Source organism: Durio zibethinus, chromosome 1 (genome assembly GCF_047325235.1).
Source record: "Durio zibethinus cultivar Kanyao isolate XHJ-2024 chromosome 1, ASM4732523v1, whole genome shotgun sequence".
In the NCBI taxonomy this organism is placed as follows: domain Eukaryota; kingdom Viridiplantae; phylum Streptophyta; class Magnoliopsida; order Malvales; family Malvaceae; genus Durio; species Durio zibethinus.
Genome location: NC_143162.1, coordinates 2,613,228 through 2,671,889, shown reverse-complemented (window position 1 = coordinate 2,671,889; position 58,662 = coordinate 2,613,228). Strand labels below are relative to the sequence as shown.

General features: G+C 30.3%; 7 protein-coding genes and 2 pseudogenes across 20 annotated transcripts; 5 read left to right on the top strand and 4 right to left on the bottom strand.

The window, feature by feature from the left end:
- The first annotated feature begins 1,282 nt into the window (after window positions 1-1,282).
- Window positions 1,283-4,156, top strand: LOC111311642 (Immunoglobulin E-set superfamily protein). Its single transcript, XM_022911203.2, has 4 exons — window positions 1,283-1,514; window positions 1,780-1,881; window positions 2,156-2,316; window positions 3,883-4,156. Exons 1-4 carry the CDS (start codon window positions 1,415-1,417, stop codon window positions 3,988-3,990), a joined length of 471 nt encoding a protein of 156 aa, XP_022766938.1. The 5' UTR covers window positions 1,283-1,414; the 3' UTR covers window positions 3,991-4,156.
- A 1,217-nt stretch (window positions 4,157-5,373) lies between these two features.
- LOC111311641 (Glutaredoxin family protein) lies at window positions 5,374-6,534 on the top strand. The gene has a single exon (XM_022911202.2). It carries the CDS (start codon window positions 5,516-5,518, stop codon window positions 6,383-6,385), a length of 870 nt encoding a protein of 289 aa, XP_022766937.1. The 5' UTR covers window positions 5,374-5,515; the 3' UTR covers window positions 6,386-6,534.
- A 5,310-nt stretch (window positions 6,535-11,844) lies between these two features.
- Window positions 11,845-16,318, bottom strand: LOC111311640 (uncharacterized). 2 transcript variants are annotated; one of them, XM_022911199.2, is made up of 4 exons: window positions 15,310-16,318; window positions 14,463-14,618; window positions 13,679-14,359; window positions 11,845-13,195 (listed from the first exon to the last, which is right to left on the bottom strand). In XM_022911199.2, the coding sequence occupies exons 1-4, from the start codon at window positions 15,643-15,645 to the stop codon at window positions 12,077-12,079; spliced, it is 2,292 nt and encodes a 763-aa protein (XP_022766934.1). In that variant the 5' UTR covers window positions 15,646-16,318; the 3' UTR covers window positions 11,845-12,076. The 2 variants fall into 2 exon arrangements, with proteins under 2 accessions (XP_022766934.1, XP_022766935.1); XM_022911200.2 differs by lacking the exon at window positions 14,463-14,618 and having other exon boundaries at window positions 15,310-16,226.
- Window positions 16,319-18,442: 2,124 nt separating this feature from the next.
- On the top strand, window positions 18,443-34,784 carry LOC111310572 (uncharacterized; annotated as a pseudogene).
- Window positions 34,785-34,902: 118 nt separating this feature from the next.
- On the bottom strand, window positions 34,903-38,889 carry LOC111311638 (uncharacterized; annotated as a pseudogene). The gene is made up of 6 exons (XR_016341034.1): window positions 38,530-38,889; window positions 38,101-38,183; window positions 37,069-37,230; window positions 35,905-36,015; window positions 35,473-35,539; window positions 34,903-35,362 (listed from the first exon to the last, which is right to left on the bottom strand). The product of XR_016341034.1 is annotated as an uncharacterized LOC111311638 (transcript).
- A 261-nt stretch (window positions 38,890-39,150) lies between these two features.
- LOC111311637 (L10-interacting MYB domain-containing protein-like) lies at window positions 39,151-42,286 on the bottom strand. 9 transcript variants are annotated; one of them, XM_089758633.1, is made up of 5 exons: window positions 42,192-42,286; window positions 40,806-41,152; window positions 40,595-40,727; window positions 40,169-40,500; window positions 39,151-40,095 (listed from the first exon to the last, which is right to left on the bottom strand). In XM_089758633.1, exons 2-5 carry the CDS (start codon window positions 41,136-41,138, stop codon window positions 39,538-39,540), a joined length of 1,356 nt encoding a protein of 451 aa, XP_089614759.1. In that variant the 5' UTR covers window positions 41,139-41,152; window positions 42,192-42,286; the 3' UTR covers window positions 39,151-39,537. The 9 variants fall into 9 exon arrangements, with proteins under 9 accessions (XP_089614759.1, XP_089614752.1, XP_089614766.1 ...); XM_089758626.1 differs by lacking the exon at window positions 42,192-42,286 and adding an exon at window positions 41,958-42,168; XM_089758640.1 differs by lacking the exon at window positions 42,192-42,286 and adding an exon at window positions 41,958-42,138 and having other exon boundaries at window positions 40,806-41,146.
- Window positions 42,287-45,137: 2,851 nt separating this feature from the next.
- On the top strand, window positions 45,138-50,847 carry LOC111311636 (polyketide cyclase/dehydrase/lipid transport superfamily protein). Its single transcript, XM_022911194.2, has 11 exons — window positions 45,138-45,435; window positions 46,087-46,286; window positions 46,443-46,570; window positions 46,712-46,820; window positions 46,961-47,000; window positions 47,609-47,698; window positions 47,813-47,912; window positions 48,017-48,156; window positions 48,998-49,100; window positions 49,370-50,049; window positions 50,308-50,847. Exons 2-11 carry the CDS (start codon window positions 46,148-46,150, stop codon window positions 50,537-50,539), a joined length of 1,761 nt encoding a protein of 586 aa, XP_022766929.2. The 5' UTR covers window positions 45,138-45,435; window positions 46,087-46,147; the 3' UTR covers window positions 50,540-50,847.
- An 804-nt stretch (window positions 50,848-51,651) lies between these two features.
- On the top strand, window positions 51,652-54,938 carry LOC111311635 (DNAJ heat shock N-terminal domain-containing protein). Of its 4 annotated transcripts, XM_022911192.2 has the most exons (8): window positions 51,653-52,059; window positions 52,146-52,242; window positions 52,323-52,412; window positions 52,823-52,888; window positions 52,998-53,066; window positions 53,699-53,837; window positions 53,868-53,885; window positions 54,714-54,909. In XM_022911192.2, exons 1-6 carry the CDS (start codon window positions 51,707-51,709, stop codon window positions 53,834-53,836), a joined length of 813 nt encoding a protein of 270 aa, XP_022766927.2. In that variant the 5' UTR covers window positions 51,653-51,706; the 3' UTR covers window position 53,837; window positions 53,868-53,885; window positions 54,714-54,909. The 4 variants fall into 4 exon arrangements, 3 of the variants coding, with proteins under 3 accessions (XP_089614717.1, XP_022766927.2, XP_089614703.1); XR_002692651.2 differs by having other exon boundaries at window positions 51,652-52,059; window positions 53,699-54,244; window positions 54,714-54,938; XM_089758577.1 differs by lacking the exon at window positions 53,868-53,885 and having other exon boundaries at window positions 53,699-53,841; window positions 54,714-54,938.
- An 83-nt stretch (window positions 54,939-55,021) lies between these two features.
- LOC111311634 (Pentatricopeptide repeat (PPR) superfamily protein) lies at window positions 55,022-58,348 on the bottom strand. The gene has a single exon (XM_022911191.2). The coding sequence runs from the start codon at window positions 58,194-58,196 to the stop codon at window positions 55,047-55,049; it is 3,150 nt and encodes a 1,049-aa protein (XP_022766926.2). The 5' UTR covers window positions 58,197-58,348; the 3' UTR covers window positions 55,022-55,046.
- Between the last annotated feature and the right edge of the window lie 314 nt (window positions 58,349-58,662).

The window sequence follows — 58,662 nt, the reverse complement described above, 5'->3', positions numbered from 1 at the left end:
TTTTTAAAAATATATTATTTATTTGTATGAAAACAAAATTTTTATATTTTTTTATTAAATTTCTACTCTACAATAACATTTACCAAATAAAAGTATTTAAGAACTTGAGTAGCAATATATACACGAAGTTTGACAAAGGAGAGTGAAGATATAATTTTTTTATTACAATATTATAACTATTTAATCATAATAAAAAATAATGTAAGAATTTATCATTTATAAATATAAATTTCTTATAAAATTTTGAAAATTTTCACATAATTTTAAATTATCATTAATTAATTATATTACAATCATTGTAAATAATATATTTTCATGACAAAAAAACTAAATAAAAAATAATAATGTATGCTACATTCAATTACCAATTGGGGTTAGATACACTAAAATAGCATTTATAATAAATTAATGTTGGAAATGCGTGTTGTATTAGTGAAGATTGAGAGTTAATGCTATTAACCACAAAGGAAGGATTTAACGAATCGGTTTATAAATTATTTAACGGATTTTGCTAATCAATGTGATATTTTAAAGTTAATTAATACATTTATAATAATTTTATATTTAATGTAATAATTAATAATTTTATTGATTATTTTCAATGCATTGATTAAAAATATTATTTCATATAATAATATCAAAACGTGTTTTAAAGAAAAGACATTCATTAGCAAATTTCTTACTAATATATTTTAAATAAAAGGAATGTATATGATATAAAATAATCTTTTTATAAAAAAAATTAAAAAAAAAAGATCATGAACACTAAAAATGGGAACAAAATGTAATAAACAAGAATATATAATTTTTATAAAAAAATTAGACATACAATTAAATTTAACAAAAAATTTAAATTGAATTTATGCATCATTACTTAAAAAAATATTATTAATAATGAAAACAAAATATAAACTTAAAAAAAAAAAATTTAGTTTTTACGAAAAGAATCAGTTTTATCCTTTCCTTTTAAAAATAATAAATAAATACATTTTATTTTACTAAAAAAAATAAATATATACTTAATATAAATAAGAAAGAAAAAGGAAAAGGAAACCTCCATCGTTAAGAAACCAAAAAGTCAACCATAGACACCACTTAAAAAAGAAAAAAAAAACCTTACCTAACGTTCACCGCAAACCAACTGCCAGTCTGGTTCGTCCAATTAACAAATCTTCACAGTACATCATGCTGACCAAAAGAAATCAACGATCCAGATCACTCCTAAAAGTCAAAACAACCGTACGCAATCTCTCTTCCCGTCTCCAAATCTTCCCCGCCAAACACTTCGCCGTACATTTCCAGCACTCCTCTCTCTTCCAAAGCAAATGCAAATCCTGAAAATCTCCGCAATCTAAAAAATATATATTTAAATTATAAAAAACCTAATTTTTATTTTCTCTAAAATCGAAATCAGATGGAGATGATCCTGTGCAACCGGTTCATCGCACCCCTCTTGCTCCTGTCGTTGTGTCTGGTTGTTCCGTTGGCCGTTGCCAGCGACGTTAAATATTGCGGTTAGTCTCTCCAAACCCTAGCCCCACAGCTTAAATTTTTTGAAATTAAATTGATTTTATTGGCTGGAAATTGTATTATTGAATTCCCAAATTATGTTTAGTTTTGTTCAATATGAGAAATTGATTTACTGATATTGTTTTTAATTTTATTTGTGATGAATTAGCTCGCAATAATCGACATTGATTGTGTAATTAAAAAAAAAAAAACCAAAAACAAAAACCCTAATCATAATTTGAGGCTGATTTTTTTTTTTTACTAATGCAGATAAGAAAGCTGAGTATGATGTACAGGTTCAAGGAGTTGAGATTTCGCCTAACCCGATTGCAAGGGGGAAGCCTGCTACCTTTAGTATATCTGCAACTACAGGTAACTAATCAATGTTTTCCCATAATCTTTTTGTTGATTGATATAAAGTGTTGTGATTTGATGCTCGTGACCGTATGTGTTTGTATATAAATCATTGGTTTGTGGGGGTGTCTTGTGGTTCCAGAGCTTGATACCATTTATTATTGGTTAATCATATGATAGATTTGTGTCATGTCCGGTGATTGATAATGGTGATTGTAGCATGCAACCAAAAACAATGGTGTTTTTAGTTTTTGATTGAAGGTGGGTTGTGTTTTTCTATAATGATGTACAGGTGCAGCAATCGCTGGGGGGAAACTGGAGATTGAGGTTTCGTATTTTGGATGGTACATTCACAGTGAGACTCATGACCTTTGTGATGAGACATCTTGCCCTGTTTCTATTGGTGATTTTGTGGTTTCTCACTCACAAGTTTTGCCAGGATATACTCCCCCTGTAAGTCGTAACTTAATTTTTTACTAATCATTGATGAATAGTTGGATTTTTCCTTTTAGATGTTTGTTTGCACCAATGTTATTGCATAAGCAGAATAGCTTAAAAAGGCTTTGTTGCCAACTTATTTGTCTAGTTTTTGCTAAGTTTGCTCCATGTATAGGAATTAAGAGGGATGGAAAGAGGAGTTAAAAGAAAAAATACATACATACATACATACATATATATATATATATATATATATATATATAAAGGAAGAGGAGAAAAGCTTATCTTTTCCTTATTTTTTGTTGGAGTAAATAAAAAAAGGCAACAACTAAAAGGATTGAAGATCATAATGCAAATTTGAAAAACTAAAGTCAATGGTTGATCTTTTCCTTCTATTTTGATCTATGCAGAATCCTTTACTTTCTCTTCCCTCGTTGTATTTCCATCTACTAAGCAAATGAAATAATTCAGACTCCCAATATTTTAAGTTTTAACCACCTTTTCCTTCATTCCTTGTATTTTGGTTTTTGCAAGACTTATTTAGTCAGAGTGCAGTCACAGTTCTTTCAGAGTCCCTTTGGAACCAAGCCTTAAAAGATAAAAGTTTCACTTGTTGTTTTCATGTAGAATACTGTTGCATTTAGTTGTTTGTCTCTATCCCAAGCTTGGTTTCGTCAATTATGTTTTATTACAAGCTAACTCATGCAATATATGATTGCTAGTAAGCTTTACTTGCACCTGGCTGGTTCTTGCTGTTTATTCCCACTACTCAACTGTGATTTATGTATATTCCAAAAGCAAAAGAAAATTCGAAATTTCTGTGTGCATAATTTGTTAAAAATGGAACTTTTTTGACAAAGAAACTTGTGAGGGCTGCATTAAATTCCCTAGAAAATAATTGTTACATTACAACCTATGAAGAATAGTGTTATATGTGTTTTACTCATGCCCGTGCTTTAACGATCTGTTAGAAACTAAAAATATTCTGTTATGTGTGATAGCCAACGCTCATTGTTGTCACCACTATTGCATAACTTTTTTTAATTTGCACTGAGGTTGGTTAGGGTTGATTGCATGAGTACCATTGAATGTCTTAATAGAAAACATCATTTGCATTGTTCTAGTCGTGGAACATGATTTTGCTGACCCTTCATTTACTCTTCATATTTTAAGCTAAGAATAAGGTCCCAATTCTCTCTTTTACGGAACTTTGTTAAAGATAATACAAGAGAATGCTATCTTTTCAAGATTTTCACTTGTCCACAACATCTATGACTGATGCTTAATTGTTTATCTATTGAGGTTAGCATTTTGTCTATTGCTCAAATGTCCTCCATCATCTTCATATGTATTTGCTTTTTCTTAAATGACTGTTTGTTGAGAAGTCTCTAGCTTGCTTTTGTTTGTTTGATTGATCAGCAATGAAATTGAACAATGTAATTCCAATTGGCCTGTTGAGGTCAATGACATTATTTAGGTGTGATGTAATAAGGGATTTTCACTTCAATCTACAAAAAGAAATGCCACCATCATTTTTTTGCCCTTTGAATGATACCTCTGACAACTTTTAACCTTATGCAGGGCTCATACACTTTGAAGATGAAGATGCTCGATGCAAACAAGCATGAATTGACATGCATTAGTTTTGATTTTTATATCGGGTTTGCATCATCTGTGGCTGACAGTTAAACATCAGTATGCCTTTTTTTCATCCTTGTAAATTACTCTATATGCTGTATGTTCTGTATAACTTTGCTTATCCCAGTGAGTTCTGACTGGAAAACATTATAGCTATTATGTTGCCTATGGCATAGCGCATTGGTGGATGAAACCATTATCCGGTTCTTAATACAAATTGCCATCCAAATTCCTTAGGATAGTATGATCTAGGTTACCTCAGCGCCATTTCAGCGGGGAAGAACAGCTACTGTTGCCCATCCTAAATGTTGGCTGGAATTACAAAAGCCTAATTTTTGGGTTGAGAAAGGGTTCCTACTTAGTGGTTCAAAATTTAGAATCAAACTCAGTGCAAAGGTGACCACGGGTGCCCTATCAAATGGATTTCTCATTTCCAATTGATTACAATAAAAAAGAGTACAGCGGCCATTGCACGCTTGCCATAAATCATGACCGGTTCTTTCAGCCTCATTTCATGGTTGATATTTGGCTCATGTTTCCTCCCATCATCTTCGTTCATTGATTTCCAGAGCATCATTTGAATGTATAGCACCATGTTCTCAGTAAATGTTGGGCCATAAACTTTACCATAAGCAAATACAAGGAGCAAGTTCAGCTTTGGAATTTAAAGTCTAACTTGATTGATTGATTTCCTAGCACCAATTCGGAAGCATCTTGTTATCATAAATCTTACGGACCATCAACTTTTCAACGTTGATTTTTATTAATAAAGGATAAATACAGAGGATGAATCAACAATCAAAATGACGTAACCCCTAACCCATAAATGTTCCAACCCAAATTCAACAAACCAAAATATCACCCCCAAAAAAAATGCAATTCCACCATAGAGAGTCAGCTAAGTTGTAAGGAATTCAAGAGTTGGAGCTTTAAACTTCACTTAAGCCAATTATCGAACATGAAGTTTTTAAGTTAGCGCGAAAAGAGAATCAAAACTCGATTAAAGGAAACAAGATCAGCCCCATAACAGTAATCAACTCAACAACACATTATATGAACGGCAGTAGAATAAATCAAAGAAAAACCACAACATGAAAAATATCTTTGATCTGTGCCATTACATTAAAGTAGTATTAGGGCCATTATTATTATACTAATGATGACAGGAACACTGTTGTCATTTAAATTCTTCATTTTCTCTTCATACAAATTATTTCCTTCCAGGGAAGAAAAGTAGGGGAGGGGAATGAATGATGCATGTTCTTGCCCTTATGCCATGACGAGGCACCAAAATGTTGGTTATGGGTCAGTGGACTCCAATAGCAAAGGGGTACCCCACTCTCTCAGTTATCATTCAAAACTTTTAAAAGCAACAAACCCACAGCTTTTCAGTTTTCACTTTCCTGCCATTGGAAACCAAAAGAGAAACCCCATCCTCCGATTGTCCTCTCTCCAATATCTGCTCTCTTGTCGTTCTCATTAAAGTTTCACTCCCTTCCATGCTATACCTTCTCAATTCTTTTAAGTGGTGCCATTGCATGTGACAGGATTTCTTGTATGAGATCACTATAAAGAGATGAAAGGCATGAAGGGAAGATTTCTAAAGAAACTCAAATTTATTCCTACTATCAGGACTTTGAAACAAGGCTTAGTCCTTCAGCTTAATCCCCAGCACACCTTCTCTAATCAAAATTGCCATAACCTATCAGTTTACGAGGAGCAAGACTGCAAAAGCAACATTAATCTCCCAGAACCAGTAGTTGATTTTAAAGATCAAAAGGATGAAGAAACGGAATTGGAATCCGAAGTAGGAGACCAAGATAAAGTTACAACCTGCGTAGAGTTCAAGGACATAGTGGCCACGGAGCATAATTCTGATCAGCTTCCAATTTCCTCGGAGATCATTGTCAAGGATGATAGCATACCTGAAGTGAAGGCTGACACTGATGAACACCCATATTTAACAGATTTTGAAGAGAAATGTCCACCAGGTGGAGAAGAGTCAGTGATTTTCTATACAACAAGCTTGAGAGGGGTAAGAAAAACATTTGAAGATTGCAGCAGTATCAGGTTTCTTTTAGACAGTTTCAAGATATTGGTCCATGAGAGAGATGTTTCAATGGACACAGAATTCAGGGAAGAATTATGGAGGATATTGGGTGGCAGAGTGATCCCTCCAAAGCTGTTCATCAAGGGCAGATACATAGGAGGAGCTGATGAAGTTGTTGGACTTCACGAGCAAGGAAAGCTGAAGAAACTCTTGGAAGGGATACCTTCAGGCCTCCCCAACTGCCCCTGTACTGGTTGTGCCAATATGCGGTTCCTGGTTTGCTCAAACTGCAATGGCAGCCGAAAGGTTTATGCAGAAAAGGAAGGTGATGATTTGTGCATGAAATGCCCCGATTGTAATGAGAATGGATTGGTCAAATGCCCTATTTGCTGCTGAAATCTTTACATTCAATAATTTTGTACCCTTCTTTGATGTTGTATATTTTCCTTGCCTTGTCTAACATATTCCTACTTAGAATCAAATTGCTGCAGTTTCAAGTCCCATTCGCAGGTCTCAGATTAATCCATATGGATGAAGAAAATGAAGAACCGCGTATCAATTTCCTTCAACTGATATAACAATGGGCTAAATTATGCAGTCTTTGTTATCAAGATCTGATTTTCTCTTTCATTTCTTTCCTTGATCAGCTTCTGTTACGTCTTTTTCGTGTCACAGGACTTTGAAATTTGTATGGTAGTGCTTGGAAATCGATTTTTGGAATGCTATTGTCACGGTAACATGTTTGATTCTTGTGCTCACTTTCTAAAATTTAGCTTGTTTAATGACCTTTTAACTTTTCCTTTTTCTTTCCTTTTGTCATCTTTTACTTCGTCTTTTTCTTTCTTCATATTAATGCATGTAATGCAAAGGCTTAATTTAACTTCTATCCTTAATTTTAGGATAAAAGTTTTAACAAAGTTGGTATCAATCAATAGCTTAAAAACCAGCATTTTTACTTTCTAAAAGAGTTAGGAGCATTAAAAGACTAAATCAAAATTATTCATAAAATTATTTTTAAGATATGATATCTGACAAATTTAAAATTTAAACTTCAACATTTATAATTTTCTTTTTTATCCTCAAATTATCATCTAATTTGTACATTTTAAAAAATAATAATAAATTGGCCATTACTAACCAACTCCTTTTCACTTTCTTTTTTACTTTCTTCTTCCAAAAGTAAAAATAAAGTCAGGTCTTTATCAAACCAAACCTAAATAATTTATGAGCTAAAATGTTTTTAAGATAAAAACAACATTTCTGAATGTTTGGTAATGTGAAATGAACCAAAGAAGCATGGAAAAGGATATGTGGGGTTTGAGAAAAATAGAAGAAACTATCCAAAGTGCTTTGTTGATGGAGGTTGGAAGGTTGACAAATTTTATGTCATCATCTAGATGAGACTGGAATGATTAGTAGGGAAAACTAGGCACATGGCTCTTCCTTAATATGTGGATAAAATTTTAGAGAGGAATCAAAAAGTGATTATACCAAAGAAAAACGTGTTAAACTTAATTTTTTTTTTTTTAGTTCTTAACTTGTCTTTAACTTTCTTATCTTATTATATATTTGACTAAAAAATATATTATTATAGACATTCATTTATATATGGAGTTTTCATATTGATTTTATTTTTTGTTACTAGTATTATATTACTATAGTATAATATATTATATTATAGTACGATTATATTATATTATATTATGTTATTATTTTTATTATTATTATTATAGTATAGTATATTATATTATTAATTTTCTTTCTTTCCCTTTTTTCAATCAGTAGCGAGAATTAAGAAACTAAATTTTCAATCAGCTGAATCAGGGGAATCTAATCTACATAGTCAACCATAATGAAATCAAAGGATTTTTTGTTTAATCTAAAAAAATCAGCAAAAACTTAAACCTAAAATCAAGTTCGGGCATAATTCAATCCCAAGATTCAAGCTTGGATTAGTTTTATCCGATCTTTAAAAACTCTCTTAAAGATGCCTATAAATTGAACAAAAGACCAGAAGAACAAGATAGGAGGATTTGGTGGGAAGAAAGACTCAGTGTTGGGGTTGTAAAAATTTTTTGGGTTTAGTTTCTGGGTTGGAAGAGCCTGGATTTATAGATTCTTAGTTTAGTTTAAAGTTTTCGATTTTTCGTTTTGGCGTACTAGGATTGTGATTTTGGGATTTTTAGATTCGAGGTTGGAATTCTAAAGTTTTTTTTAAAGAATCTAAAAAAAAATCTGGAAAAATCTGGTTTGGGGATCAATTTTTAAATTTTTTTGGTTAAATTTTTTTACAGGGTTTGAGTTTTTCAACCAATTTTTAATCAGTTTTTCAGAAACTAATGAGTTTTTCAATTTTCGGTTGAATGTTTTTATTTTTCCTAAAGTCAGAGAATTTTCAGTTAGAGAAAAATGGGAGCAGGGAGTTTCTGAAGATAAAATGAGGAATTTGGCTTTTATAAGATTTCAAAATGGTGTCATTTTTTAGTGCTTAGATCCGTGTGTAACTCAAATAGGATCCTCACCCAACCCGTGATTCAGCCCAACTCAATCAAATGTTTTTTTTTTTTAATTTTAATTTTAATTTTTGATTTATTTTATATTTTAATTTTTTATTATTTATTTTATCTTACTGATTTTTATTATTTATTTATTTTTATTGAGTAACTTATTATTTATTAAATATTTTGTAAAAATTCATTTTTATTTATAGAAAACAAAAATAAAAAATTAAATAAATCTTTTTAAATAAATTTATGAATTTTATCAAATTTTTTGAAAAATTTTCGTGGATTTAAATTTTATAGAATCAACCAAACTATTGAAAATTTTTATAAATATATTTCAAAAAAAATAAAAAAAATAAAATTTATCTTACAAAATTATTGGAAGACTGTTTCTTAAATTAAGTCTTACCAAACTATTTGAAGATTTAATGAACTTTCTCAAAAGAATGAAATTTTTATAAATATTTTCAAACAAAATTGAGAGATCTGCCTCAAAATAAATCCTACTAAATTATTGAAAGATTTTTCTAATTTTTTTAAATAAAATATAGTAATAAATCTGATAACAGAGCCTTTTCAGGATAAAATACTAGTTTTCATGAATACTCTTGAAGTAATAGAATTTTCTTAAATTATTATAAAACTATTTAGGTAATTTTAGGATTAAGTTTTAATATTAAATATTGTGGCAAATTACCAACATGTTAAAAGCTTGGATAATTTAAAATCAAACTGATATAATCTTTTAATGGGCATTGTAAATGTGCTATAACCTTCATCACATATAACCGTATTTTCGAACCTAAAATCTGATTTCCTGAATTATAATTTACTATTTAAATATATCTAAGTCAATCTTATGACTCTTCTTTAAATATGACAAATTTGATCGACTGATCAATTACACCTAAATAAAAAAAATTGATGATGACTCTCATTAAATCATGTTTAGTAATAGGTCAATGAATCTATATATTATGATAATTATATGTTTAAATTCTCTCGAACCTATAACTTATAAGTGTTAACCTCAATAAGATATTAACTGATTCAAGGGATAGTTGATAATGTGTGAATTTTAACTTGATTAATTTAAAATTATTTTTAAAAGATGTCATTTAATAATTAGAAAGGATAATTTTATTCACATTTTTTAATTTTTTATATCTTTGTTTTAAATTATTTTTAATTAGAATTATTTAATTATTTTTTTATGCATACCTTCCACTTTTAAGCTTTCAAATTTGTAAGCTTGAATTTTTTATAGTCTTTTGATTAGCAAATTTAAAAATTTTTAAAAATCTTTAAATTTACATATTTGAAAACTTAAAAATTTTTACAGGACAATTTTTTCTTAAATAATTTTTTTTTCAAATCTTAAATATAATTTTTTAATTTATCGGATATGAAAATTTAGTAAATTATATAACTTATTAAATATGTATTTTTGAAAATTTTAAAATTAAAATGAGAAAATAATTAAGTAATTTACTTAAAATTAAAAAAAAAAGTTAGATATGAAAGAAAAAAAATGTTTAGAACCTCTTAAGACATAATTCAAGTTTTAATATATATATATATATATATATATTTTTTGTATTCCTAAACTGCAGTATAAAAAAAATTGTGACCGTAGCACCTTACGAATCATTTTCACTAGCAGCTTTACCGTAAAAGAGCAAAGACACAGCTCCCTTCATTTACATAGTCAGCTTTGAGTAATGCTAGTGTTTTCTAAGATTAACGTTTAAAGTTGGAATCCCCTGTTTCCCTTTACTTCTTTATATAAAAATAGCAGTTGACTTGTTAAATTTTATCATTGACATTGCTGACTTCATTTTAACTCGATCTTGGAGTCACTGAATCCTAGCTATATAAGACTAACTGAAATAAATCTAGAATCCATAATTTCTTTATAAATAAAGCAAGTTGAAATGGGAAAGATTTCTTTTTCTTTTTCATTTAATCAATGTCTTGAATCATTGAATCAAAATTGAAAACCCTAACCCAGCATTTTTCTTATAAATAAAATTTGATGCCTTGAAAACTTTCTTTTTCTTTTATGCCGTGTAAAGATTTAAAAAAAAAAAAAAAAGAAGACATAATTTCAAATTTAACTCAATTAATTTATATTGAGATTCTATAAAAAAACAAAAAAAACAAAAAAAAATTGGATAGGACTTAAGATAACTCTTATGTTTAACTGATTGAACTGGATATGAACTTTAAATATATATATATATATAGGGGACTGAATGGGGGTTTAAAGTTGTAACAGGCTTGGGGCCTTACGCTACGTTTATAAACATGCCTGAAATTAGCCCAATATTAAACAATTGTAAGCGACGTTAGCCATCAAAAAGAGTCAAGTAGACAGCTGCTAATTTTACACTTAAAAACAGGTTCATAGTCTCTTAAGCCAAGGACCATGACAGAATTTAACGTCAAATCTTTTTATAATCAAAGCCCTTGTGTTTTAGTTTGCTTTTGGCAAAGCATGCAAATCCCCCCCCCCTCCCCCGGCATGCGCCATTGATTGTCATTCTTTTGAGTAATTTAGCTTTAAAGGCTACACGTTTTAGGATAAAGTCAATCTAATGTCTGTTAGGGCAGGTCAAATTCCTCTCCTTTCCTCGTGGTTATCATTGCCGTTATCCTTGAGTGCAAATAAGGCAAAGGAACTCCATGAAGCTTGTTGACATCTTTGATTAATTCCAAGCAGAGGTTAACCGGAAAAATGAATGTTTGAAGTTTGAACCATTCTAAAAGAATAAAATATATTTAAAAAGGATATATCCTCAACGTGCAGTGTAGGGGTCTTGAAAAGCAAACCTTAGCTCAACATTTGGCATAATAATTCAACTTGGTCACAATGTTATGGCAGATAAAAGCTGTCGAGGGAATCAAAACTGGAACTTCAGAAGGAAAGTTTCTTCTCAAAAAGGACCATACGTTTCAAAGAATCTTGTTCTCTGCCCTCAAGACCAACCTTGAAAAGTTCTGCTTTGCCTTGTGCAGGATACAGCGAATATGATAAGAAAAAAAAAATGGGTTCATGAATTATGTACAGCTACTATTAGATTCTAACTTTAAAAGCACATGCTCTGATCATAGTCATCAGCTTAATCATATGGGAAACTGGAACCAGGCAAATCACGTACAGATCGATTAGATTTTCTTTCACCCTCAGTCTGCAAAAGTACCAAGCGCTGGAACTGTAGAACAGAAGAATATCTTGACAATTGGAAACGGCGTTTGGCGCAAACAAAGTTAAAAGATACAGAAAATTACAGCCAAATGCATGGTAACACGTAAAAAACCTGTTCCCTAGAAAGACAGCAAATGGGAAAGTGAAGCAACTAAAAAATAGGCCAATAGACACAAATTTAACTCAAGGTCCCCAACATACGAGAAAAATAATGTTGTATTTTCGAGCCAACTTAGGAGAAACAGAACTCTATTCGCCAAACTGATTGACAAAAGCTCAAACAGGTTAAAACCCATGCACATCATAAGATACCCATAGTAAAAGAAAGAAAACAAGTTAGAGTAATCACACTTTCCTAGAATTTACAGCAAGTCTCTATGCAGCAACTTCAGTTAATGAAACTTCGACCGACATGGCTGTTGTCATTGGAGTAGCACAAATCTCAGGTATTGGTTGCAAGAACTCGGTATACTGGAATTCAATCTGGAGTCGGTGATGTAGCGGTGTTGATGCCATTAAACCCTTCTTGATGTCTGCCTGCAACTCCCTAATAGGTATAGCAGCCAAGAAGCTCTTTATATATTCCTTGCAGGACTCTTTTCCGTGGCAAACAACCTCCTCCTCACTGTCCTCACTCTTGATTGATTCCTCAGGTTTGGTTACTACAGCCCCTGCAACAGAACCCTCCTCCTTCCCATTGACCCGTTGAACCTGTGAATTTTTAGGTTCAGCTGCAGCTGTTGCTATCTGCTGATCACCAGCTAACTTATCATCTGATGATTGAGCCACATTTGGTAGCTTGTGAATTACTGTATTTCTGTCAAATTTCAAGATGTAAGCTTGATTGCATCCCTCGTAAAGCCTCTCTCCTAATGTGTCAATGATGTAGTAAGCTTCTGGTTCAACCTTAAGGACAAAAAAATGGTCATTCCAACTAACAATGTAAACCTGAGGTTCAGCACTGTTTGGACATTCTGCAGCAACACGACTAATCTCATCCCAGATGTTATCAAAAGACATTGCACCATGCAAAAAGTCAAACCTTCCCTCGTCCATCCCCTCTGGATGGAAAAACCCAATAAAGGACTTCCTTGGCACTACAGAAAGAGGACGTATTTTTGCTTGGAGAACCGTCTCAAGATCAAAGTGCTTGTCAGGGAATCGCTCCCTATAGGCTTCATTCTCACAGAGGTTCCTCCATTCCAATGACCCTTCTCTGATCAAGCTATCAAATTGAGACTTAATAGGCATTAGGTCACGGTTGTTCTGAAACCAATCAGCAATAACAGCAACAAGAGCCGTACATGCGCTCTGACCAGCTGCTCGTTCACTCCGTTGATCAATAGAAGCAAAAAAGACCTGTGCTTGAAGCTTCATGTGTCCATCACGGCTTACCACTTCTTTCTGTTCCCAACTGCCAATAGCAAAACTATCTTCCCCAAATTCAGAAACCGAGGAACGATTAGCAGATGAATCTTCATCTGTCTTGTGCCACTGCCAAAATAAATGATGGTTTTATTTAGAACTTAATATATTTTACTCAGGTAATAATTGTGAAGAAACAAATAATTGGAGTTGATAATACCACAATAGTTCTTAACATATAGCCCAACAAAGGTATTGGAAAAGTAACAGTCATTGAAGAAGGGGACCATTCAAATTAGATGAGATGATTAAACATGTGAATTATTATGTTAACGAATGATATCCAAATCCCCAATCAGATACATATACACATACATCTTTGCAGGTGCATGAATTCATAAGAAAAATCAGGTGATAAATTGACAAAACTCAGGACTAATAATAAAAAAATGTCAGTGTCTATGTAATCCGATTAGGCTATGTTAGAGAATTGATGATCAGAAAGAAAATCATAAAAAAAAACTAGGGTGTGCTTTTTCCTTTTCTTCAGTATGATTGCAGACATAGACATTATATGTAAATAAAACTAAAAAGTCAAGAATTTATTCTTACCCCAAGGGAAAGAGATTCATCAGAGCTAAGCTGACGGCGGTCAAAATCAATGTCATCCCCACCTTCTTCCCCATAGGCTTTCTTTAACAATGGTTCCCCTTTCACTTTAGGAGACCTAAAACTCAGCTTCCTTTTTCTCCAAGACAAAATGCTGCGCTTGGAACTCTGCAGCAGGGATGGCTCTGACACTGATGCAGCAGAATCCTCAACATTTGAGCAGCCAACATCAGATTTTCGATTGCTGTAGTATACCCAGTCCTCACCTTCCTCACTGACCCTCATGCTGGAGTAAAATGATCCTCCAGCATAATTTGCATATGCCAAGGTACCATAACTAAAGGACTTCCTGACAGCAGAATCATCCTTTACCTCATCAGATTCTCCTTCCTCAGAGCCGTCAACTGAATCTGTGTCCAATGGATACTCACCGTCATCACTCCTGGCAGAACACCTTCCATCACTGCCATCGTCCTCTCGACAGGCTTTTTTCGCTCTCCTGGCAGACACATACTCTGTAAATATTTTCACCTTTCTAAGACCAGCTTTAATTGCAGAAACCTCATCCTTTTCCATTGTGACAGTTTCTCCAGACCGGAGAGGTGATGCAACAGGCACTAACGCTGTCTGTACTGGCTCGATGGTTTCTTGAGCAGTTCTTAATTCCAACATGCTAAGTGATATCTACATGATGAATGAAAACTTAAAATTAGAATGTCTAAACCCTAAAGAAAACTGATTAATAACATAGTAGAGTTCTGAATTATAAATTTTAGAAGGCACATACGCAGAGTTGGGGACCAGGCTCAGCAGCGCCAGTAGAGAGTGCGAGAGGTATGTTTAACTCAAACTCTTTCTGGTCAGCAGCAGAAGCATATTCAGCAAGATTCAATGAGGCTGTCCCAAGAACAGGAAACTTGTTCTTTTGTCCCTGGTTCAAGCCCTGTATCAAGAAAGATAACTTCTTGAAACCAAAACTAGTAGAATATTGACAAAAATAAGACTACAAAAATATAATGATAAACAAGTTCTGGAGGTAAAAATCCATTTGCCTCCCATGATCAGCATGAAAAGAGAAAACTAATCTGCCATGGTTTCTACCTATTTTGTTTAATAAACCTAAACCACCCAAAAAGTTCCAATATTTTCTATGGAATGAAATTAGCAATCCTTCAAAATATCAACCAACTCTCCAACAGTCAACTGACTCAAAGAAACAAGACAACCAGTCTAATTATCTTGAAAAGATATTCAATTCAACCAAATTAATAGTACAAATGATTCTAAACTAAATCCAATCTTATGAATTTGTACAGAACATAGATCAGTTCAGAAAATCTTCATCCAAATTTCAGACCAATCAGACAACCAAAATAACAGACCCATGAAAATGCAGAAAACATAATAAAAATTCATAGAAATAAACAAAAAAAAAAAATCCCTACAAATCCAATAAATTTTAAACACCCAAAACCCAAAAGGCCAACACTTTGAAAGCCTAAACCCATAAAATTCTCAACAATTTTATTATTTAAAAAAATGAAAGAAAAACTTAATTTTCTAAAAACCCAGAAAAATAAAAAATAAAAATAAAAAAAGATAACAAAAAAGAAATTTGTTCTCGTGAGACTTACATTCAAGACAGAGAAAGCGATCTCCCAAGGATGAAACACATTCTCTTTATAAGCCGACAAGCTACAAAGGGTTTGAAACTCCTCATCCCATACAACGACGCCGTTCTCGTCAACGCTGTCGACTACTTTGGTGAAATTCCTCTTAACCGTTCGCCTTAAAGAACTGAGGGAAGCCTTTGGGCCTTTCCATCGAATCTCGACCGATAGTTGCTCCGGCTTCTCCCCACCTTCCCCTACCAGATCCCACCCTTCTAAACTTCTTACAATTAACTTCACCTCGTACTTTTTTGAAACCAGAGGCGGCCATGGCCGCCACCTCATCATCTTTACCACCATTTTCAAACAAAAAACCCAGAATAAAAAACAACCTTATATGCCTCGAATTGTTAATATTCTCGAAAAACCCAAAGAAACTCAGAAATTCTATTTCTTTCTTTCTGGGTTTTTTTACAAAAAATAAACCCAAAAAAAGACGAAAAGAAAGAAACAATCTTGGGATTCTTGAATTAAAATATAGAAGAAAAGAAAACAAGAAAAGGGTAGATAATCAAAGGGATCAAAAATGGAGGATTAATTGTTAGAAGGGGAATTGATTTGATTTTGAAGAACCAAAAAATAAAAGAAAACCTCTTGGGACAAAGACAGAAGGGGAAGGGTGCTTTTATAATATAAATTTAGAATGATAAAGGGAGAGAAAAAGAAAAAGAGAGAGTGAACGTTGAAAGGCGAATGAAGATTGACGAATACAGAGAGAGAGAGAGAGAGAGAGAGAGAGAGGGCTTAAGGCTTAGGGGTTAAAAGGTTAACTAGGGTTACAGGAGACGGAGACAGAGACAAAGGGTTCAACTTTAAAGCGAGTAAACCAAAGAGAGAGAGAGAGAGAAAGAAAGACAGGTAGTGAGAGGTATTCTTGTGGCATCGTCGGGTGGCCGGATGTAACGGCGTAATAACGAGGTAGTTGACCTCCGTTTTTCTTTCGTCGTTGGATTTGGTTTTGGTTTTTTATTTTAGAGGAGACTCCATTTTATCCAAACTACCTTTTTATCCGCTTTGGCTTTTGTTTTTCCTTTTATGCCCTTGTATTGTTTATTTAATTCTTTAATTTATTCTTTTTATATCTCCTTTTTGTTTTTTTTTCAATTTTTTTATTGATAATATTGATAGTATTTTTTTAAAATAGCTATTATTATTATTTTGGTAATCATAAAAATCAATTTTTTTTATCAACAAGCTTTATCGAAACTTTAAAATTCAAATTCCATTCTTAGAATCACCATTTGAGTTTTGCTTATCTGGTTGTATACAAGCTTTAATTAATTTATTTGTTTAATTTAAATTATTATTTTATATAATATGTAAATACTTTACTATGGTTTCAAATATTCAAAAAATATTATTATTGTGATTTTTTAAAAAATCTTATGTACGAAGAAATAATATTTTTTTTCAAATTAAACTATATATATTGCTTATAAGATAAGTGTTTGACATATAATTTTATAATATTTTTTATATAAATTTGCAAAAAAAAAAAAACACTAAAGTCTGATTTTTTTTATTTAAAAAAGTAAGGCACAACTATAAATTTTTGTAGAGGATTACACGTGGTGCTAAATGTGAACAGCTAGACGTGAACATGTGCATTCATAATATTTCCATTATATTAAGACTTAATCAGCATTATGTTCACACTATTAGTATGCTTAAAATATTTGCATATAATTTGACATTCTAATGAATAATCTATGAACATAAAAAAATATAATATTATTCAAAATAATTAAAGGATTATTATTACCACTAATAATTATTAAAGATTTTTATATAAAGGAGATCACAATTTGAGATAAAAATGTTTATAAATATTGAAATTTAAAATTCAAAACTTACTAAATATTATATTTTAAAAATAATTATAAAAATCAACTGAATTAAACTTAAATTTTAATTATCAAAGAATATATTCTATACCTTGTTATAGAATGTAGTGTTGGTTCTAAAAAAATCATAAAATATTAGAAAATCAATGTTATGGAATATCAAATTATGAGGCTCTTAAAAAATTTTAAAAAAATTACAAAAAGAAAATTATATACTTAAGTGAAGAACATTGAAATGATAGGAAAAGAATAATCTAAAATTTAATTTACTTAATTTATGTAATTATTTTTAAAATATAATAATTAATAAATTTAATATTTAGTATTTAATATTTGTAATCTCTTTTATTATTTCTAGATTTATATCTCATTCATGAAAACAAAATAAGAAGAGAAAAAGGTAGCATGGTAAATGTGTATTGGACATGATTTTTTACTAAAAATGCTAAAACTTTGTGAGCCTATCCTTCACTGTCTTCAAAAAAAATCCCATTTTCAGTCGGACAATAATTTGGCTAAGAGATTCTCTTTTATTTTTTCTATAAGAGACAAGAGTGGCTCATAAGATTGTGAAGAAACAGTTCCCTTCTTTTGCTTTTGGAGAGTTATAACAAATCTGAATTTATGTATGGCTGGTACATGTTTGGAATCTTTCAACTGGACAGACCAACAATGGCTGTTATTCTCTAAATATATTTCCTCAAACTTCAATTTTAATTCATTGAAGCTTACCAGAATATTTTTATATCAAGATTCCAAATTTGGGTCATAAAATTAGTAGTACCCAAAAAATTTTCCTAATTTAAACATTAAGTATCCATTCGGAGTTGGATTAAAACTTATATATATATATAATGAATGTAATTTATAAAAAAATTTGATTCGAAATTAAACCATTTGACTTTGCTTGTGCACCACACGTGTGCCATGTGATATTTTGCTTAAGAGGGTGGGTAGGCATAAATCCTCTTCCATCTCCATTTTTGGAGGAAAATGTAAAAAAATATTACATTTATTTTTCGATATTTTTTTATTATTTTATACATAACTTGTTAAGGTCATAATCTTGATATTATGTTTACCATAAACACGAAAAATAATTATATTCGATATTTGATTTTAATTATAGATTATGCTATTGTGAGTCAAATGATAAACATAAGAAGGTATGAACATAATAAATAATTATTTAAATTATGCTTCTTTGAATAGGTAATATGACATTTTTTTCTTTAATCAAACAACATAAGGACATGTCCTATGGCTTTACAGCTTGGGTTTTGAAAATGGTTGGAGTTGTTTAGAGCCTAGGAAGTTGGGCAAGTGATTTTGATTGTTGGGGTTGCAACTTGAGATAGCTTCAACATTTCATAGCCTCAAAACAAGTTCTAAATGATTATTATATGGCCATTGATGATGATGATAAAAGATTAGGTCATAGGCTTAATATGTGGGATTCATTTCATAATTAGTTATAACTGAGCAGCTAAGGTTAGACAAACTTTCCGTATTCATATATATATATATATATATATATATTTAAAATCAAAATCTTGCTCCTATCTAGGGTTATAGTTTAGATTTTAGGTTTTTTAGATGCATGGGACATGCCATTTAGAGAGTAAGCTATAAAAGAAGTAAAGAATAGTCCAATTTGAATGAGAATATACCCTTTGGATGATGAGATAATGTAAATGAAATTTTCTGTGGCTAGGAGAATATGATTTTTTTTTTATATTTGAAATTATAAAAATTTAAATTATTATTAAAATTAAAATTTTAACATTTTACTGTAAGTCGCGTAATGATAAAAGTTGGCGGAAGATTTAATATTTACTCTTACATTAACCTATAGTTTGTTGCTATGTTAAATTTAAAATTTAGAGATAATAATTTTGTTCAATTGAAGGTTCCTACATCATTTGTCTCATTTGTCCTTGTAGGGAATGAGAGAAACTTTAAGCAAAGACCGATGGATATAATAATTTGGTGTGAATTACAATGTTGGCGCCTAACTATCTTCTTGTTCATGAAAAATGTGGTGACAACTACATCAACATAGCTTTTATTGAATAATAATAAATTTTATATTAAGAAGTTTCTATGATTTTTTTAATTTCTTTGTTAATTTCACCTAAATAGCTAAAGCTACTAGTGCTAAGATCTTGAAGCTTTCCATATATATAGAAAAAAAAAGGATGTCACATTAATATTAAATAATTAGATAGTGAAATTGAACTTTACAAAATAAACTTAAAACTAAGTGGGGGATTTATTAAATGATTGTATGGCTAATGAATTTATTAAACTTAAACCCCAACAACACTTCAAACTTCCTTCAATCCACCAAAATTTGAACCCAAGATTTTAAATTATAATTTTTCTCGAAGATTTAATATTTTGTGTTACTATGATTATACACATCATATAGTTGCCCGTTTTGTGATTTTTTTTTTCTTTTATAAACACAAAGAGATTGACTTTTTGAATCATGATCTGATTTATAATAAAGAGAGAGAACCAAATTTAACTTATTAAATACATTTTTTAAGACTAATTAACTTGTGCAAATTTTTCTTCTTTCTCATCAAGAAGCTACCTATATAGACCTATTGTCCACTACTATTAGGCAAAAACCTAAACCCAATGTTGACATTTTTGGATGATTTAATATCCAACATGCAATTTTTCACCACAAGAGGCAAATTGATGGTTCCCCACCACCATCACCACCACCATCTGTCAAGCATCAAGAAAATGTGCTCAATTCTCTTTTTAATTATTAAATCATATATATAAAAACATCTCCATCACAATAGGTATAGGTAGCCATAATTCCAAGCCTTTAAGACTATGACATAAACATTTTTCCCCACAAAAGAAAATTTCCATTGATTTTTATAACCTAAAAAGGAAAATTTCCATTGATTTTTATATCCCAAAACCATGAAACTTTATTATATTAATATCATATATAAATATATATTGTCAAATTTGCAAATATTATTTTTAAAAATTTTATAATTTTATTAAAAATAATGATCAAAATTAGATTTATTTGATCCAAAAATTGAATAAAGGACAAACAAAATAAGATGGAAAGAGACAAAACATTATATTTTTGTTTGGGTTATAAAAAATTCTAAAAGTAATACTATTGTTTAGCATGATGAAAAGGTACGAAATATAATAAATTATATATTTATCAATTTATTATCAAGTAGCTATCATAGAAAACGACTCCTGATAATTGTCCCAATAAATCTACTGAAAAAGGGAAAAATTAAAATAAAAAATGTGTGCTGTATGCAAGCTTAAATTTCAACGGTCAAGGCTGTCATGTTCATGTTACATTGTTTGAAACGATCCTCGTCCAATTTCATTGGGAGCAACTCTGAATTTATGGTCTTTACATATTTTATTATATAAAAAAGAAACAATTGTTTATTAATTTATATATATTTTTATACCAAAAAATTTAGATTTTTAATATTAGAATAAACTGTTAACTCGATTAAAAATTATGAATTCATTTAATTTTTTAATTTATAAATCACTTAACAAAGAAAAAATGTATCCAACATTCACTCCTTACCACTTCTATATACCTTCGTTGTCATTTATTCATTTATAATTTTTGGCATTAAACAATTCCCATATTTGAATTGGATAATTATTAGTAAATTAAATATGAAGAAATATTCCCATAAATATCTGTGAATATAGGACTGATTGGAAATTGCCAAAAATATATTTTTCTTTTTATCTTGGAATTCCCTATGAATAAGAAATTAACATGGAATTTAATGTTTAATTACTATATATAACGCTTGACAGTTAATTTTTTATTATTAATGTTTGGATTTGAGGGTGGAAGAGAAGAAAGTAATGAGGCATTTGAATGATTTTTTAATGTGAATCACTAGTAAAAGAGTGTTATGATGAAACTTGACTTTTTTTTTTTTTTTTTTTTATCTTCCCACCAAGCAAAGCAAAGTAGGGTAGAAAATTTTTCATAACATTTTTTTATTCGAATAATTCTCTTAAATATATAAAAATATAAACATTTCCCAATAATTTTGGATAGAGAGAAACTGCAATATTAAGAATTTCCTTTTCTATGAATGAGTTTATTAATCCTAATCAAATACAAATTATTATTATTATTATTATTATTATTATTATTATTATTATTATTATTATTATACTAAAAATATATATTCTTCATGGAGGTATCTCTTTTAAAGACTAATCAAAAACATTATTTAACTACTTAAAAAAAATTATTTTTTGTAAAAAGTAATTGATTCATCATGATAGCACAATATATCACATAAATAAGACCAATATTAGTTTGACAACAATTTTAAAAAGAAAAAAAAATCATTATAACCCTTTACATCAAACCAAACCGACCCATCTTGCACATAATAGCTGATGCACCCCACACTAAAATGTCACCTCCATGCTAATGTAACTATGGATGCCAAAAATTTATCATGCTTTTGCTTTTCTTATACTATTTAGTTATGTAAGTCATATTTGATATATAGAATTATTGATAGAATAAGATGATAATTATTTTATATCATATTTAATTTATATAAAAAAAAAGATACAGATTATAAGAAAAATTAATATCCTTTTGATATAAGATTATTCAATGCTCTTCAAGTGGAGATAATTATTTTTAATCTATAAGATTAAACTTACATGTTCAATTATATTATTAAAAATTACATTAATAATTAAATTCTATAAACTTTGAATAAGAATTAAACTTATATGTTCAATTATACCAAACACGACCTAAGGTCATATAAGTTTATATAATTTAAATTATTAATGTCATTTTTAAATGTATAATTTGACATATAAGTTTAATCTAATTGATTAAAAATAATTCTTTTTACTTGAAGATGATTAAATAATCCTATACCAATAATATATTAATTTCTTTTGCAATCCTTATCTCTATTTTTAAATATAAATCAAATATAATATAAGATTATTATCATCATATCCTATCAATAATTCTATGCATCAAACATTATCTTAATATATTATATTTATTGGACATTAGATTTTATGCATTTTGGTGTGTCCCAACAAACTCACCAAACAAATTGCCATGCTCATTGCAAGCATGGAAAATGGATTTTTTTTTTTTTAGTCTAAACCAAGATATTTCTCCATTTTTTATATTTTTTGTTCTTATAAAGAGTGACAGTTCTTCCTCTTAAATAATAATAAAAAAAAGAAACCGATTTTTTATGAAAAAGGTCTAATGAGTTTTGGAATATTGCACAATGAGAACATGAGATGCAACCTTTTTCCATCCTTTATATTCCATTCCATAGTTCTAAGATTTAAACATGAGACCTTCCTATTTACTCAAGTTTTAATCGTTGAAGGGTCTTATTGTAACTACATTTTTTTTCCTATTATGAGATAGATATAATTAATGGGTTTTCTTTCTTAATTTGAAGGAAAAGGAAGTTACACAATCATGTTTATTATTTCCCATTGTCATGATCTATGCTCATGTATTAAGCTAAAGCATTTATTTGGTGTTCATCTTCAATTATAATCTAATACATAATCATTTGAGTATGTACATCATATCACTTACAATAAATAATTCAATAAAAAAACCAAGATTTAGGTACTTACTAATTTGATTGATATTAACAAATTTGATATTATTTGTAATTGAATCGACATTAACAAATCGTTAAAAATAAAAAGATTCAATATATATGAATTATATTATAAGAATTAAATATTGAATTTTACTTAAATATATAGATTAAATACATAATTTAATTTATTTTTTAAGAAACAATTGGTTTGAAATTATCAAACATATTGATGTTATATTTATATATAACTGACATATGTAATAAAACATGGCCAAATTTTAGGTGGATCTACTAAATCATTTTTTACAAGAACAATGCATTGGAGGAAAAACAATTTCATAAAGTAACTTTTTAACATTACAATATGTCAACGAATAGAAAAATGCCACGTATTGGATAAAACAAAACCTCATTGGATGACCTCACCGTTGCGGAAAAAAATTAGCCGTTGCTCGTGACGACTTGACAGCTCTTAGTCGTTAATTTTGCTAAATATTTATTTTAATTTTTTGTAACACTTTTAAAACAGCAAATTTTCATTTATAAAAAAAATTATATTCAATATTATGTTTTATTCAGAATTAATAATTTAAAATATGATATAATGATATAATAAAAAAATATGAATAAAAAATATAAAAATAACAGGATTTAAAATTTTTAAAAAATTATAAATAAATTTAATAAAATCAAAAATTTTTATTTTATATTTTTATATCTACATGAATTGTTACTCATAATTTTTGTATAAAATATAAAATAAATATAATATTTTATACGGTACGATAACACAAATTATTAGATTTAATTTTGTTACCAAGAGTTATACGAAAAGTATTAAATTTTAATTTTAACAATTAAAATTTAATTACTGACATTGTTAAATAAAAAATTGAAATATGATTATTTCCACTGAAAATATTCTTTAAAACCCCAAATAAGCCAAAGTCCCCTGGAATTATCCTTTAAGTCTTCAAGTGTTTGAAACATGTTTCACTTGGTTCTTAAGCACAACATATCAATAGAAATTTTTTATCCTTTCTTCAGGTTGTCATGCTCTTGGCCCCATGTTTTGGCTTATACAAAAAACCGCCAAGAAAGAAGGGGCCAATCATCCAAGAAAAATTTTCTAGCTTTTTGTTAAAAAGTGTGATTAAGACTTTAAAAAAAAAAACGCTTCAATTATATTCTAATTAATTTTTTTTCTCAAAATAAAGCCAACAATTATGTCAGCCAAATAAAAAGTTGAATTTATTTTATTTTTTAAATTATAAGATCCCTTTACCAAAATTTGTTAAAAGGAGTAATACTCCGCTTGGTCACGAGTTCCTTACGTTGGTGGTGTGGGTTATTGCCACGTGTTATGCTGTGGTTGGTTTGATTAGCTGATCATCAACTTTGACTAATAAACTTATGATTTTAGCCATAGATTTTTTTCTTGGTCAACAAACGAAATGAAACAGTTAGATGAAATACGTAACTTTTTTTATTAAAATTGATTAAATGAAAAATAAAAATAAAAATAAAAATAAAAATAAAAATAAAAATAAAAATAAAAATAAAAATGATAAATTAAAATTTTTATTATATAAATTAAGTATATAAAATTTAAAAAATTTAATAAATTTTAATATACTTTTTAAATAAATATTTTTAATAAAAATTTTTATATATTTTTATCATTAAATATTTACCATTCAAATTTTAATTATAAAATAATAATTTTAATTTTTTTTACATATTATTAATATTTACATTAAACTTGATCAATCTATTAGTTTAAATTTTTTATTAAAATTTTTATTAAATCACTTAAAAAAATTTACCAATTTTATCTAAAATATTTTATTTTAAATTTTATATAAAAAGCCACATATTTTTATATGTACAAATATATATATATATATATATAATATTTTATCTCTTCAACAGAAAAAGTTAAAAGGTAATATAATTCTTGAAACCATAAGAAAATTAAAGATTTAAAAAGATAAGTGTTTCCCTAGCAAAAAGTGAAAATGTGGGAGACTATATATATATATTTATTTATATTTATATATTCAGCTTAAATATTTAATTTTAGTATTACTTTCTTCCATTTTATAAGAGTTTTTTATATTTAAAATTATCTGGAATGAGTTTTAATTATCAAAATAAAAAATTCAATACTTTATTAATAAATTATAAAATTATTAATTATTTGAGTTGAGTTTGATTATTGTGTTTGATTAAATTTAAATTTTTATCTTTTACTCACTTTAATTAAAAGCTTTATTCGTTTAATTGAGTTTCCAGCATAGGCTTATCCATGATAATCACACGATAAATATTTATTTATTTATTATTATTTTAATTTTAACAACAAAAAATAAATCTAACTATTTAAAAATAAATATATCCACTTTGTCGAGTTAAATACTTTCATAATAATTATTTATTAAATGTGATTTAATTTTTAGGTCTTTTTGTTCAATTTATCAGTTGAGATAATTATTAGATTTCTTTTTTTAGATGAGATTATTGTTAATTATAAGAGCTTATATATTTCAAAAATATATTAAAACCTTCATTTTCTGTGACATCTAAACACATTTTCAGAATTTTCTTCCCAAAAAGAAAAAAAAATCGCATATGTAAGGATATGCATGGTTAATTTGTTGGCTGAATAGAAGGCAAAAAAAAAAAAAAAATTTGTTCTTAAATTTTTTGGAAGAAACAACATCAGAAAATCTTTGGTGTTCAGAGTATGGAAAGCAATGATGAAAATATCATGATTTATAATGTTGAAATTTAGTTCATTTTGTTCGTACAATTAAATTTAAAAAATAACGATTAATTAATTTTATAATTAAATATTAACTAATACAATTTTTTTTTATTGTCAGACACGATGTCGTTTATAAAAAAAAATAAAAAATAAAAAATATCATAGCTGTAATTTTGTAAGCAACCTGAGAAATGGTATATGCTACAAAAGTCTTTTTCGAAAAATGGAAGAGCCATAGCATTGAAAATAACACCAAATCTTTGAAGATAAAAACAAGGATATGAACAAATTGCAGTACAATCCCGCGAAGGATTAGAAAGGGACAAAGTTGAAGAGCAACCACAGAACAAAAACAAATTACATAGAGAAAGTAATAGAGACACACCCAAAGCCAACCACCATAACTAAATTACATAATTATTTATAATTTAGAAAAAGAAACAAGCCAATTGGTTCATACTAGTAATTTATAGTGACACCACAGCTAAAATCATCCTCAGCATTAATTCATAAGTTTTTTTTTATGTAAAGACTTTAGAAAAATTAAATTACACTCTCTTATCTTATAAATTTCATTTCGATTGTCCTAATATTTAAATTTGAGATATTTTTTAAAATTAATATGATCAAATTATAATAGTTGAAATGTTTCACTTTATATTATAATTTTTATTTTTAAATTGCAACTGTTTATATATATATATATTTATTTATATATTTATCGAATTTGATAAAATCATATTTTGAAAAGTTAGTGTAAGATCTATGGATTAGATAGAAATTAAAAATTTTAGAAAAAATATATTACCGTATATAAATATTTAAAATTTGTAACTCACTAGTTGAAAGAACTATAGTTATATAGTTAAAGGATAAGGCTACCACAGATAGTTTAACTGGACTATAAAGGAAGATTTGACCTAATTATAATTGTGATTATTCTTTCAAGAGAGTTGAGATATAAAGTTTGAATTTCCTTTTTTTTTTTTTTTTTAAATTCCACATGTAGCAAAAACTAAAAAGCCGTCTTATTCTCATCTTATCTCTAAATTTTCACAACAATTAATTTTCTTTAACTCCATAATAATGTTTTAGTCAATAATTCCTAATATACTAATCAAGATTCATGGGGGATGCTTTAAACAACTTAGGGGGGCCATGCCTCCATCCAAAAAAAATTAATTTTTTTTTTAGATATGCTATTTTCATAATAATTTTGAAAAAATTTTTTCTAAAAAAACTAATTTGGCCTCCTCAAACTTAAATTTATTGTGTTGATATATATTATTCTTTATTTTATGTATTTATATTAGATATATAGTTACAAAAGTTACTTGTATCAAAATATTACTACTCTTAATTTCAAAAAAATTATAGTTCTTTAACTTTTATTTACTTATTGTAAATAATTTTTAATTTAAAATGAATAATAAATTCATCAACATTATATTTTCACGAACATGTAAATTTAAGTTTAATATATATACAAATATTATAATAACTAAAACTGATTTTGACAAATATTTAATTATGATTTTTTTTCAATCAATTTTTTTACTATATTCTGCATGCTTGTTTGAAAATTGTTATATGTCAAAATAATTAATATGATTAGCTTAAATACATTTTCATTTCTCATAAGATAAAATACCATGTAAAAAATTAGAAGGTTTTAATTTATGTATCAAAATCTTTACTTTATTGTTTTAAAGTTTAATTTATTTAAAAATATATATTTTTTTATTTTTTTACTTTAATACTTGAAATATTAAATATGATAAAATATGTGTTAATATTGTAAAAAAATACTAATTTTATTTTTTAAAAAACTATTATTACTGATTTATAATTAAAAATCTTGAAATCAATTGTTTAATATATTTATTTTGTTATATATATATATTTACATATTCACATAATTATAAGTGTTAGTTCTGTTATAATATGTTTGTATTTTATTTATTATTAATAAATTTGATATATTTTTAAAAAAATTATTATACAATATTACTTTGACTCCTTCAAAATTATTTGTCACTATCAAGATTGTCTCTAAATGTAACAAATGGAATTTAAAAAAAAAAAATCGTAGTGTAAAGATAAGAGAATGTATTATAAATGTTAGAATTTAAACTTTAGATTGATATAACTTTTTATAAATGATTGCATGAGTCAATTGAACTAAACTCATAATTTGAAACCTAGTTATTAAACTAACACTTATATTATTTTGTTTATTATTATTATTCTTATTACTTCCAAAGTCCAAACCATTCTATTTGATATTCAGTGTGTGTGTCCAAAGCTTGCGTGTAGTCCAAAAACCATAAGAAATGTCAAAATATTTTAACTAAAACAAGGCAGACATGTCGATGCATTGAATAATATTGTTTTTATATCCATTTGTTTTCCAGCACAACAAATTTTTCGAATTTCGATTCAGCTGACCTAAAAGATAAGATGAAGTATTTATGCTGTTGTTACCGCAGTATTGCATCATCAAAATCAGGTGAAAACGAAAATGCCATGAAACAAGGTCGCATATTATTGAAGATCGAGACCGTGACTTCAGCCCCAGCAACCATATCCATCTCTTCTGATGCTGATAAACCGAATGAACCAAACCCTGAAAAAGCCAGTTTGAAAAGGCATATCTTAAAACCAATTCAACAAAATGACATGAATCTCAGTAACTTACTATTGTTAATTTGTTATCGTTTTCAATGAATAATAAAAGTTTAACGTTCCAATCCTCTCTCTTTCATTAGTTTAAAAGTTATACTAAATAAGTTGATGAGATCTTTATCTCAATGAAAAAACCTTGAAAAATCTTTATGTATCAGGTTTGAATTCAATTATGAGATGCACCCAAGCATTTAACTTAGTTTGTTGGTGCATAATCCCTTACTCAAACATCAAGTGATGAGATTCAAATCTTCCTTTTTACAAAAGAAATGAAGAAAATTTTCAGTTATTGTGAGATCGAATTTTATGTTGATTTACTTGATACTTATGTCTATATATTGAAGATTAATGTATAACTGTAATTTCTTACCAATAAATTGCATGTCAAAGTTATGAAGGTTCCTATTAATGAAAAAAAAAAAAAAAGAAGAAAAGAAAAGAAAGGAATCAAAAACAATATTTCAAGTGGCCCCAAATGACCAAACAATACAATATGATCATGGTTATGGATTTTGAGTTTTCTTACTCTTTCAGATTTCTGGTTGATATTTGATGCGTGCCTACGCGTAAATCACCAGCTGGGGGAGAAAAAGCTACTGCTTTTTTGGTTGTAGAAGGAATGATGAGTTAGGGTTTTTGACTATGAAAAAAAATGGCAGGCCATTATGATAAATAGGTCATTAGTGGGGAGCTAGGGAAGTCTTATGAGGGCCACACATCAACTCCCACTTTGTTTTTTTTTTTTTCCCAGGTGGGATATATAGTAGGGGAATCCCAGGAAATTGTGGCCTTCATACAGGACTCAACATTTTTTTCTTCTTCTTTTTTAGCTATATTTCAGGTCAACTTAGGGACATCCTTTGCCATGTCAAACTTCCACCATCACAATTTTAAAGCAAGCAAATTGTGTTGTCTATGTTTGAATACACTTGCAGAAAGCACCACTAGCATTGTGCAGATCCATGTCTATCGTTGATCATTTTGTGATCATCTGTGGTCAGTTTTTGAACATTCTATTGAGAGGTTTATTTGGAACAAAGACTGAAATTTTGATCAGATCAAATTGTAGCTGGCCAGACAAAATGATGGTTTTTTTCTTTTTTTTTTTTTAAATTGGTTTTCGATCCACTAAAAGTTTACCTCATTGTTCATGAAAAGCCATTTGTTTTAAAATTGAAAAAAAAAAAAAGCGACAGAACTTTGACAGAAATGAATAAAAGCATGAAGCATGTTAGGGTCCCTTGTTGCCCTACCAGTTAGTGATTGAAATCAATAACATGTTTATTAAACCTCGAGGACAGGTATGGGCAATTTGTTTAACTTCTAAACATATATTAGTGTGAAGTTCGAGTATTTAATTAAATGATTCATACATAATCTTTATTAAAATAACAAGATCCGAAATTTTTTTAAAATTTAAAAGAAAAAAAAAACATATACAAACCTAGTAGTGGAATTGAGTTTGAAAATATTGTATGAATCACTTTAGCAAAACTTAGTCTCGTGGAATAAGTCAGAAGGAATAAAATTTTGTCAGTAACCAAATTCTTGAAAATTGCATGAATGGCATCTTCATCACAAACAACTTGTCGTCTATCTTTCATGCTCATTCATTCAAGATGTATCCAGCTGCAAGTGTTGACTAACCTTTTTTTTTTATTTAGATTTCACTCACTGCCAAATTTTTTGCTTTCTGCATTACATTGGGCAATTGATCGGAATATTATACATAAATTAAGTTTTCATTTGAATATGTGATGGTAGAGATTTTCATCGCATCGTGGATTCATAGGTGTTAAAATGCTTGGACTTTTAAGATTTTCAGTCAACAAAACGACAACCACAATATAATGAGAGTATCTTCCGCCACTCATCTGAGGAGCTTTTAATAAAAAATAAAGGAAAATGAACAAAAAAATTAATGTGTTAGCAGGTAATTGAAACTGGTTTTTCCCTTATTAAGGATTGAGGTCTAAGTTTGGTGGTTATTTACAAGGCATATCAATTAGAATTGTGATGGAAGAAGAACATATTATTCAAATACTTGTATGATTTGTCAACAATCGTATGATCTATCCATAGATATTAAACTTTTTATTTTACTAATTAAATTTAAATTCTAACAATTTCAAATACTAAATATTTGTCCTTTATATATATATATATATATATAATCTTTTCCTTACAATAAACTCAACAAAGGCTGAAAATGTGTGGCCAGATTTTGTTATCTAAGTTGGGCCTTCAAAACCCAATTAAAAAGTCAATTTTTGTTCTTGCTTTTTGAATTAGGCCTTTAGATTGCTTTGTCCAATAAATTAGGAAACATTTTGGAAGCCCATCCAGCTTTTTGTTCAGAATTTGGGCCATTAGATTGAAATCAGACTATAACTAAAGAAGGTAAAAAACCTTGAAACCGACGGTTTTCGATCCAATCTTTTATGGTCGAATTTTTTTTTTAAATTGGATATCAGGTCAGGTTGGGTCATGTGGAATAAAGAAAAAATCGAGGTCATGTTTTAGGCAAATCCAATCGTATCCGATCCGATATATATAAAAATAATTTTTTAATTAATTATTTAATTTTATAATTATTTATATATATATATATATCTAATTTTATATTTATATTAAAAATAACATTTTATTAATTTCGGGTCAGATCGGATATGATTTTATACAATATCGAGTCGGGTCGAGTTCGGATATAAAATTAATAAAAAAATTATCGAGTAGGGTCGGGTTCAGATTTTGTACGTTTAAAGTCGAGTCGGGTTTAGGACGAGCGAAAACCCGCCTCGACCTGCCCGGTTGCCATCCCTAACTATAACCCATGTCCAAGTCCAACTGCTTGTCTAAGATAATTCATTACGAAAAAATAAATAAATAAATAAACCTTCAGTTAGTTGGAGTATTTGATAATTTTAAATACGATATAGTAATATAATATTGTGATATAATATAAAAATTTTAAAATAATATAATTTAAAATTTTAATAAAAATTATATAAAATTTGAAAAATTAAAAAAATATATTTCTTATTTAATGTATAAACATGAATTATAATACAATAATTTTTATATTTTATATATTTTTAAAATAAAAAAATATAAATACATAAATTATCATATCTAATAAAAATATAATACTTTTTTTTTTTTTTTTATACTTGTGTATATTTTTTGATAATATAATCAAAACATTCCCACGATTTGCTTGAACCTATTTTTAATTTTGAAAAGTTTTAAGATCACACTCTCTTTCATTTATACAAAGCATTTATAATTTTAGTTTCTATCTCGATAGAAAAAGAAAGTATTTTTCTCTTTATTAATCAGATTAGCCGGTGTTTATTTAATTTTTTATTTATATTAATGATAATTAATAAGTAAATTTTTTAACATCCTTGGAAAGCTATAGTACAAATAAACAAAGTTAAAATCCAAAAGAATTGCCCAAATAATAATTAATATGAAACATAAACAACTAATTACGTATGAGTGGATGATTATGTCGATTTCAAAGGAAAAAAAAATGGAGATTTTTTATATAAAAATAGAATATTAGGATTCGAACATATATATTTGACCAATTGTACATGATTTTTTTTTTTTTTAATATTTAGTCCTTTTTACGTTTTTATGTTTACAGGTGTTGCCCGACCAAAGTACAAATGGTACGGAAGCTTCCAACTTCCGTCTTAATCAACATCATCAACGTGTAAGATGTCCAAAACCAGGCATATTAAGACACAATCACTTTCCATGTCTTAATCACAATGTTTTTTAAAAACATTAAGGAAAGTCGCACAAAAATACCAAACAATATTAATCTCTTGCTTTATGGATTTGTGATCACAACAACTAATCTCAAATTAACAAGAAATTATAGTGAAAGAATTCTTCCAAATTCATAATATTAAACATTATTTTTCTATTTCATTTTCTTTGTTTTCTAATTTTTATAGAAGTCTCAATAAAATCTTAAGGTTTTGGTTTGAGAAAATATTTTTTATTGTTATTTTTAAAAAATAATTCTTAATTTTTGTTTTTAAAAAAATGTATTTGATAAACAAAAATAAAATTATTTTTTAAAATGTTAAAATAAAAAATAAAAAATGTTCAATAATATTATTATTAATGTCATTTAATTATAAATAAAATATATATATTTATTAATTAATGATATTAAAATATTTAAATAAGATAACTTATAAAACTTAAAAATATATATATACATCTTTTATTTTTATAATTAAAAATATTTCTTTTATTTTTATATTTTTATTTATTTCTATTTTTATTTTTTAAAAATTTATTTGACCAACTGGATGCTGTTTGGTGTTCCTCTTGTAGCAAGGATACAGGATTCTTCAAGTGGATCTGAGATCCATAATCAGTTTCTAAAGTTACTTAGTCCGTTTCTAATGCCAGTCGAGGATGCGGTAAATTATTATGATGGTGATGAGATGGGGAACACTATTAATGAGAATTCTAAGATGGAGGATATTGTTAGCCCCTTAGTTTCAGATAGTGATGCAGGTTTAGACAGTGGAGCAGAGAATGATTTTCACCCGAATACTGACTTCAAATTCTACTTGGTCGATAAAATTGATCCAGTGGAGATGAAGATGAATGCGCCTGTAGCAGTCTCAAGGTTTACTAAGAAGTTGAATGTGAGCGTTCACTGGCCAGATAAGATGATTGAAAAGTATGACACATGCCTTCTCAGTTCATTGCCTGAGATTTTCAAGCCCCAGTTGTTTACAAGAAGGCCTCAAGAATCCATTTCCTCGTATAAATGTCTGGAAGGTTTCTTGCAAGATGAACCTTTAGGACCAGATGACATGTGGTTAGTGTGTTTTTTTCCTAACATACACTTCATTCCTACTATTGACATAGTTATAGTTATGGTCTTCTATCTTTAATTTAAATTTTTTATGTTACAAGCACAATCAATTTATTTTATTTTAAATTATGAAGTAATCATACTCTTGTTGAACCTAATAGTGAGGGTTCTGGTCATATTAGGTACTGCTCCGGATGCAGGAAGCCGAGGCAAGCCAACAAAAAGTTAGATCTTTGGAGACTGCCTGAGATTTTGGTTATTCATTTAAAGAGATTCTCCTATAGCCGATTTTTCAAGAACAAGCTAGAAACATGTGGACTTTCCAATTCGTGATCTCAATCTCTCCAATTACATTTCCCATATTGATAGCCAATTGTTACCAATTGTATGCAATTAGTAATCACTACGGTGGCATGGGAGGCGGTCATCATACTGCTTTTGTCGATGTAAGTGTCAGACCTTTTCTATCTTATGTTCTCTGTTTATTTTATTCCTATCTTGTTCATTCAGCCATGCTATTCTACTGGGACGGAATTGCTTGCACCTAGCTACCCATGAATGATTCTGGTGATAAAAATTTGCCATTTGTTTCTTTTCTCGTGGACAAATAATGTTTCGCAACTATAATGAACTCTAGGATTTTCAAAAGCATGTACTAATAGTATCAATAAATGAAATAGGTATCCTGTATATTATGGGCTTGTTATCGAATGTCAGCTTGTTGAGTGTCACTTTAAAAGTGGGGCGTACAATTATAGGGAGATCATTTTTGTAAATAGAGAATTAAGGTGTATGTTACAAGTAAATTTAAATTCAGTCTTAAAATGAAAATACGGGTAACATGGTTATGGGGTTCTTAGTAGGGGAATTCTATTTATCCACCGCCTCAAAATTTTCTTGAAATTGTTTTATACTGCTATCAGGCATCAGCTACACCTTTATTTATTTTAGTTTTCTATTTATTGGTGCATTGCTTAAATTTCTTTGGTATCCGCATTCTTTTTGAAATTCAGATATGTTACATACACTCTCAAGTTAAATAAATATATAACGGCCGTACCCTATCTCTTGGAAAATTGGTTTCTTCGTGTAATAATGGTTAAATATTTTGTAGGCTGTAAAAGTAGAATTGAGAGTTCTAAAGTTTTGGGATTTATCATCTAACTTTGCATTGCTCCTTGCATGCTCTTCTGCATGTTCCTGTGGAATCAGCAGTAGATGTCTCATCTAACTCTGTTCCTGCATTTGTAGCACCGGTACGGTAGATGGTATGAGTTCGACGATGACAGAGTTTTCCGTTTCAGTGAAGACAGGATTAAGACATCTGCTGCTTATGTCCTTCTCTATAGAAGAGTCCGGGTGGCGTAATTTTACACAGTGAAACATTTATCAGAAGCATTGTACCTTTCTTAAACCTGAAATGGGGGGTTTCATTTATGGGGCGGCCAACCCTAAAAGCAAATACAGATTCTTTTGAAGGTTAAGGTTTTGCGAATGAGACTTCTTTTTTGTTTACACTCTCAAGAACCACATGATCTGAAGTTTTACAGTTTTGGATTGATCCCATAGAAACAGTTAAGTTACTACAAAGATCAAACATTCTCTTACATGTATATATACTTAATCCGAAGAATGATTCGGAGCAATGCCAATTTTGTAGCAGAAAGGGAATGGCATCTCTTCGTACACTATCCATTGCTTAGTTGATTTTATATTTCAACATTGGAGTTTTTTAACTTTAAAAAAAGGCTGATGTACAGGATAAGCATCTCTGTAGAATATGGTTGAATTTTAAATGTTGCAGCAATTGGTTTGGGTGAGATTCCACATTTCTCAAAACCATATCCAGCCATTGAAAAAATATATTGGAGCACCACCAGGGGATAAACTAAAATCATTTTGGCACTTAAAAACTCAGTTCAAATGCAAAAACATTTAAGGGAGAAATCTCATGCAGCCATGCCATTTGGTTACTGGCTGCTGGCTTTGCCTTTGTAAATCCAAATAGGAGTGGCTTCAAAAAGCTTATGGGGCACTAGTCGCCTTTCGCGCTTAGTAAGCTTGCGAAACTTGCTTACTTTCAACCTGGCTATCTTGGCTTCCTCTTCCGGGGTCATCTCCCCAACTACAACTGCTAGTCGACACTCTGGTATCTCTTTAATTCTGCTTCGCCCTTTACCATGATACGAAACTCTCTTCAAAAATAATCCCTTCCTCACAAATGCCTCGGCTATTTAAAATAATATAATATATATATATATATATATATATATATATGCAGAATGCATACAAGCACAGATACTCCCAAGTGATATAAGCAAGTTCATTTCCACTGCTTACCAACTAGCAGACGGTCTGGATCCAATCCATGATTATGGGTAGCATTCGCTCAAGCCGAGTGAATGACCTGCATTGCAAGGTTTTGATTATAAATTGTTACAAACTATATTGTTCGTTGACAATGCAAAAGTATCTTACTTCTGAAGATCGAAGCATAAGTAGATAGGGCAAAACAATACATCCATTCTTCATTCTGTTTCAAGAAATTGCATCTTTCTTTTCCATTAATTTCTAAATAGTATAGTGGGTATAAATTCATGTTTCTTTTACTTTTTCTTTTTCTGGGTTTCCTTTTGTGGCTGTGGCACATAGCTATTGCAGCTTAGTAAGATGAGTCTTGGCTAGTTTCTAGACCAGACATTTCAGCTAGAAGTTACACGACTACTTTAAAATGAACAATAGTTCATCAATAGGGCAGACTGGTTGAATCACCTGATAGACGCTTTTAGCAGCACGCTTTACTGTCACTTGCAACTGCAATAATGCATCCTCAACACGCATACCATGAACTAATGCAGCAACTAAGTTGACTTTCTTAGGACTCTAAAACATGCAAGTCAGCCATAAGTTAATTCTACCACATAAGCAACACCAGAAAAGATGGTAATGCAGAATCATAAAGGCAGTTTAAGTGCCCATATTAGAGATGCAATAATAATCTTTTTTCCTTCTTGTTAATCCAGCTCCAACACTTTTGAGCAGTTGCAAGTAGGGTCAATTGATTTAATACAAAAAATTAATGAGCTTTATGATTGCAAACTAACTTGGATGCAGCAAAAACATGGCCAATTTACTTATGTAGAAATTTAGGTAAATGAAGATGACATTGGAACTTTGTAAACCAGCCTCCATCAGTTTTAATAAAGATATATTAACAATCAAGTATTTGCATGATTGTTCTATGGTATGTTCTCAAGCACAACGTCGAGCACAAAATTCAGAAACAAGTTTGTTTCAACTGAATTTCACTCCTGAAACATAAAGGCAAGTCATCTCTGTTTTATGTTTTGCATTAGCAAAATTCATTTATTTCACTTATTGCATTGGATCCCCCAAGAGATCCCTCTGCTTAACTATATCCTTCTATTGAAAGTTAAGTGAGGTTCTATCAACTCAAGGTCTCAAAATATCTTTTATTTCAACTAAACAGAAAAGTGAATTCTGTGCAGAAGTGAAAACGCAACATTATGTGTTCCATCAATTAAGTTAAAACAAACTCATGTAAAGATGGAGACATTCCTCTTTTTAGAACGTTTGTGTAACTTATAAAAGTGGTTTCCAAAATGCAGAAGTCTCGTGTGAAAGGGCATAGTGTGAAGAGTACGCTTCAATTATTAATGGTCCAAAGCCATGAAAACTTTAATGTGGTTATTGAACATTGGCAACTATTACAGGTAGAGGATCATTGGTCATGGAAATTACAAAATTTCCTTGCATTTTCATCACAAGGATAGACATAATACAGATATTTTGTAGTTCCCTACCAACTTAAATTATCTGCCTATTTTCTTACCTTCAAGTGAGACTACCTTCATAATACCAAAATAAGCAAACAGTTTAAAATTAGAATTTTCCGGTAAGAGTTCAGGAGGTAACCTGTTTTATCTTCTTTAACACTGCTTGAACTTTTGAGCAACTAGGAACAACTTTCTTCTCTTCAGTCTTCCCACCATCTATTGCCAAAACAGGAGTTAATGGTGATGAAATGGGCGTCTCTTCAGATGAACCTGCTAGTAACTTCCTTGAAGTGGAAATTCCCTATGCATGTAAACATAGGACAACTAATGCGAGGAAAAACAAAAACATAAAATAAAAAGAAAAGGAAAGGAAAAAAATTGAAAATGTTTGCAAAGAAAATCCAAATATTTAAGAATAGAAAAAGAAGCCATTGTATAGACAAACACCTTTGGCTCATATCATTAAATGATATAACAAAAAAGTATTTCCCAAATAACTTTAATATGATGCTGCAAGTGGGAATAATATTCTAACGACACACAACAAAACATCAGTGTGGCAAAAACATTATATAGATAATTCATTTATGGACCTCTTGTCACATTGTTCAAGAATTGTTTTTTCATCAGTTAGAAGCATTCTATTGATCTTCTATATGTTGACACCACTTCAAACCAAGGGCATTGTCCAATGAAGGACATTTTACAACAATGAACAGATAAGAAAGTCTGATCATTTGCAGATAGATGCCATTGGCAATCAAAGTCATGCTGAAAAAGGATGACATCAAGTTGAATGCAACACAACATCTTCAATACAAGAACACAAGCATTGACAATCAAAAAAAGCGAGAAAGCATATGAACTTATTGCTTTCTAAGATACTTGACAATATCCTTCTTCTCTGACCTCTGTATTTTTTTCATCATTAGACAAAGCAAGACATCCCAAAAATCTGCATCAACATACATGAAATGTGACAAATTTAACATCAGATTTCACAATAGATACATTAGAATACATGTGTAGTTTTTTTATGACTCGCATATCACAAAATTTACAGCTTCTCTTTGAAATTGAAAGAATGATTTTACAAAGATAAACCAGAAACAGTTGAAAACCTCAAAGTCACCAAAATTGTATCAAAGTGCAAAGCACAAGTTGGCATTACTAACTGTTGGAAATACTGATATAAAGGCGTTGAGATACTAGCAGAAGGTGATCTCCACAATCTCCGAATGCTAGGCAGTTCACCTGCATAAATATTTCAAATACTTTTTAATACTCAAATTCAATTCCCTACTCCCAAAAAGAAGCAAAATCACACACATGCACACACACAAAATTTAAGAAGTATTACCAATGTTTTCTTTCTCAATTATAACTTCAAATTGAACTTTAACTTCACAAAAAAGTAGACAAGTCGAAGAAAGGACCCTTGAGCATGAAAGAAGCTACATACATGAAGTATTAACAGTGAAGTCAATTAAAATTCAGCTTTTTTACATAAAACAAAAAATACCCATGTTTTCTTTCTCAGTATCTATTCCAAATTTAACTTTAACATCACCCATAAAAAAGAAGAAAGAAAGAAACTAACAAGGTAAAAGAGAGGAGCTTAAGCGAGAAGTAGAAGAATAGTGGGCAGACGGAGTATAATTATGCTCCAGTCTTCTCCCAACTTGACGAAGTGCACATTGCAAATGTCTCTGCCACCACACCATGTTTAGAAAAAGATCTTCTCTTTTAGGAGTTTTCTCAAACAGCAAAGAGTAGAAATAAACAAACCCAGAGTTACAATGGCAAGAGCCCAGAAACCAAACAAAAACCATAAAACAAAAGACATTAAAAGTAATAATAATAACCCAATTAAAAACTATGAAGATCTAATAAAAAAACTAAAAAAAAAAGTTGAGACTTGAAAATCCCAGAAAGGAAGTATGATTTGTAGAGTTTGATAACTTACTGGTTGATTATCGTAAAAGGGGAGACTGTTGGTGCAGGAAGTGAGGAGTCGGCTATGAATGGAAAAGGGCCCTGGACTGGACGGTATGAGGACAGAAAACCCGATTGAACTTGGAGTGGTTTCTCGGGTTTGGGTACTGATTAAAAAAAAAAAAAACCTTATTTTACATGGAACAATGCATGCCTTCTGGATTCTATTTCAAAAGGTTTAAAGTTGCTTATTGATAACGAAAAAATGGAAAAAAAAAAATACATATTGAGCGAAATTACTAATATTTTAATAATAAATACATGTATTCTTATACTCAAAATTGAGCTTGAATCCTTTTTCTCTAAATAAAAAACAGCGTTTAAAGTTTAAAAAAAAAAATTAGAACATTAAAAGAACAAAGAAAATGAGTGTATTAAGCAATCTGCAGTCAAATTATTAATAGCTTCTCCATTTATGTGAAATCCTCATGTGAGAGATGCTGGTTGCTTAAACTGGTATGATCCGGACAAGTTCGGGCATCTAATTAGGGATTCGATAAACTTATAGGTTCAGCTCTTTGCTGAGCAAATGAATGTGTAAATCCTGTACCTTTATCAACAAATGCTAAGGGAAGACCAAAAAAAAAAAGGTGTAGAAAATGTTGAAATTTTGTTATTGTGGACGAAGCTTTCTCATTAACCACTTCTTTCTTAGGGAGACATCTAATGCTAGGAACATCCTTGCCCTTCTATCATCCTCCAAAAAGTCACACGCGTCTAGTAACAGATCATCATCAATGCCTGGTATGGCCTGGAGTTCCTCAATTACTCTCTCTGTTGATGCATTGTCGTCCTCTCTCTTCTTTTTTATCGAGGTAACCACAAGTGCCATCTCTCGTAAAGCATTAGCCATGCCATTTTCTTCACTTCTGGCCCTTTTAGGCTGATTTGAAGTTCTTGGCATCTGAGATTGGTGCTTGTTTTGTTGTTCCTGTAATTTAATACTAACACCTGGGGCTGCTACTTCATCATGCACCCTTTTAGCCACCCTGACGTTAATAGTTGGCGTTGATCTTCCACCAATATCACCAGGGGTTCCATTCTCACTACTCGCATTGTTGCATTGCAGAGTTCTTTTTTTACCATAAGCAGATTCGTTGCGGCATATGATGCACATATAATCATAACATGGAGTTGATTTGTTTTTGTATCTTCTGAATTCAGGATGTTCCTGCATTTATAACTAGTAAGCTCCTTTTTGTCCAATATATTTAACTGAAAGGTAAATGAAATGCATTTTGTACCTTAATATATTTATTCCAAACACGATCATCGGCTAGCACCATTTTTTGGGTTTCATCCCAGTGAAACCCTTTTTGAGTGAGCAGAGTCCTTATACTAGCATATTGGCTCCTCAAGATCTTATATCGATTTTTCAAGACAGCTCTACTGTGCTGAAATCCAAATTTTGCATTAAACAATGTGATCATATGCACCCATGCTTTCTTCTTGAAGGTACGGCCAACTTTATTCCCTCTATGCACCAGTGCCAGCATGAGCTCAAGGAAGTATTGATCCATTGTTGGTGTCCAGTCAATTTTTGAGCGATCACCAGCGCTTGGAGTTTTATCATCCACTATGATGGTCAAACAACAGAATAGTAAATCAATTTCTATTCTAGTTAAGCAGAAAGCATCTAGCAATAATCAGCTATCATATCCAATACCCACCTTCATTCTCAAAGTCTACATCAAAACAAGAAAGACTGTATCTTCCATCTGCAACTGTATGCCCACATATCATACACAACTCTTTGTAATATTGCACGGCTTTTGTTCTGTATATTTGCATGTCTGGGTGGGCCTGCGAGTGGGATGCAGAAAGCTAATTGCAATTTTAGTTCCATATGTTGTTTTCAAAGATTCAAGTAAAAGTTTGTACCTTAAGATACTCATCCCATGTATTATCATCAGCTTTTACCATCTTCATTGCTTCATCCCACTCAAATCCACTTTGAGCAAGAAGAATCCTCATATCATTGTATTGCTTCCTCATCCGTTTGAATCGGTTTTTCAGAACATCTATATCATATTTAAAACCAAACTTGGAATTAAATTCAGTTATCATATCCACCCACGCCTGTTGTTTAAATGCATAGCCAGTTTTGTTCCCCCTTTGCACTTGGTCCATCAAAAGTTCAACAAAATACTGATCATGTGGTGGCATCCAATTTGCCCTCACATTTTCGGTGTTACTGAAAAAATCATCATCCATTTCCTCACCTGCAACTACAAGTCCAAAAAGTCAATAATCATAAGAAAGTGAATGCAAGTAATAACAAAACATACTTAAGATATTTAGTACAAAACACATTAGTCAAACAGGTGAAATAAACAATAGAATCCTCAATGAGATTGAAAAGTCCTATGTCTAAATCATTGTAAGATCAGCATTTTTTCCCTTTCGAATCCCCCTTCTTCCTTCTTCTTTAGAATTCTAAAATATACCATTAGTGACTCGGGTTCAATTCTTGATAGCCTCAAATACAAAACAAAAAGAAGCCACATATTTGTTAATCCAATTTAGTACTATGTTACAACTCAGAAGCAACTACCAAAAAAACAAAAATTTTGCAGTGCCTTTCTTATTATTTAGTGAAAAATTTAGTACATGTCTTCTCCTTCTTCACCATTATCATCATCACTATCCACTGCTTAAACTAATGATATTAAAATGAGATTAAAACTGTAGCTTCCCATAAAAAAGCAATCCTATTTCATGGTTGATCATCAAAGTTTTCCTTTTAAAAGCCAATTAAAAGATGATTGGCAAACAAATTAGAAATCCAAGCACCTAACAGCACAGATCAAATAAAATTTTAAAAAAATCAATAATGAAGGAGTTTCATTACCCATTTCAGTTGCTAGGGTTTATTCAACTATTAAAATAACAAGATTCAAAAAAGTAAAAATCACTTTCCTAGAAACTGACATATTTCTGGAATTCCTATACTTTCTCTCATCACCAAACAGGGGTAATACAAAGGTCTAAAAAAGCACTTCAAATTTGATCTGTAATTAAGGGATCAAATACCTAATACTCTGTTTGGTTGACGAGAAAATGAGGGAAAATCAAAGAAACTGTTTTAACATAATCCTGATTTTTCTTCCCAAGATTTTTTATGAACCAAAAAGGACCGCTAAAAACGAAGAGAGAAATAATAAACAGATCGATAATCAAAATACATACAATAATATTTCTCAAAAAATGTATCTGTACAAAAAAAAAAAAAGAAAATCAAACAGCGTTGAAGAATAGTAGGGTTACGTCTTTGGCTGATGATGATCGCTTGAGCCTCGCACTGGCAAAATGGAGAATAGAGTTATCCCAGGATAAGAGAGGAAAAGGCGTTGTTTGGCTAGTTTTTATTTTAATTGAGATTTAGATAAATTTAGAATTATTAAATTAACAAATTTTTTGGCAAAAAAAAAGTTAACAAATTTAATTAAAATTACACTTCACAAATAAATAATTCATTTATAAGGTTTTTAAATTTTTATTGTTAAAGAATAATGATTAATATTTAATTAATTTAAAAATTTTTCGAAAAGATTTCAATACAAGTAATAATCTTAATTGAAGAATAAATTTAACATGCCTAATGATGAAAGCATAAAAAAATAAGTTATAAAAATAAATCATACTCCATATTTAATATCAAATTATTGGATTTAGCTCAAATTAAATGTGTCAGCTAATTAAAGAATGGGATTTAAATTTTCTTTCAATAAAATTATAATAATTTATATAAAAATTATTATAATATTATAAAACATTAAACAAGAAAGCAAGGATTATGCCAAAAAAAACTCTAATTCTAATTATTGCCAAATGCCAATTTGAAAAAAAAAAAAAAAAAAGACTTGATCAAATCGTAATAGAATTTGGATTCCACTCATTTCTATTATTTTTATTATAATTAAATATTTTATATTAAAATATTAAATTTTAATGATAAAACTACGACAACACGATAAAATTTATTTTCCTCACAATTCCAATGAAGTATTAAGCAATTTAGTGACACCTGTTAAGAAAAAAAAAAAAAAAAAAACAAGACTTGTGTTCAACCTTTATTATTAAAGGCAAACTACAGCAGCCAACTGACCGAACCTAAGACCTATTGTTTTTCCAACTTTATTTGCCCTATACAAAGTCATTAATCGGAAAGGGGACCAAAATTTTATAGCTACGTTGTTTTTCGTAGTTTGTTTATTTTGTCGTCACTTTTACGGAAAAAAAATTGTTGGGTGTAATATTTTTATTTTCAAAAAAAAAAAACAAAAAAAAACAAAAAGGTTTGAAATTTTCAATCATTTCTAAAAAAAACAAGTTTTTCATGAAGTGAATATTGAATTGCTTCATAAAATTTTGTTTGAATAAACAGGTACCTATATGTTTAATAAAATATTAACAAATAAATAAATTACATCAATTTATAAAATAAAATGTAAATATATAATTTTCCTATTCATTTTTAAAATTTTATTATATGTGAGTTTGATTTAATTTTTGATGGAGGTTGTTAAAACATCATATAAAGTGTATTTGTGCATAAAATTATAATAGTATAAAATAAAATAATTTATGAATAAAATTAGATTAAATAATATTATTTTATTTTATTTTTAATATATATAATATTTATTTATTGATCAAAATTATTTTTATTCAAAATTTTTATAATTTAAATTATTGATATAATTTTTTATGATATAATAAAAATAATTATTTTATTTTTACTTTAAGAAAATTGAATTATATTATATCAAATTAATAATTAATTTTTTTATAATCTTATTCTTTTTTAAATACAAATATAAAATAATTATTATTTTATCCTATCAATCATATTTTACATCAAACATAATCTTTTAATTATTAAATTAAAATTAAATTTATACTAAATGGTTAGAAATTTGAAAAGGGCATACCCAAATAGACAATGCATATCAATAATGTAAATTTTAAAAATAAAAAATTTGTGTGTCTTATTTGAAATGAGTTATATTTATATATACTTCATTATAATTTATAAGACATAGCTTCGATATGAAAATACCACCTGCGTCTTGTAAAATTAGCTTTTTTTTTTCCTTAATTAGTTTAAAAAAGTCGAATTAAAAGGTATGCAAAACTAATTATTTTTACATCATTTTATAATTTAATGTATTATTAAAATTTTAATAAATTATCTTAAGATTCCACGAATAATTTTAAATTTATTTGATATCTTAATTGTATAAATAAAGAATATTTTTAATATATTGAATAATTGAAATTTTTTATATTAAATAAATAATTAAATATTTTTAATTAATTCAAAATTTGATTTATATGAATAAAACATCATATGTATAACTAATAATCAAATAACTTTATCAAAAGGAATAGTATTATTAAAAAGTCTACGGTATATAGTTTTCCAAATTATATTATTACTCTAAAACAAATACTCCTAGTAAAAAAAATATTATAAAAATTAATTATAGATTTTTATTTTTATTTTTATATAAAAAAGAAAAACAGAATAAATTGGCACGTGTCAGTATTGGAAGTGTCTTTATCGACTGGAATCTAGCCACTGTTTAGCTTAAGAACAACCAGAATGCCACGTATACGGCGGTAAAACCGAGGTTGCCTTCATTTTCAATTTCACGGTTAGTCAAATTTAGTACTCAGACGACTCAACCAGTTTTAATAAAAATTTAAGATTTTATTATTATTATTATTTATTTATCTCTTAATATTATATCGTAATGCAAATAGATAAGTCGCTAAAAATAACAATATTATTGCCATGATCTATAAAAGAGACTTTCAATTTAAAACTAAAATAACAATTATACTTGCATTGATAAATATTCATAAAATTTTTTTTGTATTTTTATTTTAAAACGTATTAAAATTTATTTATTTTTTAAATGAATCATAGTATAAATAAAATAATCGAATAATAAAATATAAAATAATATAAAATATAATTTTTAAATAGTTAAAACCATCTATTTAATTTCATCATCGAATAGATCAAATATCTCCGTACATTAAAAGCCAACACTTGTACAAATTCGGAAGTCAACCTCTCAAAACCTTGTTTATTTAACTCTAAATAATATAATAATACTATTAAAGCACTCACTTTTTGTTTTCCAGACTAATAAAATAATAATATTGTTATTTTCGTATCATTTTTAGCGAAAAAAAAAAGCTGTAATTTTGACTTTATTGGTGATTCTTGTGACTGTCGTGTGTCCGTTATACCCAAGAAGAAAAACCAATGTTCTATTTTGCATCTAGGCGGTCTCGAATCAAGTTGCTTTTTGTCTCTTCTTTTTTGACCATGATTAAGATATTATAGAGATTTGTTAGAGCTTCCAAGGAAGTGAATTCTTCATTGAGATCTGCAGCATTTCTTTGGGTTGGTGGAATTTCACTTTTCTGATTCTGGGCTCGTTTTAGAATTTTCCTTGGAGGACTATTCTTTCAGTTTAGTTTTATAGAGTTTCATGTAAGTTGAACTTCTTTGCTTGCTTTTATTTCAGTGTCTGTTGTTGTTTTGCTTTGACTAAGAATATTGGTGACAAGATGTTTTTCTTATGTATAATTTGGTTTCTTTTTTCCTTTCATTTTGTTGGTCTTAAATTATGAGGTTACATACATGAATGGTTTTGGATATGGAGCTGGCCTAACTGTTTTAGGTCGTTGTATTGCCATGGGGGAGTTTTTAATGGTTTTATGTTCTTGTTTTATCGCATTCCTATCAGCCGTGGTCCAGAAGTTCTTGCAGTTTTTTCTAAGTCAAAAGTCAATTGATTGTTTGCTTTGATTTAGTTTGTCTTTGATCTTATTTGAATAGATTATGTTTCCTTTGATTTAGTTTGTCTTTCATCTTATTTGAATAGATTTATGAGGCTTTCTGATTGTATAATCACATGGAGATCTTAATGTGTGAACTTAATGAACATCGTCTTTTACTTTTGCATATTCTGCAGAAGACTTTTGAACTCTTGGATATTAAAATAGAATCCAGTTTTGTTCATATTTTTGTGTTTTAGCTGTCATTAATTGTTTTGACTGATAATTTACTATCAAATACATGTGTGTTTAACATTGTAAAAAACTGAGAAGATCTTAACAAAATTTTGTTTTTGGTTGCAAGGTTTGTTGCTCGTTCAAGTGCTTGAGAGGGAGCTGGATGCTGTTTGCTTACAGATGTAAATATGGAAAAGAAGAAGGCGATCTCTCAATACAGAGAGAGGCTGGACAAGACGCTGTCATCTGCTGAACTGACCGATTCAGAGACGCTTAAAACCCTTGTCAAGAATCAAATTTTACAATATGCACAAGATGAGAAAGAAGGTAGAGTATTTGTTCCACTTTTACTGTTTATCCATTTAAGCGGCCTTGATATGTGCACTTGAAATCCCTCTACGCAATTACTTACTAAAATAGAGTTTTTTATGAAGTATATATTGTCAAATATTTTCTTCTAATTTCCTTTTTTTGTTCAAACAGAATTTAGTGAAAATTTATTGGACAAAAGGGCTCATGAAGTATCCAATTTTCTTGACATGTTAAGGAGTACTTCTATTGATGATCATCAGGTGTCAAAATCCAGTGAGACATCACATGGTGAATGGAAAGTATGATCTGTTAGCCAGATTCCCCGTAGTTCTCTTATATCAATGGCTTTATTAAGCATATCTGAGTGGAACAAACATTTTTTTATGTCCTAAATTGTGATTATTGTTCGCAAAAAATTCATAGCCAACTTTTTTTGACAGTTGAAGCATGACAATGAAGAGTTCCGAGTTATGTACCGTGAAGGACCTCATGGCACTCCTTTTCATACATTACTTGTTGAAGGCTATGTAGATGGGCCTTTGGATGTTTGTAAGTTCAGCTCATACTTTAATTATTTTTGAACTTCATCCTAAATTATGAGCAAAAGATTATGCAATTAATTTAAGATTTTTAAATACCAGTCATGATTGCATAAGAAACTTTTAAATGAGCTATACACTTCGTTGCAGGTTTATGTATCTCTTGGGAGTCAGTCCTCTATAAGAAATGGTGAGAATTGTTTCCATTGTTGCACTTGATTCCAACGTAGAATTAACATGCTATATATTGACTGGCAAATCTATGTAACCTGCAGACTTTCATTCTTTTTTTATCCTCCATTGAAATACTATGCTGTGTATCCATGACTTTGTAGTTGTGCGTGTTCTTGTTGCAGAATTTCTCCGTACTCTTCTATAGTTGATTATTGGATCTGATCGCAAACCATGGTGCACTAGCAATAACATTTCATTCGAAAAGTTTCTTTCTGTTTTTAGCTCTTATAACTGATGCCAGATTATCAAAAGTTGATGCTATTGTCTGAAAGTTACCGCCGTGTTTTTGTTGCTTTTGTTCAACTTAGGATGGCTGAATTATTGTAAATCATAATGTTTTGTTGACATCTATTTCTAGTTTGTTATTGTCTGACTAATGCAATAAGTATGTCTATGTAAATACCCTCGTATAATTATAAATGAATAATAGGTGAGAATTTGACAGATGGATGGTGGAGGGGTTACTTGATGCGTAATAATAACATGCAGTAGATTTAAGATTTCATCCAATTTAAGTGAAAATGTGTACGCTTTCAACAATAATCTTCTTTTACTTTTTTCCAGGTGGCCTCAGTCTAGCTTTCCACCTTTCAAAGTAACTAGTTCCACCTGTTTGCAAAAGGTCCGAATCGGTGAACAGATATCTCTAGTCAGGTTTGTCAAGCCTAGAACTACAACAGTTTATTGAAATTTGTTTCCTTTTTTTAATACTATGTTGAAGTCTGTAATTGTAAAATCCTTACTTGTTTTTGTATTTTTGGAAGAAAGGGTGAAGGTTGCGTGGCCACTGTCTGCTAGGGAGGCTTTAGTACACTATTTTTTCTTTGAGTACTTTCAAGATGATCTGATTGTCATTCTTGTGAACACGGTAGTCACTTCAAATACTTGAATATGGTTTCATCTCCTTTGCAATTTGCTTTCTTCCCAGATATCTGCAAGTTTATCTAAATATTTCTGTACTTCTGCTTTTAGGTCTCAGAAGTGAGCAGCATTGAAAAAGCAACTCATGGATTTACTAATGATGGAATTCCTGAAGCAAAGGATGTTGTAAGGATTGATGTAGTTGGAGGCTTTGCTTTGCAGAAGGTGAACAATGAAAGAAGCTACTTTAGGTGAGTTATAATACGTTAAGTTGTCATATGAAAATAGGAAAGTAAATGTTGCCGAATGCATTTCAAGGAGAGAAAAAGTCAAAGGATTTAGGTCCACGGTACAAGAACCGAATGAGTTTTACCGGCAAAGATAGCAGACACCTTCTATAATTATAACTCTGCAACTTGCTGTCACTTGAAATCTGAACTGGTCATGTTTTTGAAGCTTATTTTTCAAATATCCTAAAATTCGACTAGCAGACATCAATTGGAGATCTTCATATATTTGGAGTTGGCATTGGCTAAATACTGGTTTTCTGCTGATTCCATTTGATCAGAGTTGTGATTAGGAGAGTCTGAGTTAGGGATGATTGGGTCTACCAGGTCAATTGGTCTAATTGTATTACGTAACCAGTTTTTGTCCTGTTTGGTGATTATATGGTTGCAATCATAAGGATTTGGGGATTTATTTCAAACAGCTGTATTATTTTTCCTTAACTTGTCTTAGGTGGCATTAAGGCTTTGCTTGATGGTAAGAATGGAAAGCTTATTAATCTAATAGTTAAGCTAGAAAGTGGGAAAATGATTACGAATTTTAACCATAGGATTAACAAGTTTTTCATTCTTTCTACCAAGCAACCTAAGTGTCAAATAGGCATTACAAAGTATTTTCTTTCTGACATTTTAGTCAGTTGGGGAATTAGGAGGCAAGAAAGAGGGAAAGAAACTGTCAATAGATACCATAAGGACAATAGCAATTATGGCTGTAAAAACTGTCCGTAGAACCTTTTGAAAGTTATATTTACTCTTCTCATTTTCTTCCTTTTCTCCTCTAAATATTAAAATGTTGTTAATTTTGTAGGACAATAGCAAATATGGATATGAAGCTGGATTTTGTTCCTCCATCCCTTATAAACTTTATCTCAAGGCAGCTTATGGGAAATGGTTTCAGACTCTATCAAAAGGTCACACATTCTTCTGACATGAGATCTTAATTCCCACAAGTATCCAGTTTAAGAATTTTTGCTTTTTAAATGCTACCAATAAGTGTAACTGATTTGGCTTGTCAAAGTATGCAATGGAATTACTGGTATAGATGGATCCAACTGATTATTTATCTTAAAAGGCTCCATTGCTGAGGACTTCTGCATTAGGAACTTCATATTTCGTGATGCGGATTATTACTATCCCACCAATTAGTGTCTCACATTTTTCCATTTTACAATGCTTACAGACTGTGGCTTCTGTGTCTAATTGTGATGAAGATTATAGCAAGGCCTTGGGAGACCCTTTGTTTGGTCTAATACGTGAAGCTCTTTACTCCAGTAAGAAATCAGGTGAAATTCTTGAAGTACAAGAGCCCAAAAGTGAAGCTCACCTTTTGCCTAATGAGAATTTAATCGAAGGCACACAAGATGACACGCTCCATACAGAACAGAAGGTTCGTGCTTATGACAATGCTGGTGAATCTCCACTGAAGAAAACACAAGACACAAAGAGAAAAACTTTTGGTGAAATTGAGGAAGAAGAAAGTGAAGTGAATACAGGCCTGGAGGAGGGCATTAAGGCTGCAAATCAACCTTCAACCAATAAATTCGCAGATACACATGGTGTAAATGCTAAAAAAGGGATTTCTATTCGTCCAGAGGTGGAAGAAGCTCTAGGAACGCTGGAGAAGGCCATTTCAAAAATACAGCAATACAGACATAACGCCCAAAGCAGATCTTCTAGTTTCTCTGATGAAGAAGCTCTATATTTGGAAGAGGGTGCTGTAAAGGACTCAACTTATTCTGCAGAAGGCAATGTTTGTTCAAAAGTTGAGGTTGGTCTTGAAGCTGCCTCCAAAAAGTTTTCGGAGAATCTGGAGATGACCTCGGATGACTCCAGGAATGGCAGTGACATTAATGACACAAGGTAACCATGTTAAGATATTTTCACATATTCTTTTAATACATTCAAGTCTATGCCCTGAAATCTAAATCATAATTCATATCCTTATTTAATCAAGTTGAGGGAACTGGGGAGAATGGAAATGTTATTTCAATGGAAAAATGGTAGGGACTAAAGTCCCACTCTTCCTTTTGCCTTTCCAATCGCTCCCCTCTTTTCTTGTCAACCAAATTATACTTGCAAATGATTGGGTTTATTTGTTTATCTATGGATGTACTGCAGGTCTGCAGGATCAAATTCTCTTTTGAGGGAAGTTAACCATAATCAAGTAATACAGGCATCACCTCAGCAGAATGTATCAGTACCAACCGAGACAAACCATGTTGCTTTGAATTCCTATGAAAATGGAACCATCAAGGCAAATAGGTACCATGAAAATGGTCTAAATGATGTGAAAAAGTTGAGTAACTGGAGAAAGCATAGGTTCTGTTGCTTCAGCTTCTATTCTGGGTAACCGATGCCTCAACCCTGAAAAAATATCTAGCTTGCTGATGGAAGTTGAACCTCAGCAACAAAACAAAAGACTTGAGAAAGGATTTTGTAACATCTTATACAAAAATAACCCCATTATGTAATGAAATATGTGTACCATAGTCTTTATTTTCTCTTAACAACGATCCATCCATTACTTCTTTCTTTCTTTTTCTTTGGTAGAGATGTTTAAGTGCATAATGCATTGCCTATTATTGATTATAGTTGTAATCCAAAATACTATTAATAAGTTTAAATAACAAAATTTCTTGGTTTATTCCATTTATAGAATCACATTGAGTATGCAAGTAAGAAAATGCTATTATAAATAATGGTTCTGATCTTGACATATGAGATTCACTAATCATTTGATTTATGTATGGATATGATTATGAATAAAAAAGGTGTAATTTGATTGTTGCTTTTATGCTTTACTTTTTCTTTATTTACCTTTTATTTTTTCAAAAGTTATTATAATGTAAAAGGCTAAAATAATAATAAAAAAAAATTTATCACTTTATTTAAGATAATTTTAGGTAATTTTACTACATTCAAATAAACTTTTAATTTTTAATTTATATCCTGAATAAATTTTTAATTTTTAATTTATATTCAAATAAATCTTTAATCTTTAATTTGTATATAAATAAATTTTTAATATAAATCAATATTTTATTTGAAATAAAAATTTATTTAAATATAAATAAAAAATAAAAACTTATTTTAATATAATAAAATATAAAATTTTATTTAAAAAATAAAATAATTTAAAATTATTTTAATATTTTAGCCCAAACTAAAATTTTATTATAAAGGGTGGGATAAAGTATGTTTTACATTCAACTCCCTTTTTTTTACAAAAAATATTACTTTTAATTAATTTTCAAAACCTTATAATATTCAAGATTAAAATATTTCTCAAAGCCTTTTATTTTATCCTGCGTACTATAAAATAGCCTCTATTGTAATTTACTTTCAATATATTTTAGATAACAAAATTTTAATTATTTAAACATGTAAAAGATTTTTTTAATTATTCAAAAAAGTTAAAAAAAAAAAAAAAAGAAAAAAAGAAAGCGGCCTCTTAACTCTAGCTTATATTCTTCGGAAAAAAAAAAAAAACCTTTGGCTAGAAGCAGAGAAAGAAAAAATGTACAAGACAAGGAAGCTGTGGACTCCAGTCTCCACCGTTATACGCAGAGCTCGTCCAACGACATGTCGTTTGACTCCTTACTCTCCTAATTCACAAATTCAATCTTTACCCTCTCACCTCGAAACTTCTTCGAGGGTTCCTCCACGCTACGGTTCCTATTTTCTCGCAAATTTAAAAATTTCCTCGAAAACTTACTGCTTGCAGCCCGCCGTAAAAATTGATACTACAACAAAAAGGTGCTGGAACTGCGATGCCTTCGCCGATGGAACGGCGCCGTTCTTGTATTGCGATTTCTGCCGGAGCATTCAACCCGTTGATTTTTCCATCGATTACTTTCAGATTTTTGGACTGTAAGTATCTTTTCCGCTAATACCAAAAAAAAAAAAAATTGTTTCCTGTGTTGATTCTATAACTTTTTTATTTTAATTTTTAACAGAGAAAAAGGTTATGAAATTGAGGTTGATAGTTTGGAAGGGAAGTATAAGGATTGGCAGAAAAAATTGCATCCTGATCTTGTTCATTCAAAATCCGAGGTATGTTCATCTGAAACAAATGATTTGTTTTTGAAATTCGTATTTATTTTTCCGTTATAATTATTTTGTGAATCTGTTAGAAAGAGAGAGAATATGCTGCTGAACAATCCGCACGTGTTATCGATGCATACCGTACACTTAGCAAGCCCTTGTCTAGGGCAATATACGCTGTGAGTGTTTGTTAAATATTAAGTAATGCACAGTTATATGGTTTCTGATGTTTTATAATCGTTCTGTTGTTTTCATTTACTCAAAGTGATTATTTTGTGTAGAAAATACAATCAAGTTGTTTTAGATTGAGTAGTGTCAGTTTGATTGAGAAAAGCTGTAGGATACAACCTTAGATTGAATACACTTGTTGTTGAATCTTTGTTTTTTAACTTTAATCAGTGGGTTGATGCACGTGCATTTGATTCATGGACCAATTGATTTGGGTTATGTTAAAAGAAAGTAGATTTTCTTGATCATGCTTTCCTTCAGACGCTTCTCTTTTATTTCTTCTTTATTTTGCTTTTCTCTATATTAATTTTCTGGTATTTGAATTGTTTGTGAACTTGAGATTTGCCGTTTTCATTAACAGTTGAGGCTTGAAGGAGTAGATGTTGATGAAGAACAGACAGTTTCAGATCCAGAGTTGCTCACTGAGGTAATTGACACATTTTTGAATATTCATTCTTTCATTCTTAAATGTTTTAACTTTCCTTTGTTGCCTTTTTTCTTTTAAATAATCTATTTCTGAATTTCTATTTATACAGATTATGGAAATTAGGGAAGCTGTAGAAGAGGCTCCAGATTCACACACTCTAAATCAGATTCAATCTGAGGTATGATTAACAGATAAAAGAGCTCTCAAGCTTCACTCGTGACTTGTGAGAATATAGTAGTTATTTCTGCATGAGACAATCACGATGTTTCTCCCTAGCTATCACTTTGATTGTTCATTTTTAAGCAAGGGCTGACTGCAGTTGCCTAAATGGCAATTATACATAGTCTGTATGTTTGAAGCTGTAATATTTTTGGACTGCTAGAGGTAGAGTGGGAGATGATGACTAGTCAACAATCTTGAATGCTATACGTTAAACTCATTGGGTTATTTAGGTTTCCCGTATAGAACTGCTGCCTACAACTGCCCCAGCACATGCAAAAGTTGCTTAAATTCTAGAAACTTTGGTGTTCTTTTCCAATTTAAGTTGTGCTACCTACACATAAGGAAATGTTTGATCCAAATCTTTAAGGAAATAAAAGAAGCCGTAGTGTACTATGTTGGTGTACTGCATAGGAATGCTGCCTAAAACTGGGAGATCTTACCATTTACAACCTTCATTTGCTTAAACTCTATAAGTGAAGCTTGGTGTTTGAATATTTGCTGTCCCAATTCAAGTGCTGCTTCATTGAAATTTTGTATACAGTAACAATTTTAACCAAACATGTGTCATTTCTTTTTCGTCCCTTGCAGATGAAGGAGAAATTGGAAGAATCGTCTAACTCCTTTGCAAATGCATATCAAAGCAGGAATTTTGATGAAGCTGTGACTTGTATCCAGAGGATGACTTACTATCAGCGTGCAAGTGAAGAAATTACGAAGAAGCTTTGATAGAGGTTCTGATTTTTTTTCTTGTTTTAATGATTCATTATATGCAGGGTTTGTTGTCTGTGTCTAAAGTTATATTATGTCTACTTATTAAGAAGGATATGTTAAAGAAATCTCGGTTCTGGGACAAAATATCTCTTTCATGTTTTGCATCCGATCTTTCCATAATAACTGACCGATTATTTAGGTGATCATGAGATCCAAGATTGAGTTATCGCTTTGGGCTTTGGTTATGAATCTGATATATGGTTTGAAATTTTGGGTCTTATCTTAGTAAACCACCAAGTTCTAAGTTTTTTCTGGAACACTTCTAAATCATTCATCTTAATTTCAAGGATCATGCTGCTCTAGCAATGTCACAATGGAGTCAACAAACTTAAAGATTGAGGAGATGATAACTTAACAGCGTATGTGAGTAAATTTTATTTTAGTGGAGAGAACTTGAAAGTTTCAATATGCTCCACCTCTGTTTCTGTCTTGTGTTTGCTAGTTGATATGCATCCTTTTATAATTGTAAAAAAATACACTGTTGCCACACTTGATCATTGGCTACTGGATCTAATCTTGATTTAAGTTTGATCATTGCCTACTGGATCTAATCTTGATTTAAGTTTAAAAGGTCTGATTATTAATCCTTTGCTCCCATCATCTTGCCTGAAGTAGACTGCTAATAACCACAGGTTGATTACAAGTTTTATCTTAAACCAGAGTATATGCTACCATTTAGAATCGATTCTTAGCAGCAAATTTCCAACTCTTTTACATAATGATAATTGTCGTTGGACAGTCATTCATTTGTTTCACTTCTCCTTTCTAACAGTTTAGTTGGATAATTGACCCTTTATGTTTGATCTTTGATGGATCTCTTTCATTTTTTCAGGTATAATTTGATTGAACATCTGGTTGAAGTTGAAGACTCCGTGATACTATGGAAGTTAAAACACACCGGAAGAAAATAAAAAATAAAGGCCCAAACCTTGGGTGATAAATTGCTATATCTTTTGTTAATGTTCTCCTGAGATTTTGAGTTTCTTTATTTTTCGGTGATTCAGTCATCCTGGAAGCTTGAACAGCTATCTGCAAACCATTGGATTTCAAGTTCTAATCTTCTTCCAGGTTATTTATTTTAGCGAAATATGAATCGAACCTATGGGAAAGAAAATTAAATAAATAATTTAAATGATATGATTAACAAGAATAAAGGGGAAAAGAATCATGTTAAAAACTTGCGCTCACATTTTAGAGCAGATTTTTGTTGTAATACAGTTTGAGCTAAATCTTGCTTACCTTCTCTGTTCAGTCCAAAAAATACTGTTCGGAAATTGACAGTACTAGGAACGATCCCTGAGTTTCTCATTTCGGATAAAAGCTGCATCGCTTCTTCGGATCTACTTGCTTCACAAAGACAGGCAATGAACATTGAGTAAGTCTTAAAATCAGGCTTGGGTCCCTTCAGCCTCATGTGACGGAAGGCATTCCAGGCATCGACAACCTTTCCCATGTTCATGTAGCCACGAATCATTGCAGAATAAGTAACAATAGTTGGCTGACAACCCTCCTTTTCCATTTTTGCGAAAATCCCCAATGCGCTTTCCATCTGCCTCTCCTTGAAGAAATGAACTATCAAGGATGTGTAAACATGGACAGTTGGATGCATGCCAGCCTGCTTCATTGAATCCACCTTAGCCATTGCTTGTTCTAATCGACCCTTTCGTAGTAGTCCATGGACAAGGCTTCCATAAACATACTGATCCAATGTGGATCGTTCTGTTCCAACGTCATCTAATATTTCTAAAGCTTCTTCCAGTCTCCCTGCTCGACAAAGTGCCCTAATATACAGGGAATAACTAAGTGGAACTGTGAATCCAATCCTACGGAGATAATCTGTGCAGCCTCTAGCTTCCGAGAGGTTGCCAACTTCACATAAACAAGTAAGATATCTTTCCAGTAACTCTTTGTCGGGGGTATATCCAGCACCGATCATTTCTTGGAATATTTTAATGGCTTCATCTACATTCCTGCCTTTCTTTCCGCAGAGACATATAATCAAATACTTGTAGGTACTCGCAGTTGGATTATAACCATCAGTCTTCATCTCAGTAAAAGTCCTCAAAGCAATTTGTGTTAGACCTGTTCGACCATATTGCATTATCATGATTGCCCATGCATCCGGTGATAGACAACCTCTCCTTCTCATTTCATAGAAGAGCCTTCTCATGTTTTTGAAATCTTTCCCGCATCCCGAGATTTTTATAGCCATGTTGTACGTTTCTGAAGTGTGCCAATAATCAACTTGCTTTCCTACCCATGAAAAGAAATTTAGAGCAATTTTACCATGCGAAGTGCTCTTTCGCAATATTTCCACAACAAGTTCTGGTGTAAACTTAACGGTGCATCTCTCCAGAGCTTCTTCAATGTTGCACCAGTCATTTGAGGATGATAATATTTTATAAACTTCTTCCAGGGCGTGCTCGTTATAAGCCTTTGAAAGGGGCTGTCCCAGGTGACAATCTGTCCTCTCAGACTCTGAATGGTTATGGTCCAACTCCAAAAGGAGCTCCTGTCCTTTGAAGCCATTGTTGTTCGATACCTCACTAGCTTCTGAATGAAGATTACACATTCTCTGCATCTGCTTTACTTTTTCAACATTACCCATATCTCCCTTCCTCTCCATGCAAGATATAACCCAATGAAATATCTCATCTCGAATCCCTATCTTTGCCTCCTGCATTTTGCTCAAAGCCCGAAAAGTTTCATCTGTCTTTGCAACTTTACAAAGCTCCTTAATGAATATTGAATATGTTCTCCAAGTGGGTCTGATGCCCCTATCCTCCATACTATTGAACACTTTCCATGCTTCAGATATATGGTTTTGGGAAACATGACCTGCAACCATGGCCATGATTGCAACACTATCAGGCTCAACCCCTTTCTCTAGCATCTCATTGTATAAGTCACAGCCTTTCTGATACTCATTCAATTTAAAGAGGCGTTGTATTAGGTCTGTATAAGTAGAAACTGTTGGTAAGTACCCAGATAGCTTCATGCTTTTGAAAAGATCAAATGCCTTAGAAATATCATTTCTTCTCAAGTACCCATTGATGATAAACTCATAAACCTTCTCACTGACCAGTTGTCTTCTCTTCATAATATTAACAATTTCTAAAGCATCAGCAATCCTATCAGCCCTGCACAATCCTTTGACCAGAATCTCAAAATAATGAGGGTCCAAAGACAAATCTTTTTCCTTAAGGTCACGAATCAGTTCTAAAGCTTCCCTGATTTTTCCAGAAATACAGAAACTCTTCAATACATAACCATATGCTTCCTGCTCTGGAACATGAGAGACCCTCATCATGTTATCAGCTACCAAGTGAACAGCAGCAATATCTCCTGATTTAGCTACACAATTCAGTAACATCTTGTACAAATTCAAATCAAGGCTCATTTCCATCTCAATCATCTCCTTGTAAAACTCTATTGCAATGTCACCTTTTTCAGCGTTGCAAAGTGCACGTATCATCATTCTGTAAGCCACTTCATCAGGTTCGCAACCATATTTCTTCATTTTTTCAAAGACTTCCAGCGCTTTCCCAATCAACTTTGACTTCCCATATTGTGAGATAAGAATTGTCCAAGTCTTGATATCTTTCTTACAAGATTTCTCGCCCATTTCCTCCAATAGCATCTCAAGCAGCCCATATTCTTTAGCCTCCCCACTTATATACAGCATGGTATTAAAAGTCTCAGTTGTATAACAAAACCCTTTTCTAAGCTTCAGCCAGTTGAAGAATCTAAAAGCTAAAGGAGGCACTTTAAAGCACCTTTTCAACACTTTTTCAACAATCTCTGGTTCGAATGAAAACCCTGAATTTTCTAACTGCTCCTCCATGGAAACCAAGGCATTTTCAGCTCTAACTATCTTAGTTATCTCATGAACCGCTGCACTAACATCAAATTCAACTGAATTTCCCATCTGGGTATTCTCCTCCTGTTCCACCAATTTAATCTTCTCCTGGGCATTTTGACAAACAGCTGGCCTTCTACACAATGATTCTTCTATAAACTCAAGCTCCCTCGCATTGGTTTGTGGGGATATTGAAAATCCAGATGGGGTTTCATCCGAGGTAACGTTAACAACTCCTAAAATGTCAGTTATTTCATGGAAGAGTGAGGGTATGCTACATGTTTCAGCTTGGTTCTTCAAGTTGGTTTGTGGGGTTTTCTTCGTTTGTGGAGGCTTGGATGATTTGGAAAGTGTTGAAAAACGAAAAGGGAGAAGCTTAAGTCTAGAGAAGTAGAGGCGAAAATGGTTGGTCCTCGATTCTGGATGAAAGGACCGGAATCTGATCAAGCATCTCATTTTCAAGCAAGTCTCTTCTCTACTTCTGTTTCGTATACGTCGGAGCTCAAACTCATTTAGTGTTCAAATGCAAAGCTGAGTACTTTGCTTTGGGTCAATTTCTTCAGTATATTGGACAGTCCACAAATGGGCATTGACACTGTAATGGTACATTCGGATGTAGGATGAAATTATTTTTTATGAGATTAAAAATAATAGTGATAATAGAATTAATTATTATAATAGTTAATAAAATTAAATATTATAATAATAAAATTAAAATTAATAATGAAATATATATTTGAATGTAAATGTAGTAATGATTAAAAATAATAACAAATTGGATCGAGTTAAGTTTTTATTTGTCTCGAACTCAATCAAATCTGAATATTTTTTATAATATCTGAATCCGACTTGACCTATGATATAAAATTGTACTTCATTTAATTCGATCCAAAATTATTGAGATAATATTTTTTAAATATAA

What these genes read in the sequence shown, in the direction of transcription:
- LOC111311642 (XM_022911203.2), top strand. Translation starts at nt 1,415, where the DNA reads ATGGAGATGATCCTGTGCAACCGGTTCATCGCACCCCTCTTGCTCCTG. An exon ending in TAGTATATCTGCAACTACAG is followed by an intron (nt 1,882 to 2,155) that starts GTAACTAATCAA and finishes AATGATGTACAG; the next exon opens with GTGCAGCAATCGCTGGGGGG. An exon ending in TGCCAGGATATACTCCCCCT is followed by an intron (nt 2,317 to 3,882) that starts GTAAGTCGTAAC and finishes AACCTTATGCAG; the next exon opens with GGCTCATACACTTTGAAGAT.
- LOC111311641 (XM_022911202.2), top strand. Translation starts at nt 5,516, where the DNA reads ATGAAAGGCATGAAGGGAAGATTTCTAAAGAAACTCAAATTTATTCCT.
- LOC111311640 (XM_022911199.2), bottom strand. Translation starts at nt 15,645, where the DNA reads ATGGTGGTAAAGATGATGAGGTGGCGGCCATGGCCGCCTCTGGTTTCA. An exon ending in AGCCTGGTCCCCAACTCTGC is followed by an intron (nt 14,360 to 14,462) that starts GTATGTGCCTTC and finishes TTCATCATGTAG; the next exon opens with ATATCACTTAGCATGTTGGA. An exon ending in ATGAATCTCTTTCCCTTGGG is followed by an intron (nt 13,196 to 13,678) that starts GTAAGAATAAAT and finishes TTATTTTGGCAG; the next exon opens with TGGCACAAGACAGATGAAGA.
- LOC111311637 (XM_089758593.1), bottom strand. An exon ending in CATGGGATGAGTATCTTAAG is followed by an intron (nt 40,749 to 40,805) that starts GTACAAACTTTT and finishes AATTGCAATTAG; the next exon opens with CTTTCTGCATCCCACTCGCA. An exon ending in TGTAGACTTTGAGAATGAAG is followed by an intron (nt 40,501 to 40,594) that starts GTGGGTATTGGA and finishes TGACCATCATAG; the next exon opens with TGGATGATAAAACTCCAAGC.
- LOC111311636 (XM_022911194.2), top strand. Translation starts at nt 46,148, where the DNA reads ATGGAAAAGAAGAAGGCGATCTCTCAATACAGAGAGAGGCTGGACAAG. An exon ending in TCAGTCCTCTATAAGAAATG is followed by an intron (nt 47,001 to 47,608) that starts GTGAGAATTGTT and finishes ACTTTTTTCCAG; the next exon opens with GTGGCCTCAGTCTAGCTTTC. An exon ending in AGTGACATTAATGACACAAG is followed by an intron (nt 50,050 to 50,307) that starts GTAACCATGTTA and finishes GATGTACTGCAG; the next exon opens with GTCTGCAGGATCAAATTCTC.
- LOC111311635 (XM_089758577.1), top strand. Translation starts at nt 51,707, where the DNA reads ATGTACAAGACAAGGAAGCTGTGGACTCCAGTCTCCACCGTTATACGC. An exon ending in TTGTTCATTCAAAATCCGAG is followed by an intron (nt 52,243 to 52,322) that starts GTATGTTCATCT and finishes TGAATCTGTTAG; the next exon opens with AAAGAGAGAGAATATGCTGC. An exon ending in TAAATCAGATTCAATCTGAG is followed by an intron (nt 53,067 to 53,698) that starts GTATGATTAACA and finishes CGTCCCTTGCAG; the next exon opens with ATGAAGGAGAAATTGGAAGA.
- LOC111311634 (XM_022911191.2), bottom strand. Translation starts at nt 58,196, where the DNA reads ATGAGATGCTTGATCAGATTCCGGTCCTTTCATCCAGAATCGAGGACC.